At 37.9% G+C, this 56,406-nt stretch overlaps 1 protein-coding gene across 1 annotated transcript; it reads left to right on the forward strand.

Moving 5' to 3' along the window:
• Nucleotides 1-1,910: 1,910 nt before the first annotated feature.
• On the forward strand, nt 1,911-43,591 carry nox5 (NADPH oxidase, EF-hand calcium binding domain 5). The gene is made up of 16 exons (XM_039772244.1): nt 1,911-1,998; nt 7,960-8,083; nt 17,526-17,676; nt 22,572-22,782; nt 26,760-26,994; nt 27,287-27,440; nt 27,563-27,738; nt 27,822-28,004; nt 28,411-28,543; nt 28,620-28,756; nt 30,680-30,724; nt 30,812-30,936; nt 31,012-31,096; nt 31,373-31,472; nt 31,983-32,149; nt 43,460-43,591. The coding sequence occupies exons 1-16, from the start codon at nt 1,979-1,981 to the stop codon at nt 43,589-43,591; spliced, it is 2,178 nt and encodes a 725-aa protein (XP_039628178.1). The 5' UTR covers nt 1,911-1,978.
• Nucleotides 43,592-56,406: the final 12,815 nt, after the last annotated feature.

The following is a 56,406-nucleotide window of genomic DNA, read 5'->3' on the forward strand; positions in this document are numbered from 1 at the left end:
AGACACGAAACAAGCCCACATGACCAGCTAACCTGTGCCCATCACATAATAGCTGAAAATAAAGAAAGATGAAAGTCTCCGTAAAACAGAAAATCAACAGTTTTGGAAATGTCTGCTGTGGCAGAATGAAAATGGCAACAAGTCATGGAATTAAATGGCGGGTTTAATTAACAGCAAGAATCAGCATCTCATTAAGAAACTGGTTGGAGTGAAATTTGTTGGAGTTTGAATCCCCAGTTTATTTGGTTATCTGTTGGCTCGTTTCTCGTCTCATTTCTGTTTGGCTGTCATTTAATGAAGACAAGAATCAATTCAGGGGACTGAATCCTTAAAAACCGGGCTAAAGGAAAGATGTTAATTAGCAGTGAAACTGGTCACGTATTAGGAAAAGGGTTAGAATGAAAACCTGCCGCCACTATGGCCCTCCAGGCCTGGAGTTTGACACCCCTGGTATATATGGTATCAGGAAGGTGATAAGCAATGCCTGGTCTTTGCCAGAGATGGTGCTTGAAGATCTGTTCAATGAGTTGTGTTTTTGTCTAATCAGACCACAAAATCTTTCTCCTCATGCTGTCAGAGCCCTTTAAATGGTCATATGTCTTTTACTCAAGAGTCACTTCCATTTAGTCACTCTACCATAAACTCCTGCTTGATGGAGTTCTGCTGAGATGGTCATCATTCCAACAGGTTTCCCATCTCAGAAGAGGTCTTCTGAAGGTCTGTTAGAGTGACCATTGCTTTCTTGGTCACCTCTCTGATCAAAACCCTTCTTGCCTGTTTACTCAGTTTGTCCAGATGGCCAGTTCAAGGAAGAGTCCTGGTGGTTCTGGACTTCTTCCATTTCATAATTATTGAGACCACAATGCTCCTGGGAACCCTCAGAGTGTTAGAAATGGTTTCCCTTGCCCTGATCTACGTCACAGAGGTCTACAGAGAGGACTTCATGGCTTGGTTTTTGTCCTGTCATACAGTGCTAATTGTGGGACCTTTTATACTGTACATAGGTGTGTGCCTTTTTAAACAATGTCCAATCAATTCAGTTTGCCACAGGTGGACACCAACTGAGTTCTAAACACTTCACAAGGAGAATTAAAGGAAAGAGGACCACAATTTGGGGTGCAACAGCAAAGTGATCCTTTTAAATGAGATTTTGCAGTCTTGATTTTTAATACATTTGCAAACCTTTCTGAAAACATGTTTTCACTTTGTCTTTATGGGTTATTACAGTAAATGTAGACTGAGGTGCAAAAATGGCAAATTTATCAATTTAAAATTAAATATACAACACAATTAAACATATAGAAAGTAAAGCAGTCCGAATACTTTCTGAATCCACTGTACATGTTTTGAGATTTTTCAGGTATGGAAGACATATATTACTTTGTAAGTTGCTGTGGATAAAAGCCTCTGCTAAGCAAATAAATGCAAATGTAAATCTTTAGAGTTAAGGTAGTTCTCCATTAATCATGGTGCCGGAACTATGCCAAGTTGCCTGTTGATTGGTACATTCATGTAAGAATTTTCAAATATACTGTAAACGTATAATGAAGAAAAAAAAGTTCTCTTACATAATATTTTCATGATATATTTCTGATGTGTATATACAGTAGTTTGGGTCCACATTCAGTCAAAAAGCTGCCTGAAGGACCATATAAGTTATTATTGGCCAAAGTTTCCTTCTGAATCACTACGTTTGCTAAAATCATGTTGGATGGCTAATGCCTGATGAGTGTGAAACAACCTTTGGATATTGAAAGAATTGGACCCATGAGGTGTGTCTCCTCCCTACACTTCACACCACTAAGCTGCCTGTAAGCTCCTCCCTAAAGTAAGATCTACAGAAGAGCAGCTTATTACTCCAGAGTGTCACTGCCACATGCTCTGTCACACAGCTGAAGAGAGGAGACAAATCCCAACATTTACCAAACTCAAGTGTGCTCTGTTCCTCAAGGGCAAAATGAATACCAAGTGGAAATAAATGTATGGCAGCAATGACAGGTGAGGCTCTTCTCTGCTTGGCACGGGTTGTTCATATCTCCAGAGTGAACATTCAAAAAGATTTGAGTCAAAGTAACTTCTGCTGATATAGTGATATAGAAAGTGGATTATTGGGTGCTGTCTCCCCTTTGGTCCTTTTGTGGGATGAATGTTATGGATTCATTGTGGTGATTTTAGTGTAATAGTGCATTGTTTTTTCTTCATAGTGCTCCAAGTACAATTTATGTTTAATTTAGTATTGCTCTTGAGGTTTTGATCAATGTTGCAAAGTTTAGACGTCATTACAGGCTCACAGTTAGGGTATGAAATTTGAGTTTCTCTAATTGCTTTATAGTTGGTAATACAGGTCTGTCCATGACTGTAAGTGGAATGTCAGTTCATTTTAGGAGACTTGTAATTCACCTGTGAGCCCACAATTAGACACAAGACCACAGCTGATTTGCTGATACTGAATGGCAATGCTTACGGGAATGAACTTCAATCATCAAAGCTGAACTGGAGAGCTTTTTTACTTATATGAGCAAAAGTAGAGCTTGTGGTAGTGCATGTGAGAGGTGCATGCCATCTCATGTAAAAAGAACTTATCTAGCCTTGTTTTCCACCAGCAGTGGTGTGCTTTAATCCTTTCATAACCAGTTGGGGGAAGGGACATTGGGCTGGGGGACATTCTTTAGTTCCTCTTGTTTTTGTCAGTAGGAGCACAGCAGCTTGGCAATTTGCAGTCACCAGGAGAAAGATTTATCAGAAATCTGGGGGGCTCAGAATCAGCCATGTTTATTATTCTCTTTGTGGAAAAGTGCAGATCAATTTTGAGTGGAGACAGAATCCAAATCTATAAGAAGTTCTGATGGTTCCCCAACCTACCAAAATACATAGCTGGTTCAGGAATCAATGCATCTAGTGAACTGTGTAAAGTGATTAGCTGAAGCTATTGTGGTACTGTAAGGGGCACTCTTTAAGGCTAGAAATACACAAAACCCATTGGGTCCAGTGCTTCGGGTTCCAAGGCTTGCACAATTAGACGGTACTTTGAGAGCCTACTTTGAGAGTCGTTTATTAGAGTTAATTTTTCTGTGAATGTCACCAGTAGGGAAACTGTCACTTCAGGAAATGCTGCCTAAAGGTGTGCTTTGTGTCTTCACAAAGATGCTTAAGTGGTACACAAAACGGCATCAAATAATGATACTGTGAGGCCTTTATCTATCTGCATCTCATCAGAATGAGCAGTCAGGCATCATACTTAAATATGGGAAAAGGCTCAAGGGAAAGGATAGCAGGTAGAGATGTTTTTGCTCAGAAGCAGTCAGCCAGGGGGAATTAGTTATGAATGAAAATGCTGTTGTACATTTGTAGGAGTTAATAAAAGCAGAAGTGTGAAGACAGATTTCATATAATGTTGTTCCATATGATGGTACAGTGATCAGGGCTGCCAGCTCAGAGCTCCAGAGTCATGCATTTACACCTAAGTCGCTGTATTTTCTGTGTGCAAAGTTTTCACATTCTCCTATTGCTTCTGGGGGCTTTTATGCCGGTATTCTGTTTTTCTAACCACAGCTGCAAAACAAGTTAAGTTAATTGACACATGCTATGTGAATATGTTCTGCAATGACCAGGTACAGCTTGAGCATCCCTACTCCAGAAATTACAAAAAACGAAATGTTCCAAAATCTGAAACTGAAACTGCTGTTGTTCAATTACAATTATAGTGTCGGGGCTCATGTAATTTTGAAAGAATTGGCAGCATTGGCAATATGTATTTGAAGCAAACAATGTGCCACCCCATGTCAAGTGAAGTGAAAACTGCTGTTAAGAGAGTTGATAACAAAAAGCCCAATAAGATGCAGATTTCAGCTCTCAAAACACCCAAATTAGTAAATGTGCCTAACAACCTCAATTTAGGAGCAAAGAGGAGCCTGCGTAACATTCACTTTCTGACTGCATGACTAAACAAATATCTAAAATAAGTTAACATTACTGTCTAATTGGAGATGCAAACATGCCATGGATATAATATAGCTGCATCATTTTAACACACAGTATATCCATAGACCACAAAGCTTACCTACAGTAAACTCCACTTCGTGTTGTTATGCCATATTGTGATGCAATAGTCAACACGACAGACATAAGTAGCTCTGAAACACGTGGAGCCAAATAGCTGCAGTGGTCTACGTGTGTGTGTGTGTGTGTGTGTGTGTGTGTATATGTCTGCCTGTCTGTCTCTTTTGTCACCACACTCATTGCAAAGTAAAAATTATTCATTAAGCTTCAGTTACCTCATGCTACTGAGATAGACAGCACTTGTTTTAGCTTTTTATTTTCTCACAGCGACATGTCTTCTGTTTAGTATTATTTTCTCTCTAACTGAAAACCCAGCAGTTTAATGTGCACGGACTGGAAGAATTGAGGCTGAGTGTTTTAGGCGGATGTAAATATTCCAAAATCCAAAAATATTGAAACCACAAAATATTTCTGGTCCCAGGCATTTCAGATTAGGGATGTTCAACCTGCTCTACTTTCTTAGCTGTTTACTGCCTCAGTGCTGCAAGGATAGGCTCCAGGGGCCTCATGTATAATGCCGTGCGTAGAACTCGCACTATAACATGGCGTAAGCACAAAAGCCGAAATGTGTTTACGCACAGAAAAATCCAGATGCAGGAATCTGTGCGTACTCCAACTTCCACGTTCTTCCGCTACATAAATCCCGATCAGCGTGAAAACTAACGCTCGTGCACGCGCATTATGTAACGCCCCAAATCCTCCCAGAATTACGCCTATTTGAATATGCAAATCAATATAAATCGCCCTTAAGCGCAGCCTTCTGTGAAAAGACAATGGGAAAAGCATGGGGGAAAATATAAGAATTTCAGCGAATACCAAGTGGAGGCAAATGAAAAACATACTATTTGTTCAAATAAACCGTGGTATAATCAACAAAAGGAAGTTGATCGAGTGACATAGTGTGTTGGAGAAACTTGAAAGCTCACATTCACAAATCGCACAGTGCCGGAAATAAAAAGAAGTCACATATCAAAGTCGCCGTGAAAAGCCGAGTTGTAAGCCCACTGTCTGAGTGTCATATGAAAGCTTATTAGGGTACAGAGAAAAAGGCACACAGTGAGGAAAAAGCACGAAATGTCAACTTCAATCTCGACATTTCCACTTTAATCACGTAGTTTATTTTGTCATTAAAGTAGAACATCATAAACTTCATCTTAAAATCGTTTAATTAACCAGTTTCTCAAATCACATCGTAATTAAAGTAGCACGTTAAATGCTTTGTTTTGTATTTGATCTTCTATGTGCTCTGTGTGTGAATCACTACTTGCTTTTTAAACCGGCTCTCTTCCTCCAACTGGACACAGAGTCCATTACATTCGTGATATTACAGCTCTCTGAATAACTAAAATACTGAGATGTATACGTGATGTCATTTTCATGATGATAGGAGTTAAAGCACGTTATTAAACATGTGTTTCACTTGATGAAATAATTTATTGCAGCAGTACAATCAGGGGCGGCTCTAGGCTTGTGGTGGCACTGGGCAGAGGAAGAATCGGTGGCTCATTCGCCCGCCTGTCAGTAAGGTAGCTTATGCACAGTGGATGGCTACGTCCATTGTGGACACTGCATAGCCGCCTCGTGCTCATGACACAAGCATTTAACTTTTGCCGAAATTTGTCGCTGTGTTGTTATTTTCTCTTTCTGTTTTATATTCAATATATATTGGCATAGCCGTCACTGCAGTCAGTGCTTTTCTTTCCCCAAGTAACTGATCGCCATACAATCATCTCTGTAATAGACGTTAAGCCATCTGTAAGCTTAGCGCCGATTCTTCAAAACGTTTAAAGAACATTGAAATATCTTGTAGTACATGTTTAATTATTCTATCATAACGACACTCCCAGTGAAGAATATAGATTATTTAAATGAAGTTAAAGTTTTATCTGTATAATTTAATAAACATATTTTGCTGAATTTCACCTTATAAATGATATCGTTTCTGTTTCTGAACCGCGAGGTCCGTACAGGAAAGGCTTTAAAACATTTTGCAGTGGCTGAGACAGCGTGTCCTTGAAGCTGTATACCGATAATTCCCTTTCCGATCAGCTGCTGCTGTGATTCACACTCAGATACAGTGATATAAATACTCGAGTGGTGCAGTGAGAGAAATATTGAAAAGATGATCTGCTGTGGCAACTCCTAACAAGAGGAGCTGAAAGAAGAAGAAGAAGAAGAAGTGAGAGTAACAACGCTAAAGCAGTTATGGTATTTGGAATACTATGGCTGTTCCCTCTACCATTATATTGTTACAAGTTAATTACAATCAGATGCATTACACTAATAAACAATATGCGGTTAGTTTTCGGTGTATTTATAAAGCCGCGTCAGGAAAATAATGAGTAACCACACAGGAACAGTAGCACTGCTTTGACGCTGGGTGCCGCCAGTCTGCAAAACCGAGCGGAGAACTTGCGTACGACAAGGTATGAGGTACCGTGGAAAAGTGCTTGGATTTGCGCCAAATGTAGGTTTTATACATCGCGATTTGAACGTGGAAAAGTTCTTACGCAACGTTTCTGTGCGTACGCACCGTTTATACATGAGGCCCCAGGTGATTCTGAATTTGATTAAGCAAGTTTGATATTGGGTGGAAGAAGTGATGCATAGATTGTTTTGATAATTAACATGATCTCAGCGAATTTTTCATATATTAATAGACCTACATGTGCTATTATATTTTTGTATTAGAGCACTGACAGAATAATGGATTTGCTCAAGGTCATGCCGTGAGTCAGTGACTGAAGTCACAGAGACTGAACCTGTATCTTTGTTTTTTTACAGTCCAAGTGCTTTAGTAACTGGGCTGCATTGCATGTTAGCAGAGGTAGCCTAAGGAGATAAGAGAGAGTAGAGAGGGGTGTCTTCACCTAGCAAAGAAGAAGAAGATGACATGTGGTGGTGATCTAAGTGGTATCAGAGAACTATGGGGGCAGAGTAGATGGGCAGATCTGGTCAGTTGTAATTAATTTGGTGTTTTTGATGCCAGCGAATCACATTTTGGCACTATCACCATCATTCAACAGCCTATTTCTAAACAGCTGAAGTACATTTATGAAAAAACAAACTTGAGAGCTAAAATGGAATAATTAATAAAGAACAGGGTGAATAATTGACGGTCATGCTCTATAGTTAATAATACATTTGATGGAAGGAATATCCAGAGGAAGACACAAGCACAAAAACAAAATATGGAGAATGTTGGACAGGCCATGGCTGAGCTGAATGCTTTTACCACAGTTTGGTTTTACTGCCTGCATAGCAATATTAATTGGTGACATCATCTTATTTACATCATAATGTGTCACTTCTGTGGATGACATTGCCATGGCAACACCAGGCAAACTTTCCAGCAGATTCTGCCCCTCACTGTGCCAAGCAGAAGCTACCTCCATGTGTTTCTGAAAGCTTGTGAACTGAAAATGACAAACAGGAGGGCATCCTACTATTGTGCCCAGCAGGAGACTGCTAGGCTACACTGGGCCAATCACAACATGTTCCCATTTGATGTGTGGGCCCAGGAGAAATGGGGTGATAGTTACACAGGTTGCTATTAACTATTCAAGCTACTACTCGGCAGCCACTTTATTGCTTCAGGAAGTCTTGCAGTGCCCAATGTCATTGCATTGCATTGAAAGTCTACAATATGCCTGATGTTTGGAATTGGAATTCTACTTGCATTTCATTTTATCTGCTTATCACCCCCGCTGTGAGTCTAGTCACTATTTTATTGCCCTGATGCCACTTATATCTCCTAGCAGAAATTTATACCAAAAAATGTATTTAGCATTTTCTTTGCGACATAATGTATCACACTCTGAAATTGTGTATGGAAGTCAGCCCACTGCTTTTGAGAGAGCTGTTAACACTCTTAACACTGTTCTCCTGCCATGCCTTTAGCATCATGAGTGTTGACGAAGATGCCCGGTGGCTAGACTGGGTCACAAAGCAGTTTGAGAGCATTGCTGGAGATGACAAAGAAATTGACCTGGAGGAGTTTAAAACAGCCTTAAAAGTGAAAGAGGCAAGTAAAATCTTTTACCATATTCACCTGTCAAGACATGTTAATAGTAATACTACAAAGTACTGTTACAAAATTTATAAAATGAGAAAAGAACAGTCAGCATTTAAATATTAGGAAGTGAAGCCATAACAAAGAGGTGCCAATCTGTACAAGGTAAGAATATAGAAAAAAGGGTTTCAAAATTAGAACTTGAGAATAAAAGAACATGAGGCAAAACATTTCAAATAGACAATATAACAAAGTGGTCCCACATTAGAAATAAAAAACACAAAATATTACAAAATAAACTGATACATTACCACAGGTAACCTAACATATTAGAAGTAAATAATGCAACAATACAAGTCCAAAATAAAGTTGCCAAAATACAGCTAAATAAGCCACAATATTAGAAATAGAAACTATTAAAAAATTGGCTGCTATATTATAATTAAATAATTTTAAAACATGGGTTTTAATTTTAGAGAAAGTGGTGTCAGTATTAGACACAGAAAATATAGGAAATTAGGCCATCAGTGGACATACTGAACAGTGAATCTGGCACAACATTAGAAGCAAAGAAATTCAAAATATAGGAAAGTGAGCTCCTATTGCCTAATTTGGAAAATAATCACTGCCCAAAAAAAATAACCCACTGTCTTCGTGCAGTTCTGCAGACCTCACCCTGCATTCTTCCATTGCTGTTTTATGATTAGCCTGTCATGGAGTACATAACCATTGTTTTTGTAAATCAGAATAAAAATGTTGTATACCCAACTATTATCAGATTTTTGTCTTTATTTCTTATTAATATTCAGGTCTAACTGGTTAAACCTTTGTTAACTGACCTTTACTACACCTGTAGTTCTGAGGGGATATTTGGTTTGAACCTCATTAAAAACCTTGCAGCACAGAACTCTATATAGTCTCCATATCGTCTTGTGTGACATCAAGATTCCCTTTGCCTGTCCACTGACATATTATGGGCCTTTTCATAGGTTAAAATTTTAAAAAGGTATCAAGTGAACAGGCCATTCTCTTAATATATATCATATTTTCATGTTATTGTACTTAGTACTATTTTTATTTTGGGCTGTTTATTTATTGCTAAAACAGGGCAAATTTTGCATAACTAGATAAGTATCTATCTATCTATCTATCTATCTATCTATCTATCTATCTATCTATCTATCTATCTATCTATCTATTACCCCTCTATCCAATTTGTTTGTGTTGTTTACCTATTTACTCTGCTAAACCATTGTGTAAGATGTTAACATTTGTGATTTTTCTGTTAAATGCTACTATTATGTGCTAAAAAACCTTAATACTGGAAATATTTTCTTATAGTTATTATAAAGCCTGAGTCATATTTTTTCCTAATCATTGGACTTGTTCTGTGCCACATTATATATTATAATTGTAAATGTTTAAAATTTTTGAATTTTGAAGCATTGTTGAAGTTTGTTCTCATTTATTTTATGAGTTCCTTTTCACTGTCTTTCAGAATCGATCTAGTTTGAAATACAATTTTAAATACTTTAGTTTTTACCAGTATATTCTACTAAAATAAGGTGAAACATGTTTTGTTAACATTACTAGAGTCTCATGATTCAATTTTGTGTGTATTGTGAATTCTATTTTTTTTTCTCAGAATATTAAGTTTAGACAACTTTTGACTCATTTTAGTTCTTTGATACATTTAATTAAAAAGTAATCATTAATTGTGTCTATGAAATACACTGCTTATGCTCTACTATTTCTTGGATTTTGGAAGTTTACGTATGGGTTACTAATATCACTTATGATTATAATTTTCCATTCCTAGTTGATTATTGATCTACTGTATAACATGTTCTTGTACCTTTCTTTTCTTAAGTAAATATCCTTACTAAGATGTGGCTTATTTAATATTTAAGGGAATATATTATTTAAAGTCTCTTTTTTACTTATGTATGCTTTTTTAATCTCGGTTCTATTTTCTAAATAGCACATACTCATGAAACTCCTTCCTGTCATTTGGAATCAGTCAAGTTTCTTTAAGCACAATAATGCTGAATTTAATTTAAGCTATGTACAGTAAAACTACAAATAGAAAAGTTATTTAACAGTTGAGGTTGCAATGGCTATGTACATTTTATAACAAAAGTAGGTTGGATTTGGAGTCCTTTCAAGTGCCTCTTTCAGCTTATGGTCTAAAACAGGGGTTGCCAACTCCGGTCCTGGAGTACCACCGTGGTTGCAGGTTTTCATTCTAACCCTTTTTTTTTTTTTTAAAGAGTGCTCTGTTTGTGCTGGTACTCCTTGTGAATTCACTTTAATTGAATAGCTTTTTAAAGATTTGTTCCCCTGAATTTCTTCAGCGTTCCTCTTAATTGCTTCATTTCTTTCCTTAAACGGCATCCAAACAGAAATAAAATGTGTAGTGAGGGAGCCAACAGAAGACTAACTAAGTCAGGGCCTCAAACTCCATCCAATGTCACTCCAACCAGTTGCTTAATGAGGTGCCAATTCTTGTAGTTAATTAAACCTGCTCTTTGATTCTGTGGCTTGTTGCTGCTCTCATGGTGCATTAGCAGACAATTCTTGAAATTGTTGATTTTCTCTTTTCTAAGAGCACCATTAAAATGTTTTGAGGACCTGAGCAGATTAACATTCCTGAGACCTTCATCTTTCTTTATTTTCAGATATTGTATGATGGACACCAGCTTGCTGGTCCTATTTTGGCTCATTTTATCTCTTGTTATCGTTTGGCTGTGTCACACACGTGCTCATGGGAAACAGCAGAAGGGCCTAAACACTAGTAATTCTACGCCAGGCCAGGGGGTGGCAGAGTGTACTAACTATCTCTCTCAGTCCCTTGCAGACCTTTCCCGGGAAATCTCGTCTGTTGCCGGCCCCCAGGATGACGTCACTTCCGGGCACGAGGACGCCACTCCCAGTTCCTGCACAGATGACGTCATTTCCCTTCCAGGCCTTTAAAACTGCCATCTTGCCTCAGTACAGGCAGTTCTGTTCTGGACTCTGAACTAAGCACATCGTGCTACTCAAAACCAACTTTTGCAGCCGATAAAATTATACGGGTAGCTGTCCCAACTCTTTATGATGTCTCCGACTCATTCCTCTTACAGCTGCTAATTAAGGAAAAAGGAACTATTAAAGGGTTTGAGTCTTCAAGAGTAAGTCAGATAAAATTAGTTCAAAAGAAGTTAATTAGCAGCAAAAATAGGTCACTCATTAAGAAAAGGTTTAGAATGAAAACCTTTAGCCACGGTGGTCCTCCAGGACCAGAGTTGGTGACCCCTGGTCTAAAATGAATGCCTGTGTCTTGTTATGGTGGTTTGTTAAAGGAAAGGATCAAAGTGGGTGGAGTGATAGATGGTGCTAGAGATGTGGTTATGCTTCATCATCTGGGTCTTTTTCTTCTGTTCCTAAAGTGGAAAAGTAAGATGTGATAAAGAAGCTGTGTCACACCAAGATCCTTCCCTGATATACCCTATATATCAGTTACACCATGCCCTTCTGGATGACGCCTCTTTAAGCTGTTTAAACCAAGCCTTTTTAAATTTCCCTTTCTTTTTTAAATAAATCTGCATATACTCCAGTTCAATACATCAGTGCCTTTCTAATGTCAAATGCAATCTTTTTCTAGATTCATAAGGCATCCCATTGACCCATAAACCTGGGTCTCTGTAAGATCTGATATATGTCTCAGTCCTGTCTAGACTGGCACATAGTATAGGCGGACTTATGAAGAAAAATTTTACCTTATGGGTTTTTACCCAACTACTTATACAGTAAGTGTCTTGTAATGTTGACAGACAATTATTAAAAGCCTTGTTCATTCATGTCTGGACAATAACAAGCTGATCCACTCCATGGCCATGACCTTATTTACATGCCCAGCAGGGACTCTTATTTGTAAGAAAGAAGGCAGCGCATTGTATGAGACTCTGTGTCACTGCTGTGGACCTGCATGTCCAGCGGCCATAGTACGTGCACTTCAGAACAGGTAATCCATCAGAAGCTAAACATGTTTCAGCCTGGCCATGTTTTGGGTGGAAGTTCCAACTGGGGAAAGCTTGGGCTGCTGCTCGTAGAGGAGTTAGTGAGGCCAGTAGGGGTACTTATCCTGTGGTCTATGTGTAGATCCCAATGTTCCAGTGCAGTGACATGAGACATCAACATGCTCTGTGGCCAAAAATGATCCCTGAAATCTTTTGAAAAATGTTTCTTATGTTCTGACTAAATTTCTTACCTCAGCCTGGTCATTCTGATCTCTTAACCATTCCCTGTCCAATACTGGCTAACTATCACCCTCACTCTTTCACCACCTAATAGCTAATGTGTGGTGAGTGTACTGGAGCATTAATGGCTGCTGTTGCATCATCCAGGTGGATTCTACACATTGGTGATGGTTGAAGTGGTTCTCCACTGTTTATGTAAAGTGCTTTGAGTAGCTTAGAAAGTGCTAAATAAATGCAAGTTATTAAATCCACAATTAAATTACAATCCGAAAGCTGCACGTAAACTTGTAGCTGGATAAGTTCCTAGATGTTACTGACACACAATCATAAATCATTTACATTGGTCATTCCTATGCAATCAATCAATCAATCAACATTTATTTATATAGCACATATTCATACAAAAAAATGTAGCTCAAAGTGCTTTACAAAATGAATAGAGAAATAGAAGACACAATAAAAGATAAACATAAGTCAACATTAATTAACATAGAATAAGAGTAAGGTCCGATGGCCAGGGTGGACAGAAAAACAAAAAAACTCCAAAGGCTGGAGAAAAAAATAAAATCTGTAGGGGTTCCAGACCAAGAGACCGCCCAGTCCCCTCTGGGCAATCTACCTAACATAAGTCAAACAGTCCTCTTTGTATTTAGCGTTTTCATGGAAGGACCTGATGATGATGGTCACGTAGACTTCTGGCTTTCAGTCCATCAATGTTGGTGCATCATGAGGCTTTGAGTAGGTGGTGGTGGCGCAGGCCGCCACCACAAAGAAACCGGAAAAAGAACAGAAACAGAAACTATACTATGCAAGTTTAGGTTTAGTGAATGTTTAATACTTCATTACATGTAAAGGCTCATAATCCCCTCATAATTTGTATGTCTCTCACATTAGATTATTAGAACATTTTACAGTGTTTCATCAGCACTTCACTTCAGACAAAAATTTCAAATGGGTACAAACAATATCAAATCATTTGTGATTGCAAGTCTTTATGTAGAGTTGCAGATCAGTTGCTCAAGTGAATTTTGATTTAGCATCCTGTTCTCCTATTACTTTTCAGTTGTTTGATCAAGTGTGCTTTTTTTCTGGTCGTTTTAAAACACAGTGAAAATGTCACCAAAGAAATTGGAAGTGCAAACAGTCTTTATTTTTATGCAATTTTCTCCTTCTCCATCTGAATCTATAAACATACATATGCAGCATTTCACTGCTAGAACGCCGAGTTCAAGTAGCCAGTGGCTTTGGATGAAGAGGAATGTCCCCTGTTGGGCCCTCAAATTAACAAACTTAGGCTGCCATACATAGGTTCATGAGATGTCAGTTAATTGACACCAAAGCGACTCTCATGACTAATTGGGAATTGGACGCAAGCTTAGGGCTGATCACCCTGTAGCTGGCCGTCTCTGGTGAGGGTGTATAGTGTGAAAGGCCAAAACACCCCATGAGCCAGAGGAACACTACTGATGATGTGTCCCAATATTCTGAAAAACCTCTTCAAGTCTACCATTCACCATTCACCCACAAGCGTAACTGAACCTATTGTACATGCTTGCACAAGGATAGTAACATCTCATTCTGTGTTTTGTAATCTACAGTGTTTCATCAGCACTTTACTTCAGACAAAAATTTCAAATGGGTACAAACAATATCAAATTATTTGTGATTGCAAGTCTTTATGTAGAGTGCAGATCAGTTGCTCAAGTGAATTTTGATTTACCATCCCGTTCTCCTATTACTTTTCAGTTGTTTGATCAAGTGTGCTTTTTTTTCTGGTCATTTTAAAACACAGTGAAAATGTCACCAAAGAAATTGGAAGTGCAAGCAGTCTTCATTTTTATGCATTTTTCTCCTTCTCCATCTAACTCTATAAACATACATATGCAGCATTTCACTGCTAGAACGCTGAGTTCAAGTCTGTCTTCAAACCATTCAGTAAGTGCAGTAACCATTTATTGATGTATTCAGTGTTTATTAATTAGGAAATAGGTATGTGACAAATTAAGTCATGTTTTCAAGCACATTTCACAGACGCTAATCTGCAATCACCACTGTAAGGTGCCGTCAGTCTCCTGTCTCTTGAGTATAAGAAATTATCTCTTCTAGACAGCATCAAATAGATCACTAATAGAAGATTTTATTATTTATGAAAAGTTAACAGTTTAATTTAGAAGGCTGTTCAATAAATTGTAGAGTGTGCTTGTAATTATCAATTAAACAGACAGTGTTTTGGGAGGTTATTTTTACTCATTGTAAACATGTGCTTTAGTTTCCATTTGTTTAATGTTCTTTTTCATTGGAGCTTTTTGTGAAATTTTGATTTAAAAACATGAAATAAATATTTATGTCATTATCAAATAAAAATATATATTTTGTTTTAGGTGCAAACCTAACATTTACTGTCCTAGCATAACTGGGACAGCTTAGCTATTAGCTTGATGACCTATTTGATCTCCTTTTAGTTGTCAAATGTCTTATTTTCTTTTGTTCTTTTTAAGGTAACATGTTAATTTCTGAATGTGAGGCCCACTTACAGTTGTGCTTGAAAGTTTGTGAACCCTTTAAAATTTTCTATATTTCTGCATAAATATGACATAAAACATCATCAGATTTTCACTCAAGTCCTAAAAGTAGATAAGGAAAAAAACAATACTTGGTCATTTATTTTTTGAGGAAAATTATCGAATATTACATATTTGTGAGTGACAAAAGTATGTGAACCTCTAGGATGATCAGTTAGTTTGAAGGTGAAATTCGAGTCAGGTGTTTTCAATCAAAGGGATGACAATCAGGTGTGAGTGGGCACCCTGTGTTATTTAAAGAACAGGGATCTACCAAAGTCTGCTCTTCACAACACATGTTTGTGGAAGTGTATCATGGCACGAACAAAGGAGATTTCTGAGGACTTCAGAAAAAGAGTTGTTGATGCTCATCAGGCCGGAAAAGGTTACAAAACCATCTCTAAAGAGTTTGGACTCCACCAATCCACAGTCAGACAGATTGTGTACAAATGGAGGAAATTCAAGACCATTGTTATCCTCCCCAGGAGTGGTCGACCAACAAAGATCACTCCAAGAGCAAGGCGTGTAATAGTCGGTGAGGTCACAAAGGACCCCAGGGTAACTTCTAAGCAACTGAAGGCCTCTCTCACATTGGCTAATGTTCATGTTCATGAGTCCACCATCAGGAGAACACTGAACAACAATGGTGTGCATGGCAGGGTTGCAAGGAGAAAGCCACTGCTCTCCAAAAAATCATTGCTGCTTGGCTGCGGTTTGCTAGAGGACACGTGAACAAACCAGAAGGCTATTGGAAGAATGTTTTGTGGACGAATGAGACCAAAATAAAACTTTTTGGTTTAAATGAAAAGCATTATATTTGGAGAAAGGAAAACATTGCATTCCAGCATAAGAACCTTATCCCATCTGTGAAACATGGTGGTGGTAGTATCATGGATTGGGCCTGTTTTGCTGCATCTGGGCCAGGACAACTTGCCTTCATTGATGGAACAATGAATTCTGAATTATATCAAAGAATTCTAAAGGAAAATGTCAGGACATCTGTCCATGAACTGAATCTCAAGAGAAGGTGGGTCATGCAGCAAGACAACAACCCTAAGCACGCAAGTTGTTCTACCAGGGAATGGTTAAAGAAGAATAAAGTTAATGTTTTGGAATGGCCAAGTCAAAGTTCTGACCTTAATCCAATCAAAATGTTGTGGAAGAACCTGAAGAGAGCAGTTAATGTGAGGAAACCCACCAACATCCCAGAGTTGAAACTGTTCTGTACGGAGGAATGGGCTAAAATTCCTCGAAGCCGGTGTGCAGGAATGATCAAAAGTTGCCGGAAACATTTAGTTGCAATTATTGCTGCAAAGGGGGGTCACACCAGATACTGAAAGCAAAGATTCACATACTTTTGCCACTCACAAATACTGTATGTAATATTCGATCATTTTCCTTAATAAAGAAATGACCAAGTATAATATTTTTGTCTCATTTGTTTAACTGGTTTCTCTTTATCTACTTTTAGGATTTTAGTGAAAATCTGATTATGTTTTAGGTCATATTTATGCAGAAATATAGACAATTTTAAAGGGTTCACAAACTTTCAAGCACAGCTGTAGCTTGTTCACAGCCAGAGCTGTGACCTTCAGAGAAAAAGTTTGAGAAATGCCACTTTACTGCCATGTCCTTTTTTTTTAGAGTTAGTAGTCCTACCGCCCACCATATAGTCATCAGTGTCATTGTTTAGGTGTACCTATTGGGCATCTCTAACTCTGGGATTGATGTTTGTGGGCATTATGATTTTCCTGCTTTGAGCTTATGCCTGGTTATGACTTATGTGCCGGTATATCTATACTACCATTAAAGCGCGATAGACATATGCGCCCCGACAAAACCGCGACGGACAAATGAGCGCCGACAAACCCGCTAACTGGTTTTCGACAAATGCGCGCCGACAAAATCGCGAGAGAGGCCAAGAGAGTGGGACGCGTATGTGCGCATTATGTACACATTATGTGCGGTTATAACTGTTATAACTGCTGATGGCATGCCGTGATCAAATAACTCAGTCGAGGGTTGGCATAACGCGTCGTATACAAAGCGGAATTACCAGCAGTCAGGCAGCCAGCAAGTCTAAATACGCTCAACTATCAAGACGTCTTGCTGCAATTCTTCATACATACGCAGGGCGTGATCTTAAGGACTATCTGCGTGCCGTGCTGATGGCATGCCGCGTCTCATAATATTGACTTCTAAAGTAAATATTATTATATATGATTTAAACTAGTAATTCATGTTTAATGAAACTTTCGCGATTTTGTCGGCGCTATTTTAATCGGCGCTATTTTGTCAGCGCTCATATGTCTATCGCGCAAATGTCGGGTCACTGTTATATAATTTACAATCAAATGCTCCTCTTTCATTTAATAATGAAGTCTGGTGCAAAGTTGAGGTTTTTATGGTTTGCATTGTTGAATTCTTCACAAGTGCCTTTTCATTTCCTACATGTTTCTGGTGGCTTCTAGATTTTTTATTTCATTATTTTCATTAAATTTCATTATTTTTCCAAAAGATCGCTATTTTGTCTTTTATTCTGAAAACCTTCTCTATTAGAAAGATATTTATAAATCTATGCTTAATTTCTTTTCTCATTTTTACTGCCATGTTTTCTACCTACCTTCACATTCAATACAATCTTTTGCTGTCTAGTCTTTCTTTGCAGAACGTTTCTTCGCATTATTTGACTCGGATGGAAGCGGTTCCATTAGCCTGGATGAGCTTCTCAAGGCTTTGAACCTCCTCATTCATGGGAGTGAGACAGACAAGCTTCACTTCCTTTTCCAGGTCTATGATGTTGATGGTATGCATAATTTAGTTAAACATAATTACTATATTCAGAGCACTACAAAGCAGTCATAGAGGTTAAATAAACTTTTTAATATTTGGGGCTATGGGATTTCTCTTCATTTGAATAAACAAATTAGTATTTTTGTGTGTAGCAGTCAATAATTTGATTAGAAGTCTGTTTCATCCACTCATTCTCCATATACGCTTAGTACATCACAGAAGTGGTAAGCACCTGTCACAGCAACACCAAGGACAAAGCAGGAATGAGTCCTGCATGGAAAACCAGTCCACTGCAGGGAACATAAACATCCACACAGGGCCAATTTAAAGATGTCAAATAGCCTTCTAACCAACACATCTTTGAGGAGAAAGAAGAATCTGGAATACCAGGATGACTACATACAGTGACTGTGGTGAGCTCTGAATTTGTGTTGGGCTGTGTGGAGCTGTGAGGCTATAGCCCTAACTACTGGAACTCTGTGTGACTCCTAATATTAGTAATAATACTATTATTTATCCGATATTGCAAAACATCTTGTTATAAACATTTACATTTGACATGTAAACGGGATGGTTGTAATTTTCCTAGTTTGCAATCTAGTATAACAGATTGACAGTTTCTCATGGGAATGAATTTTAGTAATTGACTGTGCTGTTGTTCCTAAGCAATTAACTAGTGTTGCATTCTAAAATGCCTAAAGGCTTATCAGAGGGAAATTCGAAGAATGTATCCTCTAGCAGTTGAGCTTCAGACTTTACCCATATGGTGCTGGGAGCATCATTTTCATCAAAAGAGAATAATTACTTGAGAAACAGAAAAAACTCATAAAGTTATTACTTTCCTGTCTTAACTAAGCTGAGATTTACTTGTTTTACTTTCTTCTCAACAGGAAATATGTTTTCTAGCCATGCTCCAAAAGGAAAGGAATATGTTGTAAATGATCAGTAAATGTTGGGTGGTGTTTTGTCTTGGTAGAGTAATTCCCCTTTTGTATCTATACTAATAAAAGGCAAAGCCCTCACTCACTCACTCACTCACTCACTGACTGACTGACTGACTGACTCACTGACTCATCACTAATTCTCCAACTTGCCGTGTAGGTAGAAGGCTGAAATTTGGCAGGTTCATTCCTTACAGCTTCCTTACAAAAGTTGGGCAGATTTCATTTTGAAATTCTATGCGTAATGGTCATAACTAGAAGCTATTTTTCTCCATTTACTGTAATGGAGTTGAGCTCGAAAGTCGTGGGGGCGGAGTTTCGTGTGACATCATCACGCCTCCCACGTAATCACGCAGTACGTAGAAAACCAGGAAGAGCTCCAACAACCGCTGAAGAAAACATACATTATATAATTAAGAAGGCAGCGAAACAATCAGAAGCGAGCGAGTGACATATAAAACCATATTCAGCGGCTCATGTGAACTGACGCAGTGCTCACACAAAAAGCAACAGTTCCAAAGAGTGCTGAACAAAAACCGAATTACACTGCTACGCTCAAAGAGACAAACCACGCCGTGGCTCAATAGTAGAGGCTTTGCCTCTAACGCCGACGTCCAAGGTTCGATTCCGAGAGGGGATGCACTGAGTATGTACGCGCGTTTCCCGATTCATTTTAGCCTCGCATCCCCTTGGTTTGAGACGTATGAAAAAATATACGGTTAACGCAGAAAGACAGATCACCAATTGAAGCTTTATGAATAATGGATACTTTATTTGCGATCAATGATTGTTTTGGTAAAGCCATACTCAGTGTATTCATTAGATGAACAGTAAAAAAGTAAGAGCGAGGGGAGGGTAACTTATTGAGGCAAGCAGGCAAAACCACAATAGCACGCGGGCTTGATGTACTGTACTGCGCGTCAACTCAATCTCGATCTCGATACAGAAAGCAGAACAGTTAAAGAAGAATCTAACACTTCAGCCGACGTTTTTACCCGTGCAAAATCACAAAGTGATTTCAAGTGAAGCTACTTTTATGGGAGAAACAAATACACCAGTGCAACTTGCCCCACTTTCCCTGTTGCCAAGTAATGTTGAACCAAGTCGGCTGGGTGTTCCCAAATCGCACTTTGCTGATAAACTGAACGCACTGCGCACTGACTTCGCACGGCGCTTTGGTGACTTTGAAGAACAAAAAAAGAATTTTGAGTTGTTTCGCAACCCATTTGCCGTCGATGTGGAAACTGCACCTTTGCAGATTCAGATGGAGGTGATTGAGCTGCAGTGTAATGGCACACTGAAGCCAAAGTACGATACTGCAGGGCCCGCACAGTTTATTCACTCCATTCCCGTAGAAATGCTCCAGCTCCGTCTACATGCGGCTCGAACCTTGTGCATGTTTTGTACCACATATCTGTGTGAGAAGCTCTTCTCAGTCATGAAGACTAACAAAACAGCACACAGGAGTCGACTCACTGATGAGCACCTGCAGTCCATCCTGAGAATCTCCACAACACAGAACCTCACACCAAACATAAACAAACTTGTTGCCAAAAAAAGATGTCAGGCATCCGCTCTGATAAAATGACATATGAGCAAAAATAACTGAATGATTTGATTTGTTATTGCTGAAAAGAACAAATTTTATTTATATTTCCATGTTTTGTTATGCACCATGTTTGAATTTGTATAATTTTGACAGGATATATTTTTATGGAGAGCAAAATCTTTTGGGATATTTAAAATTTAAGTTTATTTTTTATATAAAATTACATAAGAGTAAAGAAATTTGAATGTTTGTTCTTTTAACGTTTACTTTATTTCTAACTTGTATAATTTAGACAGGATATATTTTTATGGAGAGCAAAATATTATAAGTTATTTAAGGTTTGAGTTGATTTATTCTGGAATAATATTCTGTCGACTAAATAAAAATTCCTTCTATTTAAAATTTAAATAGAACTTGAACAGATACGATAGTTCATAATATCCACACAGACTTGCACATAAGAGTGGGAGTCATCCGTTTTAACAAACAGCGTATTGCACTTATACGAAATAGCCTGCCCATTTAATTATTTAGGAATGGATAAATAAATTAAGATTTTGTACAAATAATGTTTTTCATTTTTCTTCCTTCATGGATTCTGGCACCCCAGCAACAGTTGCTCGCACCCCAAAGACTGTATATATATATATGTGTGTGTGTGTGTGTATGTATATATGTAGATATGTATGTATATATGTTTATACATATGTGTGTATATATATATATATATATATATATATTTGTGTGTGTATGTATATGTATGTGTGTATATATATATATATATATATATATATGTATATATGTGTGTGTGTATATATATGTGTATATGTATACAGTATATGTATGATATGTACATATACAGGTATATGTTTATATGTATGTGTATATATATATATATATATGACAGCATCACTCACAACAGTGACAAAACAATTACATTGACAATCATGTTACATTATTTTCAAAATGTTTCCTTTTCTTTTTCATTACTTCTTTAACACACTACTTCTCCGCTGCGAAGCACGGGTATTTTGCTAGTTATTAATATTTAGCCTTTGTCAGAATGCCTCAAATCTCACAGACTTACCTCTGTTTATAAGGTATTGTACCATATAACCTATCCCCACCTTCCCTTCTACATTTTTTACCTCAGGGAATTAGGTGCAGTAAAAGACAAGCAGGAGTTAAGTTACACTTTAAATAATATATTATTGATAATATTCATAAATAATAATATGCAAAGTAAATTTGAATATTGTCAACCATACAACCTGATAAATGTTGATGTGTAGTTTCAGGCGGCACACAGACTTGTTAGTTACTTAAAATGTCTCTAGTTAAGTCGCCATTTGTGGTCAGCTTTCTTCAGAACAAGCCGCATGCCTGTCTCAATATGGCTGCTGATCTGTGTTGTGTTGTCCTTTTCAGTTCATGGTGTGTGAGATGGTCTTTCATCAGTTGGTCAGAGAGAGAGAGGGGTAAAGTAAGCAAATGTATATGTTTTCTGCCCAACCCCTACAGCCAATAGGGCGTCATGGTACTTAAAGGCTTCTGATACAAGCCAATTCCAAACATCCTTATTTTAGACCAATGGGGCATAGAATAACTTCACACTCGCCCCCAAAACCATGTGTTAAGATGAAGCTTGTCAGCTAGGCAGTCTGGCTTTCCTGTGGGGGTTGATTGAGAGAGCCCCGCAGAGAGTCACTTGCCAAACTTGTTTGAGGCACTTCCAACAACAATGTAGTAAAATTACAAAGAGACTTATTCTTAAAAGGGGGGAAGGGGTTCTTAACTATCTAACCATTGCTGTTTTTATCAATGATAGGCATTAGTATTATAAGTTACAAATAAAGACATACAACATATTTATCAACTTGCATGCAAAATTTCACCCCACAACCGGTGGATATGAGGCAGTCTCCAAAACAAATCTATTGCATTGTTTTTGAAATTGGGTATGATTGCTAGGAGACAATATTAATCATATTTGATATTATTTTACTGCTATAATTTTGGGAACTACCATTCAGAAAGTACACCATTGGCATCCAAGAAAAAAATTACATTATGGAAAGGTAAGCACAATTACACATGCCATGCAGTTTTACAAATGATGGAAAGCAGATTCATTAATTTAAAAGATGCCTCAAAGGAGAATCTGTGAGAAAGCATAAGAGACAAAATTTAGAGTTAGTCCATCAAAAGAATAACATTCAGCCTGCTGCCTAAAAAAATGGTCAAGTATAGCCAAGTGAATATTTACAACGTGAACAGACAGGATGGTCTGACGGTAAGTCTTCTACTCATTTAGACTCAATATATTTTATTCTTCTTGGAATCAGCTCTCAGACTATCTGTTCTGTAATGCTTCATTCCCACCTCATCTCTTGACAATAGTTGTCTCATTTCTGATAGGCAGTGGCTCCATTGACCCTGATGAACTACGAACAGTCCTCAAATCTTGTTTAAGGGAGAGTGCTATCTCTTTGCCAGAGGAAAAGCTAGATGACTTGACCCTAGCCCTCTTTGAATCTGCTGACAGAGACAACAGTGGCTCTATTACATTTGAGGAGCTAAAAGCAGAACTAGAAAAGTTTCCTGAAGTCATGGAAAATCTCACAATAAGGTAAACAATGAGTATTCTGTTAAATCAATGAATGAGACAGATCGTGTAATATCACAGTGTCATGCAGATTAGATTCTTTGGGTCTGATCCTGTTTTTACTTAGTATCAACTTTAGAAAACAAGTGTTCTAGTTTCATTCTTGGTGGTAGTTCAGTACGTGACCCATGCCAAGTATCTAACCCCATGCTGTAACTGAACTATATACAGTATAAAAGTAGGATGTTGCCTGTAGACCAGTTTGTTTAATTTTACAGAATAACAAACCCTCAACTGAAATTTAGACTCCTATGATATTTTGATTTCAAAGCACAGAAACTCAAAATTACTTTTCGTTCAGAGCAAATCATAAGGAAAAAAACTTGTCTAAGTAATCATTCCCCACTCTTTAATATTTTGCAGAGCCATGTTATAAAGCAATAGTATCTTTAAGCTTGTTTGGCTGAGTATGTACCAGTTCTTCACAATGTCCATTCTTCCAGGTTGATTTTCTTTAGGTGCTTCGGGTAGTCAACTGTTGCTTGTACACTGCAATTTTCAAGTAGTGTCACAGATTTGACTGAGCTATTGTAGGATATTCAAATTTTTGTCCTTGAGCCACTCCAAGGTTACTGACAAAGTAACTTAATTTTGTCCATTCAAAACGTTAACTGTCACTCAAGCTGCAGATCACCAGGTTATCTTGCAGTAATTACTTGTATTTTTTCTATTCATACTTTCTGTTTTAACATGTTGCCCAGTCCCTGCTAACAAATGCAGCCCCACAGCATAATCCTAACACCGCAACGACACTTCATTGAAGGTATGGTGTTTTTTCTTTCTGAAGTATGGGTAGTTCTACATTTCCACAACACATGCCACTTTGGCCTTTGGCCAAAAAATTCTGTCTTGGTTTCATCTCACCAAGAAACAGTTTATCTTGGTCTCATCTGACCATGAAACCCTTTCTCACATTGAATTGAACTCACCTAAAGCATCTTGGCAAACTCTAAAGATATCTTCACTTGATTCTTTTTCAACAATGGCTTTTTTAATGCCATCCTCTAAAATAGACTTATGCAGAACACTTGATGTCTTTGATTGATGCACCTTTCCTAAAATCTCAGCTACTAAGCTCTATAACTCTGTAGCATCCCTCACAAGTGTTTTTGCAGAGAAATTTTGTTGGATGACCTGTTCTATGCAGAGATGAGTTATTTGACTTTCTGATAATTTAATCTCTTGCACCTTACCATTAACATACACACTGATTTCCACACACAGATTGTATTCACACAATTATGTATGAGTGATGCCTAATAGACAGTCACTCTGTAGTATTCCACCTAGGACCCCTTTCACATAAATATGTATGAGTGATACCCACAATGCCTGTCACTCCTTGGTACTTCACACAGAAATTCAGTCTTCAGTGAAAACAACACACAGGTGTCCCTGAGATATATGAAGTCTCATACACTATTTGGTTATGTGCCACTTACCAACCCAACAGTGTTTTACATTCCTTCAATCACTCTAGATTTAAAGACAAAGTACAGAAATGTAAAAGTAACATGGTATTTTTTAAGGTATAATAATACCTAAAGAAGAAAGTATTATAGAAAATATAATTTATATCAAAGTGTGTATATATATTAGAAAGCTTACCATCAATGTCAAGAGTGGATGTTGTCCTGGGTGGCTTCTTGTTTCAACAATTGGCGTAATGCATAAGTTATATTCTCTAATGTCCGGATGAAATGGTCTCTGTCTCTCTCTCTCTCTCTCTCTCTCTTTCTGACATGTCTTGCTCTTTGACGTTGCATCTATCAGTCCTTCTGAGGGCTTGTTATTTATGTTAAAATCACACATGACATTCCAGAAGATGCAACATTACACACCTATGATTGGTTAGCTGTTCTGGTGGTAACAGGCTTTGAACCTGTACATATCTGTTCAATCTCTTACTGTGTCCATTCTTTTTACCATTCACCTCAATAAAGCAGACATGTCTGTCTTTGTGTGCACGTAGTTGCTATGTCACTGCAAAGGATGGCGCTTCATGAACATTTCTAGTAATACATTTCATTACATTAGTAATTCCAACAGATGGCCCATAACAAATATTAAAACTCCTTTCAGGAATCCCATACTAAATGGCATATAACAGAGACATATGCATTGCATGGCACACTGCACACATTAACACTGAGGTCTACATTAATTACTTAGATTTCAACTCATCTTAGACAGGTTGCATAGCTAGTTAAGGTACATTACTTGTCTGACCATTTTAACTAAAAACACTATAAGTTCCTTAGATAAAAGAAACATATTCATTAAATTTATTACTAGTACACTACAGTACTACTACAGTATTACTAGTACAATAGAGGAAGAATGTACAAATGTATTTGGGTACTAAATTATTAGTCAACAAGAGAGAATGCTTTAATGGAAATTGCCTCCATACATTAGTTAGTTAAACTGCATTAAGGGTCCACTAAGATCCTTTTTAATTGAATTCCTTTATAGTTCATCATGGTTCATCTGAGGAAAATTAAAACTTAATATAAGCGGTCTGCAGTTTCAAAAATAATTTTATTCTCCAGGACATAATACATAGGGTGCACTCACATAGCACTACTCTACCCAGACTAAAAAGAATAAAGGATTTTTAAAAATGAGCATTTATTTTAATGGCGACAGATACATGTAAATACAGAGGAAAGGTAAGCACAACTGAAGTAGAAACAAAATAATAAGTCCATAACTACATTTGTCTTCCCTCCACGGCTTCAGAACCACTGCCTGGTGTGGTGATTCGTCCACCTGCTCACCTCATAGTACACAAACATCTAATGATCCTGTCACCCTTCTCTTGCTTGCCTACAGCTTAACTTCTGACTTTATACTTACTGGGGCTCTGGCAGGAAATGTCCATTAAAACCCCTCAGAAGTTATTTCCAAGGTAATCCTTCAAACGTCTTTTGAGGTCAGGAACTGTTTCTGTAAATCCTGTAGAAAAACTTCTCTGCTGGAACTATTTTTTCCTGAATCCCTAACCCCAATTTAAATGTAAAAGAGTCAGATACTCCCTGTACTCCCCAGGTGACCTGCTTTCCATGATATGCATCTCCTTGCTGCCAGCTATTAACCCGAGAAACACTTCTTCCATTCTTATACTCATCCCCCTTTGCAATTCTTTTCATTCTTCATTCACAGAGTAATTTCCTCAGCAGCACTCTCTCCACAAGTTGGTTATGCTTTTTCTGCTTGCATTTCTTCTTTTCACTAGGCCACCCCCCTATTGCATATACAGTATATTGTAAATGAAAAACACACTAAGGCATAAAGAGTTGGGGCACCAAAGATAACCCCATATAATTTCAGGAAAAAAATAATAAGCACAACTTAACGGTTATGAAGTGTGCTAAGTGGAAGACCTGGGTTCAGGTGAACAGGAACCAGAAGTGACATCACTCATCAGCCCACTTTACATCACCAACTCTGCAGATAGAATGAGATGGAAGGCATTAGGTGATATTGCCAACCCTCGGCATGGAAAGATATTGCAGATCAACAAGACCAGAAGTTGTCTCGTAAACATATATTTGTGACAATCTATATACAGCTTAAGTTTCTTATCCTGACTAATAGCAGCAGCTGCTGGCTTTGCCCATCCCTTTAATATTATCAGTGCAGTGCAAACATCTTCCAAAAAAATATACCAGCAATTTAACCTAATGCCACAGGTAAACACCTCACTCTGTCCCACAATCCATTTGGAGATTCAGACTACCTGCCTAGAAATGTTATCACTTTTGATTCTATCCATGTCTGAATCTGCACCTGTGTGTTTTCAAGTGACTTAGTTATTCAATTTTAAACTAGTTTATGTAGACCTCTGCTGAACAAAGCTGTTCTATAGCATGAATTCAAGCTGTTAGTCTATCTGGACATCGAGAGTTAAAGCTTTCTGTGTTCTTGTTTGCCTGCAGTGCTGCCAATTGGCTGAAACCTCCGAATATAGACAAGAAGAGACAGACTCCACGCTACCTGACGCCAGCATATTGGCACAATAACAGTCGCAAGCTTCTCTTCCTCTGCTGCTATGTATGCCTCAACATCCTGCTCTTCACACTTGCAGCACTGAAGCACACTGCCTATGGGATTTGGATCATGATAGCTAAGGGCTGTGGTCAATGCTTGAACTTCAACTGCGCCCTGGTTGTAGTAGGTGGTACTTCCAAATGCTAAGTAAGGTGGATCCTTATAGGATATGTATAGTGAAAATACAGCTGCCAAAGAGTGTTCTTCCTGGGCAGCACTAGTCTAAGGATATACCCAAATATACAAATAGAGACACAAGCATATCTACAATGTTTCAAATGTTACTTAGTTATGGAGTTAGCCTGGTCTGTTTTTGTTAGAACGACTGCTGTGCTCCATCTCTCAGAACAATAGGAATTCTATAGTTATAGCTATGCTGGATGCTCCACTTACTAGCTCTCTCTTGTGTAAGCAGGTCCTGATGCTGCGGAGGTGCCTAACGTGGCTCAGAGCAACATGGGTAGTGAGGATATTGCCTTTAGATCAGTACGTGATACTCCACCAATTGGTGGGTTATGCCATCTTTGGATTTACAGTGGTCCATACAGCTGCTCATGTAACAAACTTTGGTAAGATTTTAAAGATGCAGTAGAACTTATGAACCTGTATGTGTTGTATATGTGAAAAGAACCCATACATGTTTGCATTCTTGTCATGGCATACTATTACACTTCTTTTATGTCGAGATCAGTGGTCCTGACTAAGAACCCAATGAGCTTCCATTTCTGGGAATACCTTCTGACCACCAGACCAGGTATTGGCTGGATCAGTGGCACTGCATCTATCACCGGGGTCATCCTGCAGCTCCTCATCATTCTGATGCTTGTCTGCTCAAGCACATTTGTACGCCGGAGTGGCCACTTTGAGGTGCATAGATGATTATTTTCGAGCCAGTTAGTTGCCTAACTCTGTGACATCTTTGATTATAGCTATGCTTTCCTGCTTTGCAGATATTTTACTGGACACACCTGTCTTACATATGGGTTTGGCTCCTGCTCATATTGCACTGTCCCAACTTCTGGAAGTGGTTTGTTGTCCCTGGAGTGATTTTCTTACTGGAAAAAATTGTAGGCTTGGCTGTGTCTCGGATTGGAGGCCTTTATATTGTTGAAGTCAATCTGTTGCCCTCTAAGGTAGGATGATTTGCTGAAGAGTCACACATGCTGACACCTTATGAGACCTTGAATCTTCCTAAAAAAAAATCTTATTTAACACAATAGTGACTCTATTCAAATGCAGTTTGTAAAGTGGCCAGATGTCAAATGGAGCAAGCAGAATATACCATTAGCATTTTTATTTTATTCTTTACATAGAGCAACGTTTAGGTGTTCCAGGACTAGATATTCCTGGTAAAGCCTACACTTTCTCCTTAGTAATAACCTGAACACAGTTGAGCTAATCCAAGGCCTACTTTTCATTTGGATACTTATAGGCATATGCTCATAAATCATTTAGAATGCCTTCACCCGACCAAATGCTCTTTCTATGACTTTCCAATGTTAAAACCCATTGTCCCTGTTGTCCTGTCTTCATTTACAGGTAACCCATCTTGTTATAAAAAGGCCACAGTTTTTTCACTTTAAACCTGGAGATTATGTTTATATAAACATCCCAGTGATTGCCAAGTATGAATGGCACCCATTTACCATCAGCAGTGCACCTGAGCAGCAAGGTAAGCATGAAAAGGTTGCAGAATTGTGATACATTTTTTTCTCAAGGTTTGTATTGTAATAGAGTGCCTTTCACAGACACACTGTGGCTTCATATCCGGTCACTCGGCCAGTGGACAAATAGGCTCTATGAGCACTTCAGGCGACCACAGGTGATGATCTCAGAAACCAAGAGGCTCACGAAGAGCTTACGAAACAAGCCGAAGCAGAGCCAGGTCAGTGACAGTGATGGCTTCCACTCTTTGAATTTCATTTTTTCTACTATTTCAGGTTTGCTCCTTACAGTGTCTATAAAAAGAATTTATCTCATTGGAAGTTATCACATTTTATTATTAGACAATACTGAATCACAGTGAATTTAGTTTGGCTTTTTTGACACTGGTCAACAGAAAAAGACCCTTTAATGTCAAAGTGAAAACAGACCTCTACAAAGTGGTATAAATTAATAACAAAAATATAACAAAAAATGATTAATCTACATATGTATTAACCACCTTCAAGTCAGTATTTAGGAAACGTACCTTTGTCAGCCATGGCAGCCTTGTGTACAGGTCTCTGTCAGCTTTGCACTTCTGGACACTGCCATTTGTCCTCATTTTTCTTTACAAAAGCTGCTCAAACTCTGTGTGCACTCCAGGACATTAACATTGATGTTTTTATGCCAGTCATGTCTAGCTTTGGCTTCATGCTTGGAACAATCTCTCCCTTGTACGAGGATTTTGCTTATTTTACCCTCACAAACCTTTCAAGGCCTGCTGCAGAAAAGCATCCATACATTCACCCATGATGCTACCATCACCGTGCTTCACTTTGGGGATGGTGTACTTGTGGTAATGTGCAGTATATCATTATGTTTATTTGTGTGCCAAAAGTTTTGTTCTCATCAGACCATAGAACCTTCTTCTAGCTGACTTCAGTGTCACATGTGCACGTTCTGGAAGCCTCTGTGCATTTTTTATACAGTGGCTTTCTCTTTGCCACTCCCCCTTTAAAGTACAACTGGTGCAGCTTCCGGGTAGCAGTTGTTGTCTGAACAGTCTCTTGAATTTGTATCTTGTAACTCCTTTATTCTTATCATAGGTTTACTGTCTCTTTCCTTTTAATAATGACTGATTTAACTAGACTCTAAGGGATATTCAACGACTTGGATATTTTCTTGTCTCCCTTCTCTGTCTGACTTGTGCTTCTCAATCACCTTTTCACAAAGCTGGCTGTAGTTTTATTTTGTCTTCCTTGTGTAGGTTAGGCCACCATACTGACTTGTCAAAGGTTGAACCTCCTGAATAAGGTATATTTATACTATAATCATTAGAAACCCCTTGACTACACAGAGCTGAACTCCATTGAACTAATTATGTTACTTCTAAAACCAGATAGCTGCACCATTGATGATTTAGGGGGGGGTCATAATTAAAGAGGGTGAATACTTATGAGGTCAACCATTTTGTGTTTTATATTTGTAATTAATTTAGGTTTCTTTACAGTGATCTGTTTTCACTCTGACATTAAAGAGACTTTTTCTGTTGATCAGTGTTGATAAATCCATTTGAAATTTATTGTGATTCAGTGTTATATAACATTAATATGTGAAAGCCTCCAAGGGAGTGAGTACTTTTTATTGGCACAGAATCATGCTTACAATTTCCAAGATGTATTTCCACTTTATGCACCATACTCCATCCTATCCAATCTAGTTCAGAGCCCCTACATCAGTCCAGAACAGGCCTTGGGTAGATATTTGACTGAGAATGTTGCATACTGAATTTGATGCGTAGCATGATTGGCTTACTGACACATTAAAGTATGCTCTGCTCTCCTCATGACAGCAACGGCCCTTCAATTTCACGGATCATAATGGGACAGTGGCTTCCAACAGGGATGAGCATATTGAATTGACATCCTACAAAATCAACTGGCTTCCTCAGGGAGGATCACCACAGGCCATGGTTCAGGCTGAGAACGGAGAGTGCCCTCAGTTGCAAGAGGTGGGAGAGATGGCACTGATTGTTACATGCTGTAATACATGGCTTAATGTTTCCTTTAATGTAGCTGTCTTATGCATTGTGCCAATATCTGGAGCTTCTACCTTTTTGTTCAGCAGGCTTTAAAATGACCACAAGGCTTTTCTTTACATGCAGGTATCTCTCAAAATAAATGAAAATCAGAGGTTTTGCAATGTCAAGGTGAGTTATTGTATTCCTCTGTTATGAATGCCAAACAAGCCATTTATACACACCATTCAATTCACCAGTGACTGACTTTTTCACCAGTGCTATGTGGATGGCCCTTATGGAACCCCAACACGGCGAATCTTCACATCAGAACATGCTGTGCTGATCGGAGCAGGTATTGGCATTACTCCTTTTGCTTCCATCCTGCAGAGCATCATGTATCGGTAAGAACTTGTCAGTTTACTCTCTCATTCATCATTTTTCATACAGGAGAAACTAAGGGAATTTTCTAATTGCAGGTATCGCATGCGCAAACAAAATTGTCCCAACTGCAACTATTCTTGGTGTGAAAACCTCAAGGACCATGAAATGAATTTAAGAAAGGTGAGATTCACAGGGGACAATAAGTTTGGTGACACCGGCGGGCAACACTGGACAGGAAAGGTTCACAGTCTTTAACATTTTTTTAAAAAATTGGGACTAATTTTAAATATTACAGTTGGATTATTTTTTTATTTAATGGCTGTAGATGTTCTGCATCTACATGACTTACGAGGTATGAATATTGTTTTTATTAAATATTTGTATACAAATGAACTCTTGATAAGTTAAAAAAGAAACTGCTTTTATGGACATGATATCTGTTATTTCCAATTTCAGGTGGATTTTATTTGGATCAATCGAGACCAGAAATCATTTGAGTGGTTTGTAAGCCTTCTGACCAAACTTGAGATGGACCAGGCAGATGAAGAACCTGAAGGCAAGTCTTATTTGGAAAGGCTACTGTCATCTTGAAACAATATGTTTTAATATTTGTGTTTTACTAACAGTTTCTTCTTAGAAATATGAGGTAATATAAGGCTGGAAAACACTTTTCCCTTTAAAATGTTGGTAGAAAAAGTGCAAATGTGCAGAGTGAAACTGGCACAGAACCTGTTACAATGAAGGCTACAAAAGAGAGTAAGACTTTAATGGAGAGTTACGGTGATGGCTTAGAGTAGAAATATTCAATCACTCCTGAAGTTTTCCAGGTGGCTAAATACAGGTAAACTTCAGAACTGAAGTGACTTGCTTTTGAAGTATCTTGAAGTGCTTTAACTCACTGCTGCATATTTTAGAAGAATATATATTATTCTGTTGAATACATAGATAATTTTTTTAGAGTACTGTTTACAGGTTTATGGTTCAAGTGGATAGATTAATTGTTGGGGAACTGTTCAGACGATTTACTGATTAATGGGTGTGGTTGCTCCTTTTGTTGATTCCACAGGTCGATTCCTTGAGATGCACATGTATATGACTTCAGCTTTGAGTAAAAATGACATGAAAGCCATTGGCTTACAAATGGCCCTGGACCTGCTGGCAAAGAAGGAAAAGCGTGATTCAATCACAGGCCTGAGAACCCGCACCCAGCCAGGCCGCCCAGACTGGAGCAAGGTAGATAGGCACCAAATTTGGACATTCTTAATGAATAATTCAATTCAACTCAGTTTAAGTTTGTATTGTGCTCTTAAGGGCTGTAACAAGTTCACAGGTAAGTGCTATTACAAAAGTTACAAACCACTAATTACATCATGAGTAGACATAAAGATACATAGGAAGACAAAGCATCTCTAAACTGATTATCATTAAGGGAACCGAATAGTATCTGTCCATTAAAAAATTGTTCAACTACAGCCAGTTGACAATGAGGGAGAAGAAAACAAAAACTTTTGTCAGTAGCATATCTGGAGAAAATACACCTCTTGGGGTCCATGATCAGTTATAACAGACAAATTCAACTCATTTTAGACAGGTAGAACAGCTAGTGGCATATAACAGAGACATAGCAACCTGACGGACACACAGATACATAGACACTTGTCCTTTTATTAAGGTGGATGAGTTGATTTCTGTCCGTCATGCAGTTACTCTCTGTTTGATGTACTCAGCATTAACATTTAAAGTGTACTGTGTCCATCCAGTTGCTAAGTCTCAGTTATATGCCATTTTGTTTGTGATGTGTCAACATACATGAGCCAGGGATGAATCCTTAACTGTATAGTAACATAGGAGACATGGTTTGAATCCTGCCTTAGTCCATATTAGGGCTGACTTTTCATATTGTTGCAATGACTTTATGAAATTTTAATTTCTAGGTGGTCTGGATTCCTCTTGTATCCGAAATGTTTACTAGGTTTGGCAAACTGCAATAAGGAAAACATTTCTGTCAAAGTAAATCTAGCACCAACCATAGAAAGTAAATTATTCATAACTTTTAAAGAGTTTAGAAATAATATCAAACATATAAATGTGTAATTACTCCATCCATCCATTATCCAACCCGTTATATCCTAACTACAGGGTCACGGGGGTCTGCTTTGAGCAAATTCCAGCCAACACAGGGCACAAGGCAGGAAACAAACCCCGGGCAGGACACCAGCCCACTACAGGGCACACACAACCACACACCAAGCACACACTAGGGACAATTTAGGATTGTGTAATAACTAATAACAGAAATTATTTAAATTAATGTAACAGCTTATCTCTAAAATGTAGTCATATAATCTGCCACTACATTGGCAGCAGAGGTTCTAGAGATTTCTGTTGCTTTAGCAAGGCTAATTATAAGATCTACTCCAATGGACCTTTAGTATTTGTACTTTTTTTCAAACATCTGAGCAAATATGTTTTTTAGCTTCTTCTGGGTGGACAGATGTAGCATATTCTCACTAGTAGGTAGGAGTTAATTAGAGTGTTTGAGGGTCATATTTGATAATGTGCATTCAAGTGTATTTACTTTAACTGATTTCTTCAGTGTTGTCCAAGTCTAAAATGCCTGAGAGGAAAGCAATGGCAACAAATAGATTGCTAAATCTAAAATAGGAAAATGCTGCAAATCAATAGCAGAAATTCATAACTAATTTTAAAGCACTAACAGCTGCATTTAGGTGGAATTCGAAAGCCCTTACCACTTTATAACAACCTGTTCAAGAAATTGAAGTTTTAGCTGACTTGTCACGACATACTGTAGCCTTTAACCTTAAGCAGAAGACATTGTAGACCATAGGACTCTTCTTTTATTATGGACGTTTTACTATCTTAATAAGTAGAATAGCAAGACCTCAAACAATTAGTAATTGTTTAGTAATTCCAGAGTTATTGAAGTTACATTCTGACAATTCCTCATGTTTCAACTTTTTAAAATATTTAATACTCAGATACACAAAACAAGCATTAAACCAGGATTCAGGCTACCAATTAGTAGGCCAGTTCAGTTATGTGCTAATTGAGAGTGTCATGAAAACTGAACATATATATTTTTATGAAAATTTCAAATATAAAATATTTTATTTTATGATGATTGAATCACCAGTTGATTTCATATTTTCCATGGCTTGCACCACAAAGTCCTTTAATGAAGAAAAATTGAAAAAAGAAGCATGATTAATTAGAACAAATTGTGTTCCCATAAAAACAATTTCAATGGCTCATTGTCCACTTCTTCAATGACCTAACTGTTAGTCAGAGTATGCTGATACCTTTTTTATCAGAAATCATTGACCCACACTATTCACCCCACTACAGGGAGTGCATGTGCCGTAGAACTGTTACCATTTGTCCCTTTCCCTGAAGTTTGCTTGGGTTCCCTATCAGACCCCAAAATAAAAGAGAGACAAACAGGTCCAAGAACGTTAAAAAATTTCCCTTTATATGTTTATTTAACTCTTCTGTGGGGGCTGGACTTTTGTTTGTGTCCAATAAAAACATGGTTTCTTTAGACTATAGCTACAGTATGTGTTGATTTCAAAAACTTCACATTTTTTGCCAAATCAAATTAGACCATGTATCATTTTCACTGAAATTATACTTAAAAAACTGGGTTGCATCTTGTTTTTCTGTGAAAGGAAAGTAGTAGCAAAAATCCATTTAATACTGCTAGAGGACATTATGAATTGAGTTTGTTGTTTTCCTTCTGAATCATGTGAATTGTTTAAAACATATTTATATTGTATTTGTAATCAGGTTTTGTGTACTTGAAGGAAAAATTATAATAATTGGATTAAAATAAACTGATTACCAAGCAATGCCACTTGGTTTAGCCAATGTGCTAGGAATATATCATTTATTAGTTAATAATATTTCTGTGATTCCTCTGTTTTTAGGTGGTCGTTTATATTACATTGACAGTGCTTTCATATCTTAAAAATTATAATGATCATCTCATACATGTTCTTGAAGCTTTTAAAGAATAAGTAATCATTTCACAAATTATGAAAGTGTAGTTTTCTGGTGACTTGCACATTCTTCTCTAATCTGTCTTTGATTATGTATCTGAGTAAGCTGGAAGCAGTACTTGATCCTCCAGCCCCAAATTTATGTGAAGTATTTTTAAATGTTTAATTATTATGGACAACTAATTCAAAATTTTAGCATAATTGTTTTGCCCATACCCACTTCCAGACCAAAAAAAATGTAAACAGATTTTGAAAGGACATGTGAAGTATTTTGGTTCTTTTAGAAATTGTTCAATTTCTTATTTTTCAAGATGTTCAGATACAAATTTACATTTTGGTATTGAAGTGTATATGTTAGATAAAGGTGTGGGGAGCAGGGTTACTACAAATGGTCCCTCATTAAAAAAAATTAACCAATGAGTCTTTTACCAAGTTGGTAATGTTGGTAATAAAGAGTTATTGGCTATTAAGACTGATTTGTAGAAGTACAGACCAGTAGGAGGGAAAACACTTGTATTTGTGATTTTAAACTTGTATCTTAACTAAAGACAGGTACATTTTATAATTCTTAGCTAATTTAATTGTAGAATTTCTTATTATCCATGAGATTAAACAAAAATAAAAAGTATGCAGTATATATAATACATCTACTATATAATAAAACACTAAAGTCTGTGTGTGTCCTGTCCCTAAGAACAATCTGATTGGTCAGTTTGGCTTTGGTGGCAATCCAAAGAGGAAGTGCAAGTGTGAGACAGATGAGGAGAAGTAAAGGCGTAGGAGGCACTCTGAGAGTCACCTTCAAAGACTGGAAGTATAAAAGTGGACAAGAGGCAAGCAAAGCACCCCAAAATGATAGAGATTGAGAAGCAGGCCTTACAGGAATGAGCTCAAGAGAGGGACCACCAGTCAAGAGAGGTTCAGATATCAAAGAAAGGTGACGAATGTACATGTAGGACAAGAGATATCAAATATTTTAACATTTATTCTATTACATGTCTTCACCAGGTAACATGGTTGAATGTATTTATAATGATTTTGGAGTCTGTGTCTATTGAACCAAAACAGCATTTGTGAGATCAGATGAAAAAAGTTGGTTCACAATGGATGTAACGGTTCACTCCAAAGGTGTTCAATAAGTCTGAGGTCAGTGATTTGTGCACACCACTGAAGTTCCTCCATGTCATAAGGGGCCTGGCTTTGTCCTTAGGGGTACAGTCAGGATGGTACAGAAAAGGGCCTCCTCAAAGTTTGAAGCTCACAATTGACTACAATGCCTTTGTATACAGTAGCATTAACAATACCCTTCACTGGAACCAAGGGACCTAGCCCAAACCCTGAAAAACAGCCCCATATCATTATCCTTCATCTACTAAATATACAGTAGGCACTCTGTGGTCTGGTGGTAGCATTCTACTGGCATCTGCCCAGCCTAAATTTGTCCATTAGACTGCCAGAAAGTGAAGCGTGATTAATCACTCAAATCAATTTCCACAGCTTGGCCATGGAAACCTATTTCATAAAGCTCCTAACACGCAGTTCTTGTGCTGATGTTGCTTTCATAAGCAGTTTTGAACTCTTTTGTGAGTGATGCAGCAGATGATAGGCAATTTCTATGTTCTGCATGCCTGAGCTGTTGTTACTTCTAGACACTTCTACATAATACAATAATAGCGATTACAGTTGACCAGGGTAGATCTAATGGAATGGAGAAGAAATTTCAAGTACTAACTGGTGGCAAAAGTGTAATCTTATGACAGTGCCACATTTAATGTCACTGAACTATTTAGTATGACCCCTTCATCTCCCAGTGTTTGTCAGTGGAGATTGCCTTGCTGTGTACTTGATTTCACTCACCTTTTAACAATGGGTGAATACCTGAATTTAATATCTTGAAGAGATGTCCACATATGTATGGCAAAATATAGTGTATACAGTGCATCCGGAAAGTATTCACAACGCATCACTTTTTCCACATTTGTCACAGCCTTATTCCAAAATGGATTAAATTACTTTTTTTCCTCAGAATTCTACACACAACACCCCATAATGACAACGTGAAAAAAGTTTACTTGAGTTGCAAATGTATTAAAAATAAAAAAAACTGAGAAATCTCATGTACATCAGTATTCACAGCCTTTGCCATGAAGCTCAAAATTGAGCTCAGGTGCATCCTGTTTCCCCTGATCATCCTTGAGATGTTTCTGCAGCTTCACTGGAGTCCACCTGTGGTAAATTCAGTTGATGTGACATGATTTGGAAAGGCACACACCTGTCTATAGAAGGTCCCACAGTTGACAGTTCATGTCAGAGCACAAACCAAGCATGAAGTCAAAGGAATTGTCTGTAGACCTCCGAGACAGGATTGTCTCGAGGCACAAATCTGGGGAAGGTTACAGAAAAATTTCTGCTGCTTTGAAGGTCCCAATGAGCACAGTGGCCTCCATCATCCGTAAGTGGAAGAACTTCGAAACCACCAGGACTCTTCCTAGAGCTGGCCGGCCATCTAAACTGAGCGATCGGGAGAGAAGGGCATTAGTCAGGGAAGTGACCAAGAACCCGATGGTCACTCTGTCAGAGCTCCAGAGGTCCTCTGTGGAGAGAGGAAAACCTTCCAGAATGACAACCATCTCTGCAGCAATCCACCAATCAGGCCTGTACGGTAGAGTGGCCAGACGGAAGCCACTCCTTAGTAAAAGGCACATGGCAGCCCTCCTGGAGTTTACCAAAAAGCACCTGAAGGACTCTCAGACCATGAGAAACAAAATTCTCTGGTCTAATGAGACAAAGATTGAACTCTTTGGTGTGGATGCCAGGCGTCACGTTTGAAGGAAACCAGGCACCGCTCATCACCAGGCCAATACCATCCCTACAGTGAAGCATGGTGGTGGCAGCATCATGCTGTGAGGATGTTTATCAGCGGCAGGAACTGGGAGACTAGTCAGGATAAAGGGAAAGATGACTGCAGCAATGTAAAGAGACATCCTGGATGAAAACCTGCTCCAGAGCGCTCTTGACCTCAGACTGGGGCGACGGTTCATCTTTCAGCAGGACAATGACAGTAAGCACACAGCCAAGATACCAAAGGAGTGGCTTCAGGACAACTCTGTGAATGTCCAGCCACAGCCCAGACTTGAATCTGATTGAACATCTCTGGAGAGATCTTAAAATGGCTGTGCACCGACGCTTCTCATCCAACCTGATGGAGCTTGAGAGGTGCTGCAAAGAGGAATGGGCGAAACTAGTCCAGGATAGGTGTGCCAAGCTTGTGGCATCATATTCAAAAAGACTTGAGGCTGTAATTGCTGCCAAAGGTGCATCGACAAAGTATTGAGCAAAGGCTGTGAATACTTATGTACATGTGATTTCTCAGTTTTTTTATTTTTAATAAATTTGCAAAAACCTCAAGTAAACTTTTTTCATGTTGTCATTATGGGGTGTTGTGTGTAGAATTCTGAGGAAAAAAATGAATTTAATCCATTTTGGTATAAGGCTGTAACATAACAAAATGTGGAAAAAGTGATGCACTGTGAACACTTTCCGGATACACTGTATATATGGAATATTATTTTTTATAGTATATATATAATGATTAGAGTCTAATATCAGTTTCCCAAAGATATATCTTACTAGCACCTGTTAGTTTAACTTCTGAAGAACATATCAAGCACAAAGGAGGAGTATCGGTCCTAGTTCTGTGGCTGATAAGTTTGGCACTGCAGTGTGGAAATGGGGTCATGATTCCCTTGTTGCTAGAACTTCCAGGGCAAAGGAATTAATTTTTTGATATACATGGCCTCCTAAATTGATATACATGGCCTCCTACTATTTAGGATTTTGAAATGTACAAAGAAAAAAGCCAAGCAAAATGACACCTTTTATTGGCTAACTAATGTACAAAAAAATCATGTGAACAATGCAGTAGAGTTAAGACTGTTACATGCAATTTTAATTGCTTGCTGTGTTCTTAACCTGTGGCTGAATACAATTGGAAACTCTGTAATCAAATTTTGTAAATTATTTAACTCTGTCACATAGATAAATTAAACTTTTGTTTGGTGTTTAATTTCCCAAAATGGAACAACTGAACTTCAAAACTACAGACAGGTAAGGTACAGATATGATAGTTTTACTACCTTTTTCAGTTTTGAAGTATCACATATACCAAGACTCCATTATATCTGACAAATGACCTGGATTTATTTAGTTTTGGAGAGCACACTTGTAAAAGAGCTTTTATCAATACAAACATACACTGCACAAAGACAAGCATACAGATAGATATCTACATTCTCATGTTTCTGCTTTTCAGAATGGCTGGAGCTGCATGTTAACAAAGGTTAAATGATAATTAAATGTTATAGAATCTAGTGCATTTAGTATTTTATTTTTATCTTTTTTAATAGCCACTTAATTAACATTACCCCAAAATGATTTCAGATCTCTCTCAATATTATTAATGTAAAAAAACTAAAAGTATGTGAATACAAGAGGAGTGCTACTCCACGATAAACTGCAACTCAAATTTATCATTATGTGTACATATCATCATGTCTCATCATTCTCAAAGAAAATTCAAGGACATGGAGGGCAGCAGCCTGTCCCAGCTAAACTGAGCACAAGGCAGGAAACAGCCCTGGATAAGATTCCACTCCACATGAGTGGACACTCAGCATACAATGTCCGGTTTGAAATTGACAATCAACCTATCCAGCATGTCTTAAGGGATGTAAAAGTAAAATCTGGGTACCTAATGGAAAACCCACAAAAGCATGAGAAGAAGTGAACATGCAAACTCCAATAGTCACATGTAAGCCATGGAGTAACATTCTTACTTGCACCTCTCTCAAACAGTAGTGCCTGTAATACCATATACCAACTACCACACAGCAATTTTATCGACGATCTTGGAGCGATGTCCTAACTTTTGCAAAGTCCTGGTTGTGCCACAGTTCCTTCACTACTTATTGAAGGGCTTTATGGAATTCCTCGGTATACTGTACAAAATTCATTCTAAACAATGTACTTGTTACTGATCTGTACCTACCAACAATAAGATTCTGCACATCCTTTGTTATTTTCTTTTGGACCTTGGTTATTTCTGCCCCAAAAAAATCTTAAGGGAAATTACTCAGAAACAGTTGATTTCATGTTGGGCCAATCATAATACCTTTGGTTTATGTTGGGTGAAGTGAATTTACCTTTGTGCATGACCTGAAATGAGACTGGCTAAATATGAATGCAGTTATAACAACAAAGGTATTGATCTTTTCTTCATTCTTTTCCTTAATATAATATATCAGTTCTTCACTTAAATATTGTTAATTCCAAAATCTTATTAAAAGTGAAAAATAGATCAAACATGATTCCTCTTGATTTCAACCTTAAGATCAACAAAAGATACAATTTCAATAAGGGTGTGTTGATTTAAATTAATTGGTAAAATTCCTGAGGACTGGAAATTTACAAATAATATCCTGTTAAATAAAAGAATGATCAGGCAGATCCAAGTAACTACAGGGTGGCCCACGAAAAAGTAGCCCGCCTTCCTGCCAGAGTGGCGCGCCGATTGACTACCCTCATCACAAAAGCTGTGTAGACGTAGTGCAAACGTGCGAGTACGAGTTGAGCGACATATTCCATTCCACACAGAATCATTTTCAGCACTTTCTGTAAAGAGTGAGTAAAGATTTTTGCATTTCAAGTTCTTTCTTTATGGAAGGGTGCCTTTTTTTGCCAGGGTGGTGGGCTACTTTTTCGTGGGCCACCCTGTATAAGCCAATAAGCTTAATGTGCATCATGGATAAATTAATAGTAGGAATTATTATGGAAAAAATTCAACATCACATTACAAGAACAGGAGTTTTAGTGAACAGTCAACGTGGGCTCAGGTGGGAGTGGTTGTGTTTTACTAATATGCTGCAATTTTATGAGGAATAACACAAAAATTCAATCAGAGAGGTGCAAATGATATTGTTATTTTGATTTTCTGAAAGCATGTGATATGGTGCCATGTGAGAGGTTGGGCATTAAACTAAAAAGAGTGTACATTCAGGTCAGAGCATGTAGATGAGAACAAAATTGCCTAAAACACAGGAAGCAAAGGGTTATGGTGCAAGAAACCTTATCAGAATTGGATGATGTTAAGAGTGTTGTTCCTCATAGGTCATTGTTAGGGTCCACTGTTATTTCTAATATGTACAGTATAAAATATCTTGACAGGAATATGAACAAGCAGCTGTTCAAGTTTGCAGATGATACCAAGATAGGTGGAATGGCAGATAATCTAAAAGTAGTTAAATCATTCCAGACATACATGGGCAGAATACTGGTTTGGGAAAATGTGTGGCAGATGCAATTTAATGTAAGTAAATGTAAATAAAGTATTACACATAGGAACTAGTAATGTTAGATTTGAATACACAGTGGGAGGTCTGAAAGTTGAAAATGCATCCCTTATGCAAAGGACATGGGACTCATGGCGGACTTGTCACTATGTACATCCATACAGAAGTGATGAAGAAGGCTAGTTTATATAGTACAATGTGTGGAGTACAAGTCAAAGGCATGTATGCTTAAGCTTTATAATGAACTAGTGAGGCCTCACCTGAAGTACTGTGTACAGTTGTGGCTACAGTAATGTTAGAAAAAGCCCAGAGGAGAGTAACTAGGCTGATTTCAGGATGGCAGAGTATGAGATATGGGCAAAGATTAAAGGGGTCAAACCTTTTTTGTTTAAGCACACAGAGATTAAGAGGTGATATGACTGAAGTTTTTTTTAATATTGTGGATGGTGTTACAACAGTGGATCCCAGCTGTTACTTTAAAATTAGTTCAATAAGAATACAGGAACAGAACTGAAAATTTGTTAATGGTAAATTTTTCACAAAAATTAAAAAAATGTTTTCTTTGCACAGAGAACTACAGACACATAGAATAAATTACCAAGTAGAGAGGTGGAGATTAAGATTTTCGGGACATACAAAACTCAATTTGATATTAATTTAAAGAAATTAGGTGGATAGGATTGGCAAGTTCTGTTAGGTTAAATAGCTTGTTCTAGTCAAAGTATTTCTAATGTCCTAATTATCAGTAAGCACTATATCTCATAATATCATTCCCAATGTAGGTGTCCTCAGTTATTCTTTAAATTTTTGTTTATTCCATATTTTAGACTTGAGTACATTCTTAGTTCTGTAATTTATGAAGACATTGTGCTGTAAACAAAATGCCCTTCTACAGTAAGTACATCAGTAGGATGCATTTCTTCACCAACCACACCAGCTCTGTTCAACCATTTTCAAATTGTGTGGAGTTGCTGTATGAGTAAAAAAAAAATAACATAAATGAAAGATATGGGTGGTGCATTGTAACACCATTATTAACACAGCAGAATTAAAAAATGACACAAAATGAAAATAAATATACATCTCTCTATTATATAAAAAAATCCTGGGACAAGACAAGACTTTCTCAGAGAGACACTTTCACGTCCCGAGAGACGAGACTTTGTGCCAAGAGATTTAACCACGCCTGGGTCCAGAAATAAATGACAAAGAGTAGATGACAAAGTAGAACGTCATAAAGAATATAAAAACTTTGGCACAATACACATGCAGAGCAGGTTAAAGATAATGAAAGTACTAAAATTCGAAAGTCTCAAAAAATGATAGCAAAGATCACATTAGCATAAACAAATTGAAATTATTAGTCTGTGAAATAACAGAACACCAAAAAGAGATCGTATTTTCGTCTAATTCATGTTGCCATCAGGGAAAACTGTGTTTCTTCCCAATGAAGAGGCGTATCTGTGAGAATTAAAAGATTTGTTGTTTGGTGAAAGTGAAATCCACATACACGAGTGGCAGAGACGCGAAGTGGCTGGCACATAGCACAGGGTTGGCAAGTGAAGTGAGCAGGGGGCAAAGCCCCCTAGTTAAAATTATTCTTAACCACCCGTCTGCTGTGCTTCCCCATCCAATATTACTTTTGGAATAATCTGGTTACACTAGGTATATGTACGATGTAATGGAGGCATTCTATATGACTACCTAATACAGAGCAAGGAGCACCAAAGTCCATATTTTTGTGAAATTGGTTTTATTAAATGTAATATTTAAAGGAAGGATGATATCTGAGAGAATAAAATAAACAGAAACCAAATCAAACCCTAGATAAACCATCAAATCTGGCTGCATAATTTCAAGTGACTGTCTATTATGTGGGACGACATAAAGACAACATAACAACATAAAGTTCAGTGCCTCAAGCCCCCACAACTGCCTTTCCACTAAACTCCCAAACTCTCCTCACCTCTCTTCCTAATCTCTGGTCGCACAACCATCCTGTTACTTGATCATTTGCCCCAATGAAACTGCAACCCTATGCAATTACCACCATGTTGTGTAGAATTACTTCAGAATGAAGCACATTTCTTTATGTGGTATTACTTTAGAAGTGATAAGCAAATTACAAAACCATTATGAAATATTTTAAATTTGGTTTCTTCTCCTTCTTTGTCTCACAGGTATTTCATAAAGTGGCTGAAGAAAAAAAGGGCAAAGTGCATGTGTTCTTCTGTGGATCACCAGCCCTAGCTAAGGTCATCAAAGCTCAATGTGAACAGTTTGGTTTCAAGTTTTATAAAGAAAACTTCTAATCACAAGTGTGATCTTACAATCTACACACTCAGGCTTTAGCTACAAAGGCTTATTACTTTTTTCCAAAATATTGACACTCTTTGTCTAAGGTACATTTTTAACAATAGCCTGTTGCTCTCTGAGGCTACCTGGAATTTAGTAACCAGCAGCAAAATGTGCCCTTTAGTTAAGCTCTGCAAAGGTGCATTACAAATAAAAATACTATGAATATTGATCAACTCTTCCTGGAGTCAGACACAAAAAGCTGTACTAGTACAATATGGCCTCATGAGGGCGACATAAGCCTACAGCACACTGTATGAAAGTTTCTGGTCAGCGCAACATTTTCACAATATTTGAAGTCTAAAATCAATTTCCTGAAATCCGATGCCAGAATTAATTCTGCTTATTAGTAAATGAATTGGTTGATTTTATTAATAAATTTAAGTAGAAACAACAGGCTTTGTAAATATACTAAAGTACATCTGTCAATTGTAAATTCTTATTAACCAACAAATTTCCAATCATAGTCAAAGTAATTATTCATTGGGTAATATAAATCCCAGTCACCCAGTATTTTTAAAAACATATAGTACAAGATCATTTAAATATAAAATAGGTAACAGACAAATATTCAGATACTGGGAAAAGTCTTAAATATCTTGGCAATGGGAAAGAGTAAAGGATAGGAGGTCTACAGTAGTTTTATATTGACAATTTACAGGTAGTACAGTTGAGTCAGAACAGAAGATTTATATTTATATTTATCAGCTGCTTTTAAATAACCAAACCATACAGTAGATACTGTATGACATTATTTCATAACTGTCTGTTGATGAACATAAACAGCAAATCAATCCATTTTCTAAACTTGCCTCATTTACTACGCAGGCTTGGGAAGCTAATCTTGTTCTCAAACCAGTAGCAAGTCCTGGGCGGGCATCAGTCCATTACAAGGCACAGTCATACACTCATGCCCATAGACACAAGGCCAGTCAACCTAAGTTGCACTTCAGTATCTGGAAGAAATACATTTGCATATGGGAAGAACCTATAAACACAAAGCCACACATTGACTGGGCCTCAAATCAGACCCTGGTCTCTGGAGCTGTAGGGGCAGAACTGCTAATAATTGTCTGAGCCAGTAATAAAAATCAAAATATAAGAATTATGAGTACATTACAAGTAGGAGAACAGGTTAAAGACAAGTGCATTTCACCAACAGGAACAAGCGTCAGAGCATTTACAGTACCAGGCTACACAATATACTGTATATAATGACTGTAGTCACAAAAGCCCTTATTTTATGACCTAGTAAATTAGAGCCAGTGTTTTGAATCTGTTGTGGGCAACAGCTGGTAGCAAATGGAAAAAAGTCACAGATTATATGACCTGACATTTTGATAGAAAATGTTTAAACCAAGCAGAATGCTCCATTTTGAATGGTAAGGTTATCTAGATGGAATAATGGTACATGATGATTTTTTCAAGGGCAGAATTTCCTACCTTTTATCATTTCGGTAATAGTCATTTTATAACATCTGTTCCTTATACTGGACTTTCAGACACTTGTTGGAAAAGAAAAAGGAATTTTAACATGCCCGCTCAGGAATAGTCATAATAATGTGGGAAAGGAGGAAAGAGTTAAATCAATTAATTAATTATCCATTTTGCCTTTAGCAGTGCTGGCTAATAATTAAATCATTTTTTAAGGGTCCTACTTTATTTATTTTACCATTTTTCTATTGCAGTAGGCTGTCTCCATCTGTTAGACTTATATCAAGGTAACTGAAGCAAACTTGTTTTAAGAAGCAGAATAATGATTTATTAATAAACACAAGGATTATAGAAATATGATAACTGCATATATACACTCACTGGACACTTTATTAGGAACACCTGTTTAGCTGCATGTTTACGCAAATATCTAATCAACAACAACATTTATTTATACAGCACATTTTCATACAAAAAGTAACTCAAAATGCTTTACATACTAAAGAAAAGAAAAATAAAAGACAAAATAAGAAACTAAAATAAGACTACATTAGTTAACATAGAAAAGGAGTAAGGTCCGATGGCCAGGGTGGACAGAAAATCAGCCAATCATAATGCAGAAACTCAATGCATTTTGTAGACATTGTCAATACGACCTGCTGAAGTTCAAACTGAGCATCAGAATGAGGAAGAAAAGCGATTTAAGTGACTTTGAACTTGGCATGGTTTTTGGTGCCAGACAAGCTGGTCTGAGTATTTCAAAAACTGTTACTAGGATTTTCATGCACAACCATCTTTAGGGTTTACAAAGAATGGTCCAAAAAAGGGAAAATATCCAGTGAGTGGCATTTGTCTGGGCAAAAATGCCTTGTTGATGGCAGAGGTCAGAGAAAAATGGCTGACTGCTTCAAGCTGATAGAAAGGCTCTAAAGAGTAATTCAGATAACTGTTTGTTACAACCGAGGTATACAGAAGAGCATCTCTGAAGCAGACAGGCTACAGAAGGAAGAGACCACACCAGGTGCCACCGCAGTCAGCTACGAACAGGTAACCGAGGCTGCAATTCACATTGGGCTCACCAAAATTGGACAACAGAAGACTGGAAAATGTTGTCTTGTCTGACAAGTCTCAATTTCTGCCATGACATTCGGATGGTAGGGTCAGAATTTGGTGTCAAAAACATGAAAGCATGGATTTATCCTGCCTTGTATCAACAGTTCAGGCTGTTGCTGGTGGTGTAATGGTGTGGAGGATATTTTCTTAGGACATTTTGGGCTCCTTATTACCAACTGAGCATTGGTTAAATGCTACAGCCTGCCTGAGTATTGTTGCTGACCATGTCCATCTCTTTATGACCGCAGTGTACCCATCCTCTGGTGGCTACTTCCAGCAGGATAATACGCCATGTCGCAAAGCTCAAATCATCTCACACTGATTTTTTGAACATGACAATGAGTTCACTGTACTCAAATGGTCTCCACAGTCACAAGATCTCAACCCAATAGAGCAGGAGTTTTCAAAACTCTGTCCTGGGGACCCACTGTGCCTGCATGTTTTTGTTCCAATCAGCTTTTGTTTTTCATTGGACTCCTGGGCTAAATATGTAAACTGTTATTTGCCAGATTCTGTGTTTTGGGAACAATATAACATTTAGAAAACTTCTTCTTATTCTTCTTCTTTTTTCAGCTGCTCCCATTAGGCTTTGCTACAGTGGATCATCCAAAATTGTTGTCAGCATATTGATTTGGCAAAATTTTACACCAGATGCCCTTCCTGATGTAACCTTCTTTTGGTAAAGAAAATAAAAAACAATTATTAAAGTGCACTAAGCACTTATATGGGAATAATGTCAGTCATTATCTAACATGCTATATCCTAACACATGGTCACAGGGGTCTGCTGGAGCCAATCCCAGCCAACACATTGCACAAGGCAGGAACAAATCCCCAGGCAGGGCGCCAGCCCAACGCAGAGCACACACACACCCACACACCTAGCACACACTATGGACAATTTAGGATTGCCAATGCACCTAACCTGCATGTCTTTGGACTGTTGGAGGAAACCCATGCAGACACGGGGAGAACATGCAAACTCCACGCAGGGAGGACCCGGGAAGCGAACCCAGGTCTCCTAACTGTGCCTCCGTGCTGCCTGGGAATAATGTATTTTTTTTCTTTTTAACAATATTTTCATCTTAATTTTCATTCTTCTTTTCCAGGTGTTCTAATTTTTTAATTAATCAATTATTTACTAATTAGTGCATCTGAGGCTAAAGTAGTTGCAGACTTTAATGATTCAGTGTTGTTTGCCTGGATGTCTGCTCTGCTCAATTTTAATTGTCATTATTAAGATACAATAAAGGGAACAAACAAAAGCATTTAAATCTATAACAAAAAGAGAAATTTTGCTAGATGTCTTATAAATGCAAAAATCATTCTGCAGTGCTTTTCTGAATGTAGAATAAGAGAAAAAAACACCTAATTTAATGAGATCAGTGTTATCAGTTTTTGTCACTGATTATGAATCTGGTTGAAACAAAAACCTGAAGCCACCGTTGGCCCCCAGGACCAAGTTTGAGAATTCCTGTAATAGGATACCTTTGGGATGGGGTGGAACGAGAGATTCGCATCATAGATATGCAGCTGACAAAATTGCCGCAACTGCTTGATTTTATCATGTCAATATGGACCAAAATCCCTGAGGAATGTTTCCAGCACCTTGCTGAATCTATACTACAAAGAATTACGGCAGTTCTGAAGGCAAAAGGGGGTCCAACCTGGTACTAGCAAGGAGTACCTAATATGGCCGGTGAGTGTAAATTGATATATAAGACAGGATGAAGATAGACTGGACAGACAAACATATAACATACCAGACCTGTCTTTTTTCTGGCTATTTAGAGTTCTAATTTATCTTGGCACAAATAAATAGTTTGACGATACCAAGTCTTTAAAGGTGATGTCCGATGTTGTGTAGAGTTGTTGCTTTTGTTGCTGCTCCAGGTTCAAGTGGAGGATTCTTTTTACAATATAGTGCACTCTTTCTCTTTACTACATGATCTTTTGTTTGTGGTGCTCTGTGATGCTGCTTTCTCGGCTTGCTTTCTGCTGTTGAGTCCTTTGCAGTGTTATCTGCAGCTTCATAGGGAAGAGCATTACTCTTTCTGGCACAAGAATTTAGACGCTAAACTTCCCTCTCTGAATTAATGTCTGCTTCTCAGCCTTTCCAGACTATTGGCACACAACTTTGACTTGATCTCAGCTTTCTGGTCCACAAAGAGAAAGAAGCTGTCATATCTCAGCTCCCCAAAGAGAGATCAGCTCATCAGCTTTTATTTTCAGAAGGTCATTTTTGTAGAGTAGGAGCACAGTTTTCCCCTGGGGCAGATTGCTTCAGAGAAAGTGCCGCGAGACAGTCTCTAGGGAGATCAGTGGGAGTGTATCTCTGAAAATACTGAGATGGGATGAGTGTAACTACTATATGAAGAAAGGTGGAACCTCTCATTTGCCATTTCCAGTTACAAAATCAGGGCCTCCTCATAGGTTTGTTATTCTGTCCATCCCAGTTGTCATTCCTTGAATTTTCATCTTTGTACTTGGTTCATTCCATTTCACACTTTCTGGCTCAAAAATTCTCTGCAAAGATGTCAGTGCAACTCTGATTTACACCTTTGTTATCAGATGAAGTACTGGCAGATCCTGGTACAAGCTGGAGTTTAGTCATTTAGTTTAGAATGTAAGTGGGAGAGAGCATGGCTGGATGTCTACTAAATCTGCTACTCCAACAGGCCTGGTGTGCCACTAAAGCCTAGCAGAATAGGTGATGCCCACTTTGTCCTACCCAATAAAAGTAGCAAGAATGCTTCTAAAATTCTCAAGCATTCTTCTAGAGTTCTTTCCAACCACCTAGAGATTTGTGTAAGTTGAAGTAAATTTTGCTGAACAACTGCTCCTAATAACAGAAGCAATTCTGAAGATTCTTTACTATTTGTGCATCATCTGCCTTACTGTGGGCGGATGGAAGTCATTGAAATGTTTGGAAACCCTCCTCTCCACCCTATGAGCACTGTCAATTTTATTTGATCTTCTCAAAAATCTCTTTTGATCTAAGCATGATTCATTTTTACAAACTTAAATCACGAACAGCAGACGGTGGCAATTAAAGTTTCTGTTTTATTTAACAAGAAAGGCCCCTCAACCTCACATTTCATCTTCCTGATTATGGCATCTGATTCAAATTATTCCAGTAAAAAAAATAATTTACATGATATTTTTTAACAGTGAATGCAGAATCAATGTATTCTAAAATAAGATAAAAAAAACATGAACTTTTTGTGCATTGTATTAATGTGATCCTCTGTATCTGTTACTGGAAGGCTGGTGATGATCAGGTAACAATTTTGTCAAACCAACCCAAAAATAAAGATATTTCTAAATATTTCACGCATTTTTTATTACAGTCTCAGTTATTAACTGCCCTAAAAGGCCTATCTGGCTGCTGGTTTATAAAATATATAATATTTTTAAAGGGATATTCCCAATTCTGTGGTAGCCTTCAACATCTTTTCAGGTAAGAATAGTGTTACATTGTGAATGTTCACATCTGTGATAGGATCCTGCTGTCCATTCAGGTGTTTAACAGTGGACCTTTTCACTTCACTTCAGATAAACGTTATAATGCAGAGTGCATGTGTGCTAATTTGAATAAAAAAAACTGTGACTGTGAAGATGAAGTGAGGGTCTGGCTGTGCTGACGAAAGGATCATAAGTCTGAAGGCATCACACTCTTCTGCCAGTCACAGATATCTTTATTAAGATAAATCTCTCTGAACTGAAAGCTGGGCCCTGAGCCCCATTGCTTTACATTCCAATTTCTCTCCATCCCCTCGTTTTAGAGGCTGCAGATAGATTGCTCAGAGCAGAAAATGAGAAGGCACATGCCAGCAAGGTCATTGCTCACAAAGTGCATACAGTGTCTTCAAGACCTCTGCCATCCCAATGAAAAATTAATGAAGCTCCAGTAAAGCCTCCCAGCTGTCGCTTCAGTTCCTGCCTGCAGGAGACATTAAAATCAATTATTTAGGTATCTAGGGCCACTGGCAATAGAAATTTTGAAGCTCTTTTGTGGCACACTAGAATGCTAGTCTTTAACCAACTGTTTGACAACCTTTATACAGAAACATTTCTTTTTACAGATGAAAAAATCACTATTTATATTTTATTCTGAAAACATATGAAAATTTATTCTTGTTTAGAAGGAACTTGAACATGGTTTGAAAACATAAACAGTTAATTTAGACATTAAACATTGTAGGACATTTATTGATAATATTTGAGCTGCTGTGTGTAGGTATAGCTTAATATATATGTTTGGTGAACTCTCCTTGTAGTTAGATGGTCCCTTTGTGCCCCTATGTGAAAATTAGCTTCACAGGCTTTAATTCTATTGCTGTACTCTGGTTCCTTCCCCAAAATATCCGGCCATTATAGCTAGGCCCTGAGATGATCACAAAAGCTCTTCACGTATTCTTGGCATGATGTGTGATCAAGACAGTATATTTCCTCTTCATCCAGGTCTTGTTTTTTTCTGTTTTAGGTCATTTAGGCCACTCAGTATTGCTGGCACGAGCTAAATCTGAATTTGCATAATTGGCATCGTAAAGCTGAATGAAAATCTGTGCCACTAAAAGGAATCAATGATTGCTTTATTAATTACTGGACTTTCCAGCTGAGCAATGGAGCTTAATAACACTTAGAATATGAAGAAGTCCTTCACAGTCTTTTGTTGAATTTCTCCTCAGCATTCTTACAAGACAACACCCACTTGTGTCCAGATAATTAGTGAGTGCAAAGCCTAGCAAATTATTGTCTGTTAATGAGACGGTGTTAGCTGAAACAATATGGCACCAACTGCCTTCCCTATTTTAGTGTAATGCCATTTCACCGTTTAATTTCTTGTTGCCTGTGCTCAGCTATTTATCCAAAACCAATTCCATCATATATAAAAATACTTTAAAGCTTCCAAAGTCTAAAGCAGACAGCTTGTTAAGTTTTGCTTTAACCCTCTGTGAAGTCTAATTTTTTTGGATTTCCCCTTGTATTTTTGTCAAGCACCTAAAAAAAAAAAAATCTCAATTTTGGTCACTTTGGAAATCTGCCTGTGAGGTTTTAAAGTTGTCAGTGTTTAGCTGAGTATATTTTTTACTTTACTAATTAATGTATTTCATTTGTGTTAATCATTGCGTGCTGCATGCACTTTGCTGCTGCCCCTCATGTTCGCTTGCATCCCTGCAGTGGTTACCAACTCTGTGAGCCTGCAAGGACAGGGGCTTTGGTGCTTGCTGTTAATTTTATACATGACATATACGTGGAGTTTGCATGTTCTCCCCGCGTCTGCGTGGGTTTCCTCCGGGCACTCTGGTTTTCTCCCACAGTCCAAAGACATGCAGGTTAGGTGGATTGGCGATTCTAAATTGGCCCTAGTGTGTGCTTGGTGTGTGGGTGTGTTTGTGTGTGTCCTGCGGTGGGTTGGCACCCTGCCCAAGATTGGTTCCTGCCTTGTACCCTGCGTTGGCTGGGATTGGCTCCAGCAGACCCCCATGACCCTGTGTTCGGATTCAGCGGGTTGGACAATGGATGAATTTGTGGTAGGTGACTTGTCAGCTTTATGTTGATTGCATCTTGCAACTGCTTGATGCCATCTTTATGACAAGGTACTGCTTTGAGTTTCTGAAGGTTACCTTTGTTTTTGCATGTGTTTCCTGCTTTTCTTTTGCTTTCCTATTCCTGATATTTTTGGTTATTGTATGTCACTCCATTCTGGTCTTATTTTGTACACAGTATTTGTGTGCTCATTTTTTTTTTATTTTATTAAAATCACACAACATTCCATACAAATATTTTTTTACAAAAATAGCATTGAAAACAAATTAAAGAAAGAAATAGAGCTAGGCCAGCAGAGTAAAACTTAAAGCTAGTAAAAATAAGTAAATAGATGAATTAATAATTGAATAAAGATAAATGGAAAAAAGGGAGAGAATCTGCTTCCTCAGTGCTTTTTAAAAGCGTATTCCAAAATGTTATTGATTAGATCCTGCCTGGTTTTGAAAAAGTTTTGCACAGATCCTGTGAATTTGAATTTTTCCAGTTTCAAATTATATAAAACATCAGTTACCCACTGACGTAAAAGAGGAGAGTTAGGATTCTTCCATTTGAGCAAGATAAGTCTATGGCCAATAGTGTAGTGAAGGCAATTACAGTTTGTTTGTCCTTCTCCACTTAAAGCCCTTATGGAAGTACCTCAAACACAGCTGTTAATGGATTAGGAGGGATTTTGACACCAAGGCAGTCTGATAGGCATTTAAAGATTTTGGTCCAGAATGGTGTTAATTTGGTGCAGGCCCAAAACATGTGGCCCAATGAGCCTGGAACTTGATTGCAGCATTCCCAGTTTGGATCTTGCCCTGGAAACATTTTGGACAATTTTAAGTGAGACAGATGTGCTCAATATATAATTTTGAGCTGAATAATGGTATGCTTTGCGCATATGGAGCTTGAGTGGAATCTCTGCATTGCTGCCTTCATCTCCTTCTCTTAGATATTGAGTAAGAGATCCTTGAGTGTCTGCTCTTAGCAGCAAGGAAGGGTTAGCTCTGGCCTCAGCTGAGTAGGGCTAAACATATAAAAAGACCCCTATGGGCAACACTTTAGGCTCTTGTTAGCTTTTCTCTCTCACACATAGAGCTTGGGTTTGACAGAGAGTCACTATGTGCTAGTTGGCTGTTCTCATCATTTCAAAAAAGAAAGAAAGAATGAGATGAATTATTATCAGTTATTAGATATTCTGATATTGCCTATATATAAACTTGTAGAATGGAGCTAATTTTTGTTATTAGGCTATGCCCTCCATTTTATTTTGCCCACTGCAATTAAGAATATGATCACAAATGAACAATCCTAAATCTTCTATCACAAATGAGAATGATGATGTCAACAACTGCTTCTGAGGAGAATGATAAGAAAATCGCAACAAAAAAATAAGATAAATTGATACCTGAGAATTAAGGTTAAAGGGCATAATAAAAGTTCAAATAGTTACAAGACAGAACACAACAAAATGAGTAAGGAATCTTGGCTCAAACTGAAGCACTGACATTTTCTGACACACTCCCTTTGACAGATGCAGTGATGCCGCCAAGTCTGAGTAGTGATGCCTATCATCTTGTGCTGCAGAAGCAGTGTAAAATGTAAATGTCATCCTACAAGCCTGGCCCAGCCACGCTTTCACACACTTGAGGAATGCCACATTTGCTTCTTAATTTTATGAATTCACCAAATTATGTAATTCATTTATTCATTCAGTCATTCATTTACTGAACCCCCTTATTGCTATAAAGTACTGTAGGATTCTGACTAACTGAAAAGGAACTGACTAACAGAAAAGAGCGTATGGCAGAACTGTCTTGAGTTTGTGCCCTAGGGCTCATGTTTACATTGTTACCTCATAATCAGATTTTTCCATCTGCAAAAAAGGAAACCAACAATACGTCAAAGAAGCAGTGATGCGCAAAAATAGTGACACAAGACAGATCTACAACTTCACAGAAAGGTCACCGTGCAGACAACACACAGCTCTGTAAAGATTTGACAAGACATCTCGCTTTGGCATGGCTACACAGGAAGAACAAGAAGAGTGTGATGGTCTAGCTGTGACAGTTTATGAGTCCCTATCTTAAATACTAATCCTGCTGCATATTCCTCAGAGCAAGGCATGTCACCACATGAGTTGCACTTATCATCAGGGTGTTAGCTTGCTGTTAGAAGAAAACAAAAACTGAGGTAACATTCTGCAGCAGTGCAGCAAGAAACATTTGCTACTACTTTGTTCCACTCAATTTAGCATGTTCCCCTGCCTTTCTACTGATTTACAGCCCTTACATTGAGCTCTGCGTTTAGACTTTTCTGATGATTTCCTTTTAAAAAACTCCCAATAATTTGGAATAAATCTAAGAGCTTACAAATTTAACAGTGTCCTGCAGTCTGGTCACCATTCTGCTTGGTCCCTTCTGATCTCAGATACCTAAGTAAACTCTGTGCCAGTCGGTGCTCTGAATTTTATCTTTAAGCAGACCTAATTTTCTTTTTTTTGATCACTGGGAGCTGGCCAAGCACAGATCAAGTCATGACAAGCAAAAAATACTTGGGACACCAGCCAGGTCATCCCATTTAATTCTCTCCTCTTCTTCTTTAACTTAAATAAACGCCTTGTGGCAACACTTAGCATAACCCTGTAGGGCAAAACACAAAAGAAAATAAGGACTCAGGTTAGTCGGCATAACAAATAAGAGGTCTCTCGCAGAGCTCAGACTTTTCAGGTATCTGTCCCAAAAAATAGCTCAGTGGAGGCAGTCAGGCTTTTTATAACAGGAAGACCAAAAGGGGCGGCGCTGATTTCCCTCATTGGGTGGCTTCTCTGAGCTGGGGGGACAAAAAGAAGAGAACACAGTTAGCGACAGCGCCCCCTCTCAGCCTGGTGGGTTACAACCTACCTCGGAGGAGCCAGCAAGGAGAACCTGGGACGCACATGCGTGACATCACCTAAATATATTATCACATTTTACAGACTTATCCTAATAGCTTTTGGTTACCTATCTGCCACTTAGAAAATAAACAGGTCAAATTCAGAGGCTGAAACATAATTTCTTCCCAGCAGATCTAAGCAAACTATTGTAGTAGCTCTGTGAGAGTCATGCCTTGTCAGATCCTACAGGGCTATAAATTTAATGCCCTGAGCATAGTACTTTCACATTTTAGTATTCTGCAGCTTTTCGTTATTACGCTCAGGTTCCATCAGATAAAGTACCTGCAGTTTTATCTCCTTAGACGGTGACCTTAACCCACTTTTTGTACCCTGCTGCTCAACACAAGTTAGAATATGAGCTCTGAATATCCTGAAATCCTGTCTTGTCCAGTCTTCCTTCCTCTGGTTTCACTTACCATGTTATAAGTATGCATTGATTTCATTTAATTGATTTTCTCAGCAGCTAATCTCTTTTATGTATCTCCCACTGGGCAGGCTAGAACACTTCATACAACAGTAGCTTTAAGATCTTGGTGAATAATAAATGATGTTATCTCTAGCTACAGGAGATTCCTAAATTCTGTTATAGGTTAGAATCACTCTTCGACAAAACCTAAAGGACATTGATCCATCCATCCATTCATTTGTAACATGAATATTTGGTCTGTTAAGTAACAGAGAATGAAAAATTAGGAAATGTGCTCATTTTTATTGTGATGATAGGTCTTTAAGCATGCATTCAGTCTCAAGCTACTTTATTAAAGAAAATAATGTATTCTGAATATTGATGAGCATTTATCTTTCTAAATTATTTTTAAATAAAGCTCGCAACAATAACCAACCTTCTGGACAGAGTGGCAGTTAAACAGTTGCTTCTCTGTTGGGTTATTATTTACAGTTAGGTCCATAAATATTTGGACAGAGACAACTTTTTTCTAATTTTGGTTCTGTACATTACTACAATGAATTTTAAATGAAAAAACTCAGATGTAGTTAAAGTGCAGACTTTCAGCTTTAATTCAGTGGGTTGAACAAAAAGATTGCATAAAAATGTGAGGCAACTAAAGCATTTTTTTAATACAATCAATTCATTTCAGGGGCTCAAAAGTAATTGGGCAATTGACTCAAAGGCTATTTCATGGGCAGGTGTGTTCAAGTCTGTCGTTATGTCTTATCAATTAAGCAGATAAAAGGCCTGGAGTTGATTTGAGGTGTGGTGCTTGCATGTTGAAGATTTTGCTGTGAACAGACAACATGCGGTCAAAGGAGCTCTCCATGCAGGTGAAAGAAGCCATCCTTAAGCTGCGAAAACAGAAAAAACCCATCAGAGAAATTGCTACAATATTATGAGTGGCAAAATCTACAGTTTGGTACATCCTGAGAAAGAAAGCAAGCACTGGTGAACTCAGCAACGCAAAAAGACCTGGACGTCCACGGAAGACAACAATGGTGGATGATAGCAGAATCATTTCCATGGTGAAGAGAAACTCCTTCACAACAGCCAACCAAGTGAACAACACTCTCCAGGGGGTTGGCGTATCGATATCCATGTCTACCATAAAGAGAAGACAGCATTAAGGTAAATACAGAGGGTGCACTGCAAGGTACAAGCCACTCATAAGCCTCAAGAATAGAAAGGCTAGATTGGACTTTGCTAAAGAACATCTAAAAAAGCCAGCACAGTTCTGGAAAAACATTCTTTGGATAGATGAAACCAAGATCAACCTCTACCAGAATGATGGCAAGAAAAAAGTAT

This window comes from Polypterus senegalus, chromosome 12 (genome assembly GCF_016835505.1).
Source record: "Polypterus senegalus isolate Bchr_013 chromosome 12, ASM1683550v1, whole genome shotgun sequence".
Lineage (NCBI taxonomy): Eukaryota > Metazoa > Chordata > Cladistia > Polypteriformes > Polypteridae > Polypterus > Polypterus senegalus.

What these genes read in the sequence shown, in the direction of transcription:
- nox5 (XM_039772244.1), top strand. Translation starts at nt 1,979, where the DNA reads ATGTATGGCAGCAATGACAG. An exon ending in ATGTATGGCAGCAATGACAG is followed by an intron (nt 1,999 to 7,959) that starts GTGAGGCTCTTC and finishes CCATGCCTTTAG; the next exon opens with CATCATGAGTGTTGACGAAG. An exon ending in GCCGCCCAGACTGGAGCAAG is followed by an intron (nt 32,150 to 43,459) that starts GTAGATAGGCAC and finishes TTTGTCTCACAG; the next exon opens with GTATTTCATAAAGTGGCTGA.